This window comes from Protopterus annectens, chromosome 3.part0, assembly GCF_019279795.1.
Source record: "Protopterus annectens isolate FY-2018-M chromosome 3.part0, PAN1.0, whole genome shotgun sequence".
In the NCBI taxonomy this organism is placed as follows: Eukaryota; Metazoa; Chordata; order Ceratodontiformes; family Protopteridae; genus Protopterus; species Protopterus annectens.
This window is the reverse complement of record NC_056731.1, coordinates 812,349,745-812,421,833: the sequence shown is the minus strand read 5'-3', so window position 1 is coordinate 812,421,833 and position 72,089 is coordinate 812,349,745.

The following is a 72,089-nucleotide window of genomic DNA, read 5'->3' as shown; positions in this document are numbered from 1 at the left end:
ATCACTGAAGGGAGCTACACACATCCCACATAGACTCTGAGTAGCCCTTTATCAACATCACAAACACATGTTGTATCCACAAATTCAACAACCTGTGCATAAATATGTAGTGTCATATGAAGGAATGGAAATTTGTCCACAGAGAGATCAGACAAGCTAAGATTTGTGGAGTCCTGTTCAAGCTGTTAACACCTGCTGACCCACATGGTTCATTCCTGGGATTGCATAAAACAAAGTGCACACACATTCCCATGTCCAGTCTGATGATGTCAGCATCCTACAATTATAGCAGGAGAAAATAAAACACCCAGTAAAACATATAGCGTATCGTGTTAATGTGTACTTCTGTAGTATCATAGCATAGTTAGGTAGGGGTTTGAATCCTGCAATTGCTCTTTATCCATGTGTCTGATTTCCTGTGAGAGGAGTGCCCTTTTCTGGAGACTAGGTACACACATGAAAAGAGGTAGATTCTTCTTTGGCAAGTCTGATGATGTCAGCATCCTAGAAATATAGCAGGAGAAATGAAAGTACCTAGTAAAGCATATAACAAGTTGTGTTAATGTGTATCTCTGTAGTATCATGATCATATTTAGGTAGGGGTTTGAATCCTACAATTGCTCTGTGTGTGTGATTTCCTCTGAGAGGAGTGCCCTTTTTGGAGACTAGGTACACACATGAAAAGAGGTAGATTCTTCTTTGGCAAGTCTGATGATGTCAGCATCCTAGAAATATAGCAGGAGAAATGAAAACACCCAATAAAGCATATAGTGCGTCGTGTTAATGCGTATTCCTGTAGTATCATAACATAGTTAGGTAGGGGTTTGAATCCTGCAATTACTCTGTGTATGTGTGGGGGGTGTATGTGTGTGTGTGATTTCTTATGAGAGGTGTTCCCTTTTTGGAGACTAGAAAAACACATGAACAGAGGTAGATTCTTCTTTGGCAAGTCTGATGATATTAGCATCCTAGAAATATAGCAGGAGAAATGAAAACACCCAGTAAAGCGTATAGTGTGTCATGTTAATGTGTATCTCTGTAGTATCATATCATAGTTAGTTAGGGGTTTGAATCCTGCGATTGCTCTGTGTGTGTGGGTGTGTGTGTGCGATTTCTTGTGAGGGAAGCTCCCTTTTTGGAGACTAGGAAAACACATGAATAGAGGTAGATTCTTCTTTTGCAAGTCTGATGATGTCAGCATCCTAGAAATATAGCAGGAGACATGAAAGTACCCAATTAAGCATATAGTGCGTTGTGTTAATGCATATCTCTGTAGTATCATAACATCGTCAGGAAGGGGTTTGAATCCTGAAATTGCTGTGGGTGTGTGATTTCTTGTGAGAGGAGTGCCCTTTTTGGAGACTAGGAAAACACATGAATAGAGGTAGATTCTTCTTTGGCAAGTCTGATGATGTCAGCATCCTACAAATATGGCAGGAGAAAAAAAAGCACCCAGTAAAGCATATAGTGCGTTGTGTTAATGCGTATTTCTGTAGTATCATAACATAGTTAGGTAGGAGTTTGAATCCTGCAATTGCTGTGTGTGTGTGTGTGTGTGTGTGTGTGTGTGTGTGTGTGTGTGTGTGTGTGTGTGTGTGTGTGTGTGTGTGTGTGTGTGTGTGTGATTTCCTTTGAGAGGAGTGCTCTTTGGAGTCTGTGAAAACACATTCAAAGAGGTAATCTACTCTTTGGCATGTATGATGATGTCAGTATCCCAGAAATACAGCAGTGGAAATGAAAGCTTCCAGTAAAGCATATAGCGTGTTGTGTTACTGCGGATCTCTTTAGCATCATAACATTGTTAGGTAGGGGTTTGAATCCTGCAATTGCTGAGTGTGTGACAATGTTGGTTAATGTGTTGTGGGTTTTGCTTTTACAACTGTATGACATATCAGTAAAACAACAGTATGTGCATTGCACACTTCCGGTATCTGTGTGGCACATACATATATGTACACGTGACCTCAATTGTTATGTGTGTGGCAAATACATATATGTACATGTGACCTCAATGAGTTCATAGGTGTGAAGCCTGCTTTCTACACAAATACATCTGTTACCATTGACAGACTGTGCTGCTGCTTCTCAGACCTTAGGTCACATATGTATGTATGTGTCAAGGCCAGCCACTGTAGTGATCTGTGGCCTAGGTCATCTGTGTCACACACACCCATGACAATTTCTATAGAATAGTGTGAGTGAGGGTTCATGGCTGGAGTATATGTCAGACATGTTCAAACACAACATATGCTTAAAAACCTCAGCTTTGGCCGGCTAACAACTTGCTATATTCAACTGGACGTATAAGAGAATTTAAGTACCTTTATCTGCTTTTTTTTCAAAAAAATACAGTATTTAAATTGATTTTAACTGTGTGGAAAGAATATTTAGCTGAACTGGAAGTTTTCACTCTGCTCTTCAGTGTGGAAGAAATATTAGCTGAACTGGTATTTAGTCAGTATTTGCTGAATTTTGTTATTTGCTAGTAATTACAGGTGTGGGGGTAGTCACATTCTTTGATTTCCTGTCCTTGCCTATTTAAGTGGTACAGTGTGAAATATTTTCTGCTTAAAATCCTCAGCTTTGGCCGGCTAACAACTTGCTATATTCAACTGGACGATAAGAGAATTTAAGTACCTTTATATGCTTTTTTTCTTAAAAATACAGTATTTAAATTGATTTTAACTGTGTGGAAAGAATATTTAGCTGAACTGGAAGTTTTCACTCTGCTCTTCAGTGTGGAAGAAATATTAGCTGAACTGGTAGTTAGTCAGTGTTTGCTGAATTTTGTTATTTGCTAGTAATTACAGGTGTGGGGGTAGTCACATTCTTTGATTTCCTGTCCTTGCCTATTTAAGTGGTACAGTGTGAAATATTTTCTGCTTAAAAACCTCAGCTTTGGCCGGCTAACAACTTGCTATATTCAACTGGACGTATAAGAGAATTTAAGTACCTTTATCTGCTTTTTTTTTTTAAAAAAATACAGTATTTAAATTGATTTTAACTGTGTGGAAAGAATATTTAGCTGAACTGGAAGTTTTCACTCTGCTCTTCAGTGTGGAAGAAATATTAACTGAACTGGTAGTTAGTCAGTGTTTGCTGAATTTTGTTATTTGCTAGTAATTACAGGTGTGGGGGTAGTCACATTCTTTGATTTCCTGTCCTTGCCTATTTAAGTGGTACAGTGTGAAATATTTTCTGCTTAAAAACCTCAGCTTTGGCCGGCTAACAACTTGCTATATTCAACTGGACGTATAAGAGAATTTAAGTACCTTTATCTGCTTTTTTTCAAAAAATACAGTATTTAAATTGATTTTAACTGTGTGGAAAGAATATTTAGCTGAACTGGAAGTTTTCACTCTGCTCTTCAGTGTGGAAGAAATATTAGCTGAACTGGTAGTTAGTCAGTGTTTGCTGAATTTTGTTATTTGCTAGTAATTACAGGTGTGGGGGTAGTCACATTCTTTGATTTCCTGTCCTTGCCTATTTAAGTGGTACAGTGTGAAATATTTTCTGCTTAAAACCTCAGCTTTGGCCCGCTAACAACTTGCTATATTCAACTGGACGTATAAGAGAATTTAAGTACCTTTATCTGCTTTTTTTTCAAAAAATACAGTATTTAAATTGATTTTAACTGTGTGGAAAGAATATTTAGCTGAACTGGAAGTTTTCACTCTGCTCTTCAGTGTGGAAGAAATATTAGCTGAACTGGTAGTTAGTCAGTGTTTGCTGAATTTTGTTATTTGCTAGTAATTACAGGTGTGGGGGTAGTCACATTCTTTGATTTCCTGTCCTTGCCTATTTAAGTGGTACAGTGTGAAATATTTTCTGCTTAAAACCTCAGCTTTGGCCGGCTAACAACTTGCTATATTCAACTGGACGATAAGAGTATTTAAGTACCTTTATCTGATTAATTTTTCAAAAAATACAGTATTTAAATTGATTTTAACTGTGTGGAAAGAATATTTAGCTGAACTGGAAGTTTTCACTCTGCTCTTCAGTGTGGAAGAAATATTAGCTGAACTGGTAGTTAGTCAGTGTTTGCTGAATTTTGTTATTTGCTAGTAATTACAGGTGTGGGGGTAGTCACATTCTTTGATTTCCTGTCCTTGCCTATTTAAGTGGTACAGTGTGAAATATTTTCTGCTTAAAAACCTCAGCTTTGGCCGGCTAACAACTTGCTATATTCAACTGGACGTATAAGAGAATTTAAGTACCTTTATCTGCTTTTTTTTTTCAAAAAATACAGTATTTAAATTGATTTTAACTGTGTGGAAAGAATATTTAGCTGAACTGGAAGTTTTCACTCTGCTCTTTAGTGTGGAAGAAATATTAGCTGAACTGGTAGTTAGTCAGTGTTTGCTGAATTTTGTTATTTGCTAGTAATTACAGGTGTGGGGTAGTCACATTCTTTGATTTCCTGTCCTTGCCTATTTAAGTGGTACAGTGTGAAATATTTTCTGCTTAAAAACCTCAGCTTTGCCGGCTAACAACTTGCTATATTCAACTGGACGTATAAGAGAATTTAAGTACCTTTATCTGCTTTTTTTTCATAAAATACAGTATTTAAATTGATTTTAACTGTGTGGAAAGAATATTTAGCTGAACTGGAAGTTTTCACTCTGCTCTTCAGTGTGGAAGAAATATTAGCTGAACTGGTAGTTAGTCAGTGTTTGCTGAATTTTGTTATTTGCTAGTAATTACAGGTGTGGGGTAGTCACATTCTTTGATTTCCTGTCCTTGCCTATTTAAGTGGTACAGTGTGAAATATTTTCTGCTTAAAAACTCAGCTTTGGCCGACTAACAACTTGCTATATTCAACTGGACGTATAAGAGAATTTAAGTACCTTTATCTGCTTTTTTTCAAAAGAATACAGTATTTAAATTGATTTTAACTGTGTGGAAAGAATATTTAGCTGAACTGGAAGTTTTCACTCTGCTCTTCAGTGTGGAAGAAATATTAGCTGAACTGGTAGTTAGTCAGTGTTTGCTGAATTTTGTTATTTGCTAGTAATTACAGGTGTGGGGGTAGTCACATTCTTTGATTTCCTGTCCTTGCCTATTTAAGTGGTACAGTGTGAAATATTTTCTGCTTAAAAACCTCAGCTTTGGCCGGCTAACAACTTGCTATATTCAACTGGACGTATAAGAGAATTTAAGTACCTTTATCTGCTTTTTTTTCAAAAAATACAGTATTTAAATTGATTTTAACTGTGTGGAAAGAATATTTAGCTGAACTGGAAGTTTTCACTCTGCTCTTCAGTGTGGAAGAAATATTAGCTGAACTGGTAGTTAGTCAGTGTTTGCTGAATTTTGTTATTTGCTAGTAATTACAGGTGTGGGGGTAGTCACATTCTTTGATTTCCTGTCCTTGCCTATTTAAGTGGTACAGTGTGAAATATTTTCTGCTTAAAACCTCAGCTTTGGCCGGCTAACAACTTGCTATATTCAACTGGACGATAAGAGAATTTAAGTACCTTTATCTGCTTTTTTTCAAAAAATACAGTATTTAAATTGATTTTAACTGTGTGGAAAGAATATTTAGCTGAACTGGAAGTTTTCACTCTGCTCTTCAGTGTGGAAGAAATATTAGCTGAACTGGTAGTTAGTCAGTGTTTGCTGAATTTTGTTATTTGCTAGTAATTACAGGTGTGGGGTAGTCACATTCTTTGATTTCCTGTCCTTGCCTATTTAAGTGGTACAGTGTGAAATATTTTCTGCTTAAAAACCTCAGCTTTGGCTGGCTAACAACTTGCTATATTCAACTGGACGTATAAGAGAATTTAAGTACCTTTATCTGCTTTTTTTCAAAAAATACAGTATTTAAATTGATTTTAACTGTGTGGAAAGAATATTTAGCTGAACTGGAAGTTTTCACTCTGCTCTTCAGTGTGGAAGAAATATTAGCTGAACTGGTAGTTAGTCAGTGTTTGCTGAATTTTGTTATTTGCTAGTAATTACAGGTGTGGGGGTAGTCAGATTCTTTGATTTCCTGTCCTTGCCTATTTAAGTGGTACAGTGTGAAATATTTTCTGCTTAAAAACCTCAGCTTTGGCCGGCTAACAACTTGCTATATTCAACTGGACGATAAGAGAATTTAACTCCGCTTATCTGCTTTTGGTTGCAAAAGGATACAGTATTTAAATTGATTTTAACTGTGTGGAAAGAATATTTAGCTGAACTGGAAGTTTTCACTCTGCTCTTCAGTGTGGAAGAAATATTAGCTGAACTGGTAGTTAGTCAGTGTTTGCTGAATTTTGTTATTTGCTAGTAATTACAGGTGTGGGGGTAGTCACATTCTTTGATTTCCTGTCCTTGCCTATTTAAGTGGTACAGTGTGAAATATTTTCTGCTTAAAAACCTCAGCTTTGGCTAACAACTTGCTATATTCAACTGGACGTATAAGAGAATTTAAGTACCTTTATCTGCTTTTTTTTAAAAAAATACAGTATTTAAATTGATTTTAACTGTGTGGAAAGAATATTTAGCTGAACTGGAAGTTTTCACTCTGCTCTTCAGTGTGGAAGAAATATTAGCTAAACTTGTAGTTAGTCAGTGTTTGCTGAATTTTGTTATTTGCTAGTAATTACAGGTGTGGGGGTAGTCACATTCTTTGATTTCCTGTCCTTGCCTATTTAAGTGGTACAGTGTGAAATATTTTCTGCTTAAAAACCTCAGCTTTGGCCGGCTAACAACTTGCTATATTCAACTGGACGTATAAGAGAATTTAAGTACCTTTATCTGCTTTTTTTTTCAAAAAAATACAGTATTTAAATTTATTTTAACTGTGTGGAAAGAATATTTAGCTGAACTGGAAGTTTTCACTCTGCTCTTCAGTGTGGAAGAAATATTAGCTGAACTGGTAGTTAGTCAGTGTTTGCTGAATTTTGTTATTTGCTAGTAATTACAGGTGTGGGGGTAGTCACATTCTTTGATTTCCTGTCCTTGCCTATTTAAATGGTACAGTGTGAAATATTTTCTGCTTAAAAACCTCAGCTTTGGCCGGCTAACAACTTGCTATATTCAACTGGACGTATAAGAGAATTTAAGTACCTTTATCTGCTTTTTTTTTCAAAAAAATACAGTATTTAAATTGATTTTAACTGTGTGGAAAGAATATTTAGCTGAACTGGAAGTTTTCACTCTGCTCTTCAGTTTGTCCCACCCACCCTCCCTGTTTTTGTTTTGGTGTTAATCTTAGTGGCCTTGCAGCTGCCCGCACCTCTTGTAAATTTGTGTTTGGATACTCCTTCTGGGCCCATCTCATTTGCTCACTCAACTGAGTGCAGTGAGATCATATTCTGATTTCAGGCACTCCTACTGTGTACAAAGAGAGCATCTGGGAAACAGAAAAAAATTAAGCTTGTTTCCTGCCTTTCCTGTTAAGTGGTATAGACTATTTGTAGGCTTTTGAGCCCCCAAGCCCTTCTGTGTTGGAGGGAAGCCTTCTAGCTTAGTTTTTTTTCCCTATAACTAGCCAGTTTTCTAGTTTCAGCACTCAAATCTGTTTCTTTGATCTCAGCACTTGTTCAGAAAAAAAAAAAAAAAAATAATAATCTGCTTTTACTGTACTTGTGTTTCTACCTACTTTTTTACTTTTGCATCATCTTAAAAGTACTCAATTGTATTTATTACTGCTTGGTGTAACTCATTCTAAGCCTTCTGGTTTAAACACTTGGGCTTCGGACCAGTTGTTTTGCACTGAGAGGTTTGTGGTCTGCACTGTAGTGGCAGAACAGGTAGCTTACATCCTTCTAGGTTGGGAACTGCTGATTGAGGGCTCAGTGTCTGTTATTCTAAAAGTGTATTAATTCTGGTTTAAGCACTTAGGCTTTCAGGCCAGTTATTTTACATTAAGAGGGTTCGTGGTCTGCACTCTTGTGGGAGGAGAGGCTGGACTCTGCCCTTCTGAGCTGGGAATTTCTGATTGAAGTCTTATAATGCATGCATATCTGAACTGCTCCTTACTGAAGTTGGTACGCCTTGTTTGCTGTGGCATAGACTGGATTCGGGCCTGCTGGATCTAGCTTTGTTTGTGTAACTTGAGCACTAATCCAGGCATTCTCTAAAGTATTAAATTGTATTTATTACTGCTTGGTAGTAACTTGATTAAAGTTTAGCTGTCATTCTAAGTCTTTTGGATTAAGCACTTGGGCTTCAGACCAGTTGTTTTACATTAGGAAGGTCTGTGGCATGCACTGTGGTGGCAGGACAGGTAGCTTTCATCCTTCTAAGTTGGGAACTGCTGATTGAGAGCCCAGTGTCTGTTATTCTTAAAGTGTATTAGTTCTGGTTTAGGCACTTGGGCTTCAGGCCAGTTATTTTACATTAAGAAGGTTTGTGGTCTGCACTCTTGTGGGAGAAGAGGCTGGACTCTGCCCTTCTGAGCTGGGAATTTCTGGTTAAAGGTTTATAGTGCCTGAATATTTGAACTGTATCTTACTGAAATTGGTACACCTTGTTTGCTGTAGCATAGACTAGATCCAGGCCTGCTGAATATAGCTTTGTTTATATGCTTGTTGTTTGTTTGCTTGTTATTTCCTGGAACGCTAATTCCACCTAATACGGGCTTCTCAGCTTCTGTGGCTCACTAGTGATATCTGCATTGCTTACTGTACTTATTTCCTTGTTTCACTTGAAAGAAAGTTACTGTTTGTCGTTTTTGCATTTAAGTTACTTGTAACACATTGCACTTAAGTTACCTGGCACTTGCTCACTAAAGCAATTATATAAGTCAGCACTAAAAATTAAAAGCACTACACCCTCACTCCCCACTGGCCCTGGTTTTCAATTATTAAGGAATTCCCAATATTATCCTAGCATGTCCAAAGGTCAGTTGTCAATCTCCTCTCGGTCCAGCTGGTGAATCTGGGAATCTTGAGGCAATGTTACAACTGCCTCATGTACACAGACAACCCTCTCCTCCTCCCAACAAATTCCAACACATGTGAGAGATGCAACCATATAGCCAAACTGGAGGCTAAGCTCTCTCAACTCAGTACTGGCATAACCAGTCAGGAGGAGAAGGAAACCATACTCACTACAATTCCAGTCTCACATAGACCTACCACGACAGCAAACCAAACACATAATCACACAAAAACATACTCGGAGGCTCTAAATAAAGATCTGCCAAAGCAGCAGAGACCTCCAAAGCAGACACCCAAGCAGCCGCTACCCCAAAACAAAACATGTGCAACACATATCTCACAAAGCCAGTGTGCCAAACAGTCACAGCCCTTAAGACTAAACAACACACCTGATACACTTGTAATAGGTGACTATCGCCAGGCACACTGACGTCCCGGTCACCAGGCTGAACAAGGAGAGGGTCACGGTGAGCAGCCTGTCGGGTGCTAGGATCCGCCACATAACACAAGCACTCAGGTCACTCCAAGGCAAGTACAAATATGACTCAGTCATTGTCCATGCTGGTGTGAATGACCTGAGACGTACCTCCTGGACTACATGAAAGAGACATAAAGGAGCTCTCTGAGCATGTAGCCCAGGCCGGTATGACCCTGACCTTGAGTAGCATCTTACCCTCACCAAGAATGATGCCACAATATGAAGACAAGATGATCAATTTCAACAATTGGCTTAAGTACTGGTGTCATTCAAAGGGGATCCAATGCCTGTCAGCTTGGGATGATATGCTCGACAAGCCATGATGCTTCGCTAGGGACGGCTTGCACCTGTCACCCCTGGCTTCGGATATTGGCAAAGGCTCTTGCTACCCCTATAGTGCCTTTTAGGCAAGGCTCAAAAGACAAACCCACCTCCATAGGTATTACAAGGGATAAGAAACTAAGAGTAATGCTACTCAATGCCAGAAGTCTAAACCTCAAGATGCACTTTTGAAACTCTCCTTAGCATGGAGAAAATCGATATCTGTGTAGTAACAGAAACCTGGTTCAGGGCTCCCGAGAGCACCCCAGCACTACCAGGTTATACCTCATACCATGCTTTTCGGCCCCAAAACTTGGACCGAACCACAAAAGGAGGGGAGTATCGATATTCATCAAAGATACCCACACCTCCAGGTTGGTGGCAAAGCACCTAAGCATCAGAGACTATCCATGTGCAACTAACAGTGGGTAAAACTGCCTTCCAGTTTATAGCCTGCTACAGACCACCCTCCCAAACCCAGGAACCCCACTTGGCCTTCCTGAAAACACTGGAAAATATGAAGGTCTCTCCAAACACCATTATATTGGGCAACTTCAACTACCCAAACATAGACTGGGAGCATTACTCTAGCTCCAACACCCTAGCCCAAAGGTTCCTAGAATTTATAAACTCAAATGCTATGGAACAACTTGTTACCACTCCCACAAGAGGGGAAAACATACTGGACCTGATCATCACCAACATGGGGACTCTATGCTCCAGACCAGAAGTGTATCCCTCACTGGTAAGATCAGACCATAAACTAATCTCACTGGATATTCACATCCGACCCCACCCCTGCCCAGAAAACCACAGTGAAAAACTTCCCTAAAGCAAATTTTACACTCCTCAAAACTGAGGTGGAATCCTTCACAGCCCCGGGCCTGTGGAAAATACAGCCCAGACCGCAGAATCCTTTATAAACGCATTCTATGAACACCTTCAGGAATGCATGGATCATGCGATCCCAAATAAAACCAAGACCCAATCCTCCAAAGGCAGACGTCCTGTCTGGTGGACCCCAGCCATAAACAAACTATACAATAGAAGGAGGAAGCTACTAAATGATAAAGCAAAATCCCAAAAGGGAAGGCATCACTGATCAGTATTAGCAAAAACTACGGGCACACATAAAATTGTCTAAGGCCAGCTTCGAGAGAAAATTGCACAGGACACTAAGGATAATCACAAGGCTTTCTTTAGTTATGTTAGGAACCTGGGTGGTAATTCCCAGATATGCTCAGAATTAGTCCAAAATGACAAAAATACACCGAACCCACAGACATTGCCAACATCCTAGCTGACAGGTTCAGCGCAAACTTCTCCCTCCCCACCAAAAGGGCAATATCTATCCCAGCAGAGTGCTGCCCCTGACATCTCAGATGCTCAGGTAAGAGCCGCTCTCCAAAGCAAAACACAGCATCAATGGGACCAGATGGTGTCCCAGGCTGCGCTACATGAACTCAAAGAAGAGCTAAACCCAAACATAAAACTACTGTTCAATCTCAGCCTTACTACAGGATATGTGCCCAAAGAGTGGCGTGACAGCAACAGTGGTCCCTCTCCATAAAGGTGGTGCCTCAATGGATCCTGGAAACTATCACCCCATAAGCCTGACTAGCTTGGTCTGCAAAGCTATGGAAAGGATCATCATGGACCTCATAAATAAAGATATTGGGGACCTACAAACACTGGATCCTACCCAGTTCAGCTTTGTTAAGGGCAGATCCTGCCTCTTAAACCTGGTTGATTTCTTTGAAACAGTCACCAAGGCCATTGACGAGGGAAGGTGGTCCACACAGCCTACCTGGACCTCGCAAAAGCCTTCGATACAATACCCCACTCAGGCATTATAGATAAGCTCACCAGCTTAAATATAAAACCCTATGTCACTAGATGGATTGCAAACTGGCTCAAGGACAGAACCCACATGGTTAGAATTGCTGGAGCCATGTCAGACTCCAAACCAGTTACAAGTGGTGTCCCACAAGGCTCAGTCCTGGGACCTCTCTTGTTCGGTATATATTTCTCGGAGGTACAGGCCAACACGGAAGGACTGTGGCTGACCAAGTTCGCATATGACTTCAAACTGGGTGCCATTATCTCCAGCCGACACAAGCATCCTCCAAAAGGGCCTCATAGAAACAGACAACTGGTGCCAGAGCCATGGCCTCAAGCTAAATGCCAAAAGTGTATAGTTATCCCCTTGGCAAAACAAAGTGCCCACAAATTACCACATAGGTGGAAATCCATTAAGTACAGAAGAAGTAATTAGGGAACTGGGGACCCAAGTTGATAGCAATCTCTCATTTGACAACCACGTGGCCAAAGTGGTTAGAAAACATTTTATATAGCCCACCTAATCATGAAGGGATTCACATCTAGATCAGGAGGTCATCGTGCCTCTTTACTCATCCTCATCAGGCCCATAATTGAGTACAATGCCCCTTTGGGATGTACCTTACCAGACACCTGCAGCAACTGAAAGACCCCAAAAGTACCTCACCAAGAGGATCAAAGGGCTCAAACAGATGCCATATGCTGCCCGGTTAAAAAAACTCCAGCTCTACTCAGTGGCATACCGCCTGTTCAGAGGAGATCTGTGCCTGACATATAAAGCCATGTCCAACCCGGAATTAATGGACATGTTGCACCTCAGAAAATCCAAATCCCATCGAGCTACGTGCTCAAGAGACTTGAACCTCAGCACTGAAATAAATAGGACATGCTGGAGGGACAGATTCATAACCCAGAGGCTCCCTTCACTCTGGAATAAAATCCCAGTCCAGGTTAGGCAGAGTCCCTCATTGACTCTCTTCAAGAGGAATCTTGATGAGTGGATGGGAGATCATAGGTTTACCCCGGGTATCACTTCTGTGTCACTGTTAGATAGAGGCATAGTATACTAACCTCAAAAAAGGGCATAGCAAAATAAATTTAAAATGGGTGGCGAAAGCCAAACACATTCTGGCTAGGCTTATAAATGCCCTAGGGCAGATAGCCTAGTATGAACCTATGAACCTATGAACACAGTCTGTCAATAATGGCCATTCATTACAGGTGTACAACACCTCCATGGATATGCATACAGACCCCTTCATGCTTATGTGATTCACTGAGGGACATCAGCATACCTTTGGAAATGTGAATACCAAAGGACAGATGACATAACATGTGGCTGTATGTACACATTGGTACCCCTGCTACATGTTGTGGGCTACTAACAATGTGGTACTCTCAGGCTACTATGTATTGTAAATATGGATGACTATGCTATAGTTGGATTATAGCTTTACAGCATGTGTTGGTCAACAGGTATCTGTCTGTATGATATCCTTGTGGAGGATAAGTGTCTCATCTGGAGAATGCATTGTAGGCAACTGCATGCATTACCAGATCTGGAAGGAGATATCCCTAGTGTGTTTGCTAGTACCTGGGACGTCTACATGCCAAACAGGAGTGGTCCCAGGAAAGGTCCCAAACCATGGTTTGGAAGATGTATGGGGCCAAAATATTTTATCCACATTGTGGGTTTTGGAAAACCAGGGTTTTTTTTTTTTTTTTTTTTTTTTTTTGTTTTTTTTTTTTTTTTTTTTTTTTTTTTTTTTTTTTTTTTTTTTTTTTTTTTTTTTTTTTTTTTTTTTTTTTTTTTTTTTTTTTTTTTTTTTTTTTTTTTTTTTTTTTTTTTTTTTTTTTTTTTTTTTTTTTTTTTTTTTTTTTTTTTTTTTTTTTTTTTTTTTTTTTTTTTTTTTTTTTTTTTTTTTTAAAAAAAAAAAAAAAAAAAAAAAAAAAAAAAAAAAAAAAAAAAAAAAAAAAAAAAAAAAAAAAAAAAAAAAAAAAAAAAAAAAAAAAAAAAAAAAAAAAAAAAAAAAAAAAAAAAAAAAAAAAAAAAAAAAAAAAAAAAAAAAAAAAAAAAAAAAAAAAAAAAAAAAAAAAAAAAAAAAAAAAAAAAAAAAAAAAAAAAAAAAAAAAAATGTTTTGATTGGGCAGGACCCAACCGAACCCAAAAGGACCCCCTTTGAACCCCCCAAAAACCTTTGGGGCCTTTGGGGTTTCCACAAAAACATTTGGTCAATTTTTGGCCCCACTTTTTTGTGGCAGTGGAAAAAACCCCCAGGTTTCCCCCTTTTTTGTGTGTGTGTGTGTGTGAGAGGGACAATAGTACAGTATGGGTCAATGTTGGTGTAATATGTGTGTGTATGTGTTAGCCCTAGGTGTTTGGTTTATATGTGTGTGTCTGCATGCACACAGTTCCACCTTGTGGCTGCCACATACAGGTGATTGTGGGACAGCCACGGACTGTACCTGCCAGGCTGTACAGCTCACTGTCTCTGGCCAAGGACACAGCACCTGTGCCTACCAGGGGTGCCATGGACAGTATCGGGTACCAAGCCAGACTGGGTACTATCGTCAGAGGCAGAGGGATGTGGACTGGACCCATGTCCCTGCTGGGACTGGCCAGAGCCACATGCACGTGGTCATCTAGGATGGTCTATTGACAGCTCAGCCCCAACATTGCTGGGGCTGGTACTGCCACTACTGGAGTGGCTGGGACTTGTGTGTCATCCGCGATGAGTGCCAGCTGATGATGTTGCCGGCATACGTCCACGTCAATGTCTCAGCCGTCCTGCACTGTCCTGGCACATGGACATTACATTGTGTCCTGGCACATGGACATTACATTGCAGAGGACGTCTAGTGTCTCCCCCCAATGTCAATCGATGACCTTGGTGTAATTACGGATGGTACCTGCAAGGTCACAGATACCGTCATTGATAGCGGTGTTGTGAGCCCTCTGCGCCCTTAGTCCCTGCCTGGTGTACCGTTCCATACGTGCCTGTGCCTGTATTACAGACCGGAACATGGCTGAGGTTGTGAGACCTGTGGGTGCACATCTGCCAGGGGCATTATGACCAGCAGTTCTCCCACGAGCACCCCTGGACATATGCCTATGTGGTACCATTCCAGGTGTCTGGGTATGGCTGCTGTGTGGGGTTGCATGTGCCATAGATACCACACTATCCAGGTCGGTGCCTGCTGTATGCTGTTCCTCCGCTAAGGCCATTGGTGTTGAGGGATGTATCGGCAGTATGAATGTGCACATAGATAGGGTGGACAGCTGTGTACTGTCGATTGGCAGACCAACGACAGACCCTGACAAACCTGCCTGTGCCACTACACATGTGTCATTATGCCCACTATTTGTGGCAGTGACCTTAGGTTCCCTGCTGCACTTATCCAATACCTCAGCACCTGTGAGAGGAAGACAGGAAACACACTTCACAATCTGTACAGGATGTTAGCGCACATGCACACATGAACACATGCACACATGCACACATGAACACATGCACACATGAACACATGCACACATGCACACATACACTACGCAGTCAAGTTGACACACACACACACACACACACACACACACACACACACACACACACACACACACACACACACACACACACACACACACACACCAACAGCAATACAGAACATATCCATTAGTGGTTGATGGTGCAGTACAGTATCACAAGCCAAAGAGTTCTAGCACACGTGTCAGCATGCAGGATGTGTGTTGCTCAACAGCATGCAGTGCAAGTGTGGAGAGTCCTTGTTGATAACAGTATACACATCATTGATGCATGTGTGTTGTTCAATGATTGGCCTCACCCTGGAACTCAACATGTACATGGACACAACATTGCTGTGCAAGTCTGGAACGCTTTCCAATGTCCTGTGCACCATCACTCATAGGTATACATAGCATGGCCAGATGCACACAACTGTCAGGTGTATAGCAGTGAATGCTATGTGTAGTACTGTAGTTACTGTAACTGGATGTAGTGTAGTACCATGAGCCATCATCAGGCAGCATCATGTGGTCACTCAAGGCCACTAATGTATGTCACACTGGCAACTATCTTGCTGTACCTGATCTGCACCACTTTGGCTACATTAACCATTTCACAGCCAGTTGTTACATGGGTATGTAAGGTGTTCAATAAAGAGCATTGCCTCAAATGAAAGTGTTGTGTGATGAAGCATGTCACGCCACCCATGATAGTCCTCTACCCCCAGGTATAGTATGTGTGCTGTGTTGTTGACATTTGGGATACTGGAGTATGACCTTACAGCAAGTGTCTATATATGCCATGTGTATCAAATTAACACTAACTGCATATGACAAAGTGGTGTATGTTGTGTGCATGTGTATTGACTGCCTATACAATGTCCACTACAGTGTACCACAATTGGTTGGAATGCTCTGTGTATTGCATGTGTTTGAGATGGATACTCATGTTACTGGGATATGCATAGTCCACAGAGAACATGCAGAGCATGCATTATGTGTAGGTGTTTTACATGTGTATATGGCCTACATGGTATATGACATGCACATGTTATATGCTATATTAAATGTAGAACACTCACCAGCATGGATGTGCTGTCTTGCTATCACACCAGAGGGACCTACAAGGATATGAGACAGTTTGTCAGTGTCAACAACTATGGTATTGCTGCTGTGTGTTTGCAATTCCACAGTAGTACAAGAGGTGACAGTCACAGGCATACAAATTATGTTCCAAATTATCAGTATTGCATGACACCAGGCTCCACATCTTCTGAATACACAGTACACATCTGGTAAATACATGTTCTAACAATTGATCTAACAGTAGTCTACAGATATGCCATGTTACCTGCACGCTCTGTATCTACGTGCTGGGTGACTCCGGCCTCCATGATGACGCATGTCTGTTGTACTGCTTATCCAGGAGCCACCACACTGAGGAGCAACTCTTCCACTCTGGTGAGGGGGGTATGTGTTGATGCACCACCACCTGTGGCAAGCTGTTGTCTGTGGACATCGGAGGCATGCTGCCGGACATGTCTGATTAAATCACTGCAGTGATGGCGTACCTGCTCATAAGTCCGGTTATGCATGCCTACATCATTCACCTGACGGACACAGTGCAGTGCATCCATGCTGGTCCTGGCTAGATCTGGAGAACAGCAGGTTGTAATGCTGTACCAGGGCATCAAAGATGACCTCCTCCACCTCAGGGGAATAGGCAGGCTTCCTGTTGTGAGACATATTCCTGTAAGACAATAAAACAGTCATTGTGAGCAAGTCATGTGGCACACTTAGCATGCTAAAGTACAGACATCAATGAAATGCCATATATAGCAACCTATTGGCTGTCAGTAGATACACACCTTTAATACCACATAGGACTGTTCAGCCCACAACTGCCTGACAGTGCCTGGCACATACTATATTCCAAAACATGTTCTGCACAGCAACAAAGTGGAACCAGTATGTAAGACTATACAACAGTACATGGCACACTCTATGTGACACAATGCACCACCTAGCCACAGGGGGTGTGTATGAAGCTAATGCATGCAGACATTTGTCATCCATCGAAATGAATGTTAAGTACAGTTTAAGTACTATCAGTACACCATGCTACTTGTTGATAGCAAACTCCTCAGTAACAAATTTGCACATTCATCACTATAGGTGGCATACTGCTGTAATATACTACACATGTTGCTAGATATGCACATATATCCTGTGACACACATAGCACCAAGGCCATGTTACAGGCATACCCACACACACATCAGATATATCTACAGGACACATAGGTATGGCAACCCAGATCAGTTTTACCTGTGTAACATACAGTACTGTGTGTCAGCACCTACAAAACCTCATGCCTGAGGTTTGTAATGTGTGAGGACTACAGGTAACAAACAAAACAGTGTGTCAAAGCAATGTGGATATAAACCATACTGTGCTGTTTAGACCTACAGCTTCAGGTAGTACTACTGTTCATACAGGATTTGTATTCACTAGTGTTACCAATCAATAAGCATACATGTGCTGCTTAAGCCTACAATGGCACACTCTGGTCAACACCATGGGACTATGTCACACCGTATGCATTACTGCTTTTCCAGCCTATCAATAGCATATGTATCCTTTGCTGGGATTTGAGCTACAACACTACATACCATGATATACATGGTTTCCCACTAGGCTATCACACATATACACAACTCTGACACATTCGCCTGCACATTCACCATCACACCCAGTCAACCTCACATAGCAAGTAATGCAGCAAGTACATGATTGTGTGTATCAGGTCCTAGGAAGCTAATAGGCTATTATCTGTAGGACCTATGGAAGCCTAGCCATATGGTACCCTGCCCTTTCACACCCATGTAATGTAGGCTCATGTGCCCCTGTCATGCAGAGCCACAGTGGTGACTCCTGGGTTGTGTTTCCTATCTCACACCCACTCATCATGATTATTCATGACAACTGCTAATGAGGACCCTCATTTGCTATTGATAGGTGGTTAGTTCCAGAGTATGGTATGTGTCTGAGATGATAATGTACCACTCCAGCATGTTCTGCTTTTTCACGTTACAGGGTTTAGATCAGTACAATGTGTAGCTTGTATGGAGTTTAATTTGTATATATGGAGCATGTCCAACACCTGTGGGTTTGGCATAGCTTTGTATATTAGGCAGAGGTTGCCTCTGGGTAGGCGGTATGTGACACAGTGTAGCTGTGGTTTTGTGAGACAGTCTGCATAGGGCATCTGTTTGAGTCTGGTAATACTCTTTGTGAGGTATGTGTCTGGCATCTACTGTCACTGTGGATGTCTTCTGAGGTACATACAGGTCCAATGTACTCTATGATGGGTGTTATGACTGATGAGTACAGTGGAACACTGACCTCTTATTCCATGGATGACACACCTTTTCTGATGACATGTGGACCGTACTCAGTTTACATGACTAGTGTGGCACTGTGATTATCAATAGGGATACTACTGTCCACCTTTGTCCCGTAGTCTCTCATCACACTTTCGGTTTTGTGTAGACAACCACCTATGTGGTAGTTCATGGGTACAGGGTTTTTAACAAGAGGGATGGCAATACATTTACAACATTGAGCTTGGGCGTACATATGAACATCCATTGGTGTGCATATAGTGATATATATCGGCACATATATAGTCCACCTTTCATGGTGGGAATATCAATTATGCAAATGTTGAGAGGGATGCAGTTATGTAATGATATTGCACAGTCTTGTGCAGAATGCATGGAAGGTAGTCTCAGCCCATGTACCTTTAGCAGGACCCCCTAGCTGGAAGACTAAAACCTGAAGACTCATACCCACAGCGTTTAAATGCCACATGTCATATGCCAGCACTGTAGGCTGTCTTGTTTGCCACACACTACCACCTACATATGAAACTGCACATAACAACCTGCAACAACATATAACTGACCACCCTTCACAAACCGTTGCAGTATGTCCCTTACTCTATGCAAATGTTCAGATGCTAATTTATCAGACACATACATATCTCTCCATATGTGTGTGCCATACACACACAGGGTCCACAGTGTTGTAAGTCCGTACACCTCATGGATGACCTGTTGGACCTTGCTACAACATGGACAGTTGTCACATGTATGCATACTGTAATAGTACAGGGAGTATATATAGCTGCAAATGCTAACATTACTATACTAGCCTGGTACAGCAGTTGTCAATGCTAAGCTACAAATTATGTTACTGTCATGCATGTCATACTCTGTCACATCCAAGTTTATATAGGTGTTTGCACTACTCCCCCAAACTGCCATTATACGCAGTACTGTACAGACCATAGATAACATGTTCAGATGTTCGACATATAATGCTGAGATACATATGTCACAGTTATGTCCCACTGCACACAGCTACACACTAATTTGTCCATGGCAGTAGTTATGCATGGCATCACTGCATACATACCTACTGCTGCCACTTATGCATGTTTCTGAGTATGTACAGTACTATTCATGCACATCTAGTACTTGCCGGTAACTACAAATCTGTTACATACCTGTTACTCACTGTCAGGTCCGTCTGTGTATGCTTTTCAAGGTTTTGTTTTATTTATTAAGTAAAGTATTTTACTTATTTGTTATTATTGGTTATTAATTACGTTTTTTTTTCTTAATTAATATTTTTCGGTTTTACAGGAGTAAATATAATATTTACTTAAGTAAGGTTTCTTTATTAGGTAATAAAGTTTGTCAGTAGTTGCTGACACATGCAATGTAATGATTGCATGTGGGGATAGCAAGTACAATCTGCTTTTATAGGTATCTGGCCATGTGCATGTGATGCCCTCTGCACCAATTGGTGCCCAGCATTTGGTAAATACATACAGTCTGCTGTGTGGTAATTGCAGTACTCACTGTCATAGCAACCCAATGCTATAAATTGCTAAGGTATGTAGGCATAGCCCTTTCAGATTTCCAGAGTGGGGCCCAGGCTTGTTTGCTGTGGACACTGTTGTGTAAGTTAGAAGGTTGGTATACTTCTTATATCTTTAGCCAGAGGTGTAGACAGTGATGTACATGTTGCACTCAGGCCTGACTGTTGCCACTTGCAGTACAGAGCTATCAGTGTAGAGTTTAACTTACCCCTACAAATGCTTACACAACATTTATGTGACTATGTAGTTTCTTTTCTACTCATATAATTAACTGCCATACAAACGTAGTTATTCAGAAGTATTCTTTTGGCACATGAACTGTTTGTGAACTGTTATACTGTGAATATTAATGTAGTCACTTCTGCAGGGTTTGTGGTTTTATTGTTGACATTATCACAGGGTTCACAGGACAACTGGACAAGTCCAGTACTGTGTATGCCTACCTACATCCTTGGTAGACCCTAAACACACAAGTGTATTTAAAGTGTGGGGGGTTGCTGACATACAGAGAGCATTATGTATTATTATGTGAATGTTATCTTACTGGACTTAAAGGATTGGTGTGTACCTGTTGGTTTATCAAGGCAGGTGGTCTGTCTGCATAGTTCCCAACTGTGAACCTATCCAGATGGTAGTCAAATGTTACACTGTTATTCTTTGTCTGTGCAACCCACAGATGTTTTCATCACTAGTACAATTGCATTGTTACAGTCAGTTGCTACCAGTACATGGCTACATCCTTTGGTATTTCTGTGTTGTACTCCTACATAAGGGTATGCTTGTGGAAGTCCTACCACAGCTATTTGCAGTGTGTGTAACAGCAGGATAGTTGCTATGCCTGTGTGTTTGTGCCTCTGCCAAGCCTATGAAACACTCAGATACATCTTTGCATAGAGTCAGGGATAGGTAGTTAAATGTGAAGTACACCTTACACATAATAGAGACAGTAAAAGTCTAGACTTGTGTGAAACAGTGCATATGGATACGTACTCTTTTTATGAAGTACAAGAGGTGTCTACTGTTATTATTGTCAGTATTCATTGTGTAATACCCCACCTTTCTGACTGACGTCAGTACTTTTCAGGGGGATTCAGAGGGACACAGCTTAAATATGTTTCACAATTAGGGACATCCCTGTTAAGTAGTCACAGTTGGGTAGTATGGCCTCTGCCCTAATCAGATTGCCACTGTTTGTCTTGCTATGATACTGTGTGTGGGTTGTAAAGTGCCTCTGTAACTTTATTTGCTGCTAGAATGGCTGCTTCTCATATCACACTCATGTAATGCATTTCACAACAATTGCTGGTAAAGATCCACAAAACAAGCTTTGTGTTATGGCCTTCCTATTTTTCCTTTACATTCAGTCATTGAAATGCATGATATACTTATTTGAGCACCAGGTTATTGTAAATCTGCTGTGGCTTAGTGGTAATTCATGCAGTCTATTGTGTTAATGGTCTGGGGTTCGAGACTGGCAGAGGTATTTTATTTTGCTGCTGAGCAGAACAAGGGCCCTGACATAGAGTGACTAAGGCACTTTTAAGCAGTTGTAAGTGGGTTTGCGTGGGTTTGTGCGATGCTTAGCAATACTAAGCTAAGTGCACACATGCGCACACTCGCTTAATCACACTTACTACTGCTTAAAACTGCTTACTCCCGCTAACCCCCACGCTAATTTCTTTGAAAGAAAAGAAAATGGGGAGATAGGAAAGTGGTGAAAAAGGGAGCACAAAGAGGGAAAGACAGTAGGAAAACAAGCTCTGGATGTGCAGGACGGGTGTAGGGAAGGTCCATAGCTGCCCATTTCTTTACCAGCAACAGCTGTGCATATGCAATAAATTTGGAGTGAAATTTGAAACCTTCCACCCCTGGGATAGGGGTGAGGACAACAAAGTATGTTGTACTGCCAATTATAATTATCAGTTTACATGTCCAGTGGACATGTGTGCGAAATGGGCAGCTATGTATGGGGCATAATTTTTATGTGGGTACAGATTGCCCTTTTTTTTTTCAGGTGAGAGTGGAAAGTGAGGTTGAGGAAGTAGGTATATTTGGGGAGGTAGGTTGGGGAGGTAAACAGACAAGACAGACAAGATGCATACAGGGGCGGTGTATGACACATGGGGTGGGTGAACACAATTGACGGGAACGGATGTTTGGAAATCGCAAGCCCATGAGCCCACAGATGGTATCAGTGGAACTGAGATCCCCACCCATGGGCAGTCACCACTGCACCTTCACAGCCCTGAGGGTGGCTGTGCTGGGGGCTGCATAGGATGGGCAGGCTCACCCGTGAGACACGCCACTCTCGCCTCGAGCTGGCATAGGGGATCAGCGACTGAATGCTGGATCTCCCTACACACCACAGCCCAGACCCTTCGAAGGGTGACAGGGGACCCTTCTCTGCCCATGCTTTCACGGGGGGGATGAGCCCCATCCCCTGCAGTGCTTCCACCCAAAGGTGGCACAGGACCAATGGAGGAGGGGAGCCCGGGCTGGGCACCGGACCTGCTGGTGGCAGGTGCACTCGCCAGCTGAGGAGGCACAAGTGGGTCCGCTGGGACCGGCCTTCCCATACATTCTGTGATTAGGTGTGTTTAATTACAACATAAACAACAGCATTCCAAATTAGTTGTAACAGCATGCAGCAATATTCCCATTAACCCAACAGACCAAGGTTCCAACAGCTGAACAGCAAGCATAACACATGCATAAATTGAATGACAGTGGACATTCCAACAGCATGCTGGGATGATTGGTGGCAACAGGCCACCATGATTGTGGTGTTTGAACAGGGCACATGCATCAAAGTGAATGCAGATATTTATAGAACAATAGGACATATGTCCCAAAAAATGTTTTGAGATTACACATACCCATTGAGTTGTGGAATTGCATTGTTTATGCACATACAGTAGGATGTAGAAGGAAACCTCAGTTAACATCTTATAAGTACTTTGAGTCTACACTACATTCCTATTGACTGCAGGTATATATCCCCTGCTTGTATTATTACACTTGGCAACATGCATTAGGCTGTGTAATGGGTTTGGCTAGTTCATTATATACCTGACCTATATCTGACATACTAACTGTCCAGGATGCAGATGTTACTGCTACATATTTATTGTTGTATTTATATTTCTTTATCTACATATCTGGATGTGTTCACATGACATTTTCAGTTCAATTTGTACAGAACCCTGCATTTCTTGTAGCACACTCACATTTCTGGGGAACAAATTAACAAGCTACTCTTGTGCCAGATTTACTTATGCATGCCAGCCAGTAACTGACTGTTGAGGACTGTATATATGCTTCACAGCTACTAGCACTTCCATCACCCACTTTAGATGGGACTGCCCAACTGTGTGTTGCCAGCACCTATTAAAATAGTACTATTTGTATAATGCAAGGGTACAACAACATTTCAAAGTAAGTGACACAGACACACTCCAGGTTTTATACCTTTATTAATTACATTACACACTTTTCCACAGGCTCACTCCTTTATTTGATATTACAGTGCATATGGAAGACATATTCAAGACATATTATACCTTTATTAATAGATTAGAACAGTCTTTTTCAGGCACGCTCACTTATTTTATATGACAGTACCTGCAGAGATATTATTCCGGACATATTTTACCTTTCTTAATGGGTTACTACACTCTTTTTCTAGCTCTCTGACTTATTTCATATAACAGTACATGCAGAGGACTTATTCAGGGCATTTTATGGCTGTATTATTGGACTACAACACTTTCTTTCAGGCTCTCTCTCCTACTTTATATAACAATACATGCAGAATAATCACTAACCTGCCTGGTGGTGCAGCCTTAGCAGCCTATCTGCATAGGCTTGCTGATTTGCAGCATGGTCACCTGCAGCTGTGAAGTAAATGAAGGGATATTGAGACATACCTATCCATTATACAGAATCAATTATCATTTCTTACATACTGCATTCCATGGCTACCCACTCAGTTGTGGGGCATCTTGCATCCCACGGGCCTCCTGTATCCATTGGTTCAGTAGGTCCTGCTTCTGTCTCTTTAGGTCTGCATGGTGGTGATGGACCTGGTCACCAGTCTGAGGAATGCCTGTGACACTGGTGAGGTCATGAGCTAACCGGTTCCAAGCCTCTGCCTTGTACTCCGTCTGTTGGAACTGGCCCTGCAGGAGTCTTGACTCATGACGGTGGACAAGGAGCCAAACCATGTATTTTGACTCCTCGATGCCCCAATGTTGCACTCTGAAGTGTGTACCCTCTCCAGCACCAGCCATTCTAACTGCAGATGTGAGCGACAATCAGTTATGGTGAGTATTCCCGCCTATGGGGCTTAAATATGTCGCATTTCCTGCACTTTTTTGTGATTGGCCATTTTTGAACATTCTCAGCTGACTGCAGACCTGCTTAGTAATGGTTAATCTACCATTTATGAGTATATGTATGTTAACAGTGGCTGTTTATCCTAGGCTGTCATGGCTTAGTGGTTCAGTACTTTGATTATGGTGCACAGAGTCCTGGGTTCAAACCTTGTCATTGCATTTTATTTTACTACTGTCCAGACAGGCTAGGGGGGGTGTGGCTGTGTTTAAGCAACTTTGCCACACGTTGCTCCACGTTGCCCTATGGTGCGCTGGTTGGCGCGGCGCACACCTCCGCGCAAACCGATTGCACTGGGTAAAGTGCTATTTAGCTATGGGCAACTACATTGCACTGGGTAAAGTGCTATTTAGCTATGGGCAACTATACTGCACTGGGTAAAGTGCTGCTTAACTGCGGGCAATTATATATCAGGATCCTTTATAAATATATATTTTGTTCACTGATACACAGGCCATTTCACTGCTTTTTAGTAAAACTGTAATCATATATGTCGGGTATTATTTCATATAATTGATTTAAAACATAAATAGGAAGGGGAGTGGTGGGACTCAAACAGTGAATGCCTCCTCTTTGTGCGAACGCTCTACTATTACGCTATTGCCATTTGGTGTAATTTGCATAAACATTCCTTCTTATGCTCTTCCTTGTCGGGATTGCTAACTGCAGCTAAGCAATGGGCACACCCGCGCACACACGCGCAAATACGGGCAGCTATTTCGGGAATTAGAAAAAAATAAAATTAATGTTTTACTTTTAATAACTGTGCTAGGGGTTTACCATGTCAGGGAGTGTGTGTTGGGTACATGGACATTTGAGCGGACTCGCTCTTGTGTGTTTACATTTTGCATTTTGGACACTTGCAGGTGCGTGGACATTTAGACTGCTCGGCAGTCGGACACACCCCCGGCTTTCCTGCATGGTCCGTGTTAGACTTGCAGTTGGGTCAGTGTGCCCTCATGAATATTCATGGCATGCTGACATCATACCATTCAACTGCAGCCTCTGAGTAAGACTTATTTAGTCTTACACGGAGGATTCATGAATCCGGGGGTGTGTATTTTGTTGCTGGGCAGAACAAGGGCTGTTGGATACAGAGTGATTAAGGCACTTTTAAACAGTTGTAAGCGGGTTTGCCCAGAGGTAAGCACTGCTAACTTCTGGTTAAAGTTTCTTATACTGATTTAGCTTCTCAATTGCTTAACCAGTGTAGGCATTGCTTACCCCTGTGCAAACAGGCTTAAACCCGCTTACTGCTGCTTAAAAGTGCTTACTCCCGCTTACCCCCGTGCTAATTACTTTAAAAGAAATGAAAAAGGGTTGATAGGAAAGTGGTGAAAAAGGGGCACAAAGAGGGAAAGACAGTAGGGGAAATAGCCAGGGATGTGCAGGAAGGGTGTAGGGAAGGTCCATAGCTGCCCATTTCTTCTACACAACAGCTGTGCATATTCACTGATTTGGAGATAGATTTGGACACTCATTCCCCTGATAGAGGGATAATAATATTTTGTGATGCCAATTAGACCAGATTATATGTGTCCAGTGGACACATGTGTGAAATGGACAGCTATGTATGGGGCGGGATTTGTTTTTTTTTTTTGGGAACAGATTGCCTTTTTTTAAGGTGAGAGTGGGATGTTGGGGAAGGATAGTAGGTATATTTGGGGAGGTAGTTTGGGTAGGATAACAGACAAGACAGACAGGACAGCATACAGGGGCATTATATGACACATGTGGGGGGTAAACACCTTGGATGGGGAGGGGTGTTTGGAAATCGGAAGCCCATGAGCCCCCAGTGGAAACAGTGGGACTGAGGTCCCCACCCATGGGCAGTCACCACTGCACCTTCATGGCCACGAAGGTGGCTGTGCTGTGGGCTGAGTTGGAGGGCCAGGCCAAACCTCTAGTTTCACCACGTGGCCTTCAAGCTGGTATAGCAGATCTCCAAACTCGCTGTGGAGCTTGCTTTGCACCAGACCCCGGACCTGGCAATGGGTGACAATGTCCTGTCCATGCCCACTCCCAGGGGGGTGAACCCCATCCCCTAAGGCAGTTCTACCCTAAGGTGGTGCAGGACCAGCGGACATGGAGGTCCTGGGGTGGGCCCCAGATGTGCTGGTGCCTGGTGCCATGGCCAGATGAGGTGGGAGAGGTAAGTCCGCTGGGACCGGCCTTCCCAAACATGCTATGCTGTTTCAATATTACAACATATGTGGGTTATTAATAGTCAACACATTCCAGGATTAGGTATAACAACATGCTTAGATATTCCCATTAACCTGAAACACCAGATATGGAACAGTTGCATAGCAAGCAGAACACATGCATTTATGGCACCACAGTGACCATTACAACAGCATGCAGGTACATTGATGGCAGCATGCCACAAATGTGAGAGTATTTCAGCATGACACATGCATAGAAACAAATTTAAATATTTATCAAACAATAGGACATATGTCCCAACAGTAGATTTAATAGAGCACATACTGATTGAGTTGTGTATTTAGTTTATTGTTGTAGATATGGTGGGGGGAGGGAGAAAGATGTCAATTAACAACTTGTATATCCCTGTAGTTCTCATTACTTTCCTAGTTAATGCTGTGATCTGTACCTTACAGTTATTATTACACTACCCTATGGCCTTAGTTTGGACAGTGGTATGGATGTAGACAACTATATACATGAACTGAGTTTTACATGCAGTATACACCTCTTACCTAGTATACCTGTAGAGGTATTGTTTGTTACCACTACCTGACTGTTTCTACATATATTCCTAGATTCCAGGTTGATTATGCACATACCTGTCCATCTCTTATTGCACACACTCTGGGCATGTCTTCACAACATGCAAGTGAAACTGGGACATATTTTGACTATTGCCCTCATAAACCTCTGGTGAGTTGTACAATGACAGGTTTGTTTTCATAGACATTTCCAAATATGCACAGGCCTGACAGTCAGTTATATGACATTAAATGCTGCCTACACATCAGAGATTAGCACGCAGATATGCCAGGGGGACAGGATAACAGCCAGCAGATATGGGCCAATTAAATGGACATTCTGGACAAATCTGTACACTTGTGGGGTATGATTCTGCATACAGCTTACTACTACTCCCAGGATTCGAACCATGGCTGTGTCTGTTAAAAATAAATCAGTGTCCATCACAGTTGAGTGTGCTATATAGATATTGCTATGTATCTCTTCTTTGATTTTTGTCTATAAGTCTCCAGTGGTTTTACAATCTGACCTTGTAATTAAAACACTCTTATACAGGGTTTCCTAGACAGTTTTATTATGTAGCACAGTGTGGATGACAGTGCTGAGTAATACCTTATTATTCAGAGCAACTGCAACACTAACAATGCCATACAATACCAGAGTAAACAGTACCAATCCAGGATTTCAATGTTTTATTTCTAGGCACAGTTTTTGTATCTGACAGATCTGTGGGGGGAATGTTTGTTAGCACTACCTGAATGTTGCCACATGTATTACCAGATTCCACATTATTATTATGCGCATACGTCTCACTCTGTTACTGCACACACTCTGGTCACAGCTTCCCAACATGGGGGGGGGTGGAGATGGGACATACTTGGCTTATTACTTTCCTAACATTTTGAGGAGCTGCTAGATTGACAGGTTTGTTCTTATAGATGTCTGACAATCAGTTGTATGTCATTATTTGCTGCCTAAATGTCTGGGATCATCCTACTGATTTGCCAGGGGGACAGAGTGACAGGCACTGGATATGGGCCACTTAACTGGACATTCTTGACATATCTGTACAGTTGTGGGGTTTGATTCTGCATACAGCTTACTACCACTCCCAGGATTCGAACCATGGCTGTGTGTGCTAAAAATACAACAATTCACATCTCAGTTGAGTGTGCTATTTGGATTATGTTGTCTATCTTTTCACTGTTTTCTGTCTAAGTCTCTCTCAGTTGTACAATATGACCTCTTGTGAATACAGCAGTCATATACGGACTTTACTACCCATTTTATTTATGTAGCACAGTGTTAGTAACAGTGCTTAATGCAACAGTACTATTAAGAGATTGCAACACTACATTAACATATGATACCAGAGTAAACACATGCATTCCAGCAGTTAGACCTTTACTGTCAGCCTGTTAACCTTTTATTTACATACAACCTATATTAGACTCTTCCTGCCATATTGTCTGGTGTATTCAGTACATGCCTTAAACAATACAGGTTTTATACTGGCAATTAACTTTCTCCTACTTTTAGTTTTTTCTTATGACAGTACATGCAAGAGTATTACTAACCTACCTTGCGATGCATCCTCTGCAGTCTACAGGCATGGGCTTCCCGGTTCACAGCCCGCTCACCTGCTGCTTTCAAAGACATAAGAGGAATATTTAGCCATACCTATCCATAATATACATGAGCTGGAAATTATTAAACAGGTAGTGGACTGATACTTACACACGGCTGGGACTTCCCCGTCCTCCTAGCCTCTTGGATCCACTGATCCAAGAGCCCCTTCTTTCTCTGCTTCAGGTCAGCATAGGGATGCCTGACCTGCTCACCAGTTCAAGGTATGCCAGTGGCACTGATGAAGTCATGGGCGAGATGATCCCAGGCTTCCATTTTATATTGGGAATCCTGGTACTGGCCCTGCAGCAGTCTCTGGTCATGGTCTTTAACAAGGAGCCCTGCCATGACTTTGGACTCCTGGATGCCCCAGTGCTGCACCCAAAAGCGCACTCCCTCTCCCACACCAGTCATAGTGCCTACAGGAGAAAGCTGCAACCAGTTATGAGATGTATTCCCGCCTGTTGGGTTTAAATAGGGCCAGTTTCCCACACTTTGCTGTGATTGGATGGTTTTGAAAATGCTAAGCTATGGGCAAACCTGCTTAACTAAGGTTGGCATTGCTGAAAGGAGTATACCAATGGGCAAACTGCTTTAGCTAGCCTACACATTGCTTACACCTAGTAAGCAGGGCTGTGCAAAGCTTAGCATTGCTTAATTTTTAATTTGCATATGATTTACTGTTTGGCATTAATTTATTATTCATTACATGTTATATATGTGTTTGGTATCCATGATTCATGTGTACATACACTATATGGCGTCCTTGTGTTTATTAGGGGATTTCAACACTTTATTACAATGACACCTCACATCTGGTCTTAATGCAGTACTCCAGTTCACATATTTATGTTATGTAATAGGTTATACAACATAAAGCTGTATATAGATTCCTTTCACATGTTAAGTCTAATATTCCTATAATGAGGATCTGTTTGGTGATACCTCAGTCTTATGTACTGTTGTGATGGCTTACTGATTAAGTACTGTGACTGTGGTGTACAGGGTCCTGTGTTCAAGATTTGCAATGGCTGTTTATTTTGTTGCTGGGCAGAACAGCGGCTGTTGGATACAGAGTGATTAAGGCACTTTTAAGCAATTGCAAGCGGGTTTGCGTGATGGTAAGCAATGCTAACCTCCAGTTAAATATGCTTATAGAGTTAGCTTCAATATTGCTTAACCTGTGTGTGCATTGCTTACCCCCATGCAAACGGGCTTAAACCCACTTACTACTGCTTAAATCTGCTTACTCCCACTTACTGCTGCTTAATAGTGCTTACTCTTGCTTACCCCTGCACTAATTTAGACAGAAATGTAAAATGTTCAAAGATAAAACTTTCTGAGGCAGAACATGACAATAAGACGTTGACCGTTGACCATTTATTGAAAAGTAAAACCAAAAAACATTCTCAGTGTCCAGTAAGCGCTTTCACATTACATATGAATGCTTCATCAGACTGTTCAATCACTAACAAATCCCTTATGTTTAAATACCACATTCAATTCGTTGTTCAACCAGTCAGCTGTGTGCACATTAATATTAATGCATATAAAATGTATCCAATTAAATACTTAAAAATCTAATAAAACTCAAAAGAGAGTGGCTTCCAATACAAACCATTTTATAAATACATATAAAGTTAATAAATTGTTATACATTTATTTAAAACCTTATAAAACAATTAAAACATCAGGGAGATAGAATAACTACAAATAACTGGTATCTGTGAGACCTGGAGCTGGTGTCTGAATAGAATATAAAACATCAAAAATATATGGAGGAACATGTGAAACCAGTAACCAACAGAGTAAATACATATTAAAACAAGTATGAGTTACATTAGAACCTGTCGAAATAACTAATAATCACATTCATATAAAGTATTGATATGCATCATATATTTTGTCATACTTTTTCATGCATTATGCCATCCTTTTAAATCCTACGTGACTTTCTTAATTCTTAAGCTCTTCTTTTTCCTTTTTGTGTGCATCATGTTTATACTGATGTAATTTTATAGAACTTTTATCTATGCTTATTAGTTGTTTCAAAACTCTACCTTATATGATTGGTTGAACAACGAATTGAATGTGGTATTTAAACATTCACTCATTAGACCCATTATAGAGTACAACACCCCTTTAGGAATGTACCTCACAAGACATCTGCAGCAGCTGGAAAGGTCACATAAGTACCTCACAAAGTGGATTACTGGCCTCAAACAAATGCCCTACACTGACCGCCTCAAAAAACTCCGGCTTTACTCCGTAGCATATCACCTACTCCGAGGTGATCTCTGCCTAACATATAAAGCTATGTCAAACCCAGAGCTGTTGGACGTGCTACACCTAAAGAAATCCCAATCCCTCCAAGCTACATGCTCTAGGGACCTAAACCTTGTTACCATGATAAACAGGACATGCTGGAGAGATAGATTCCTGTCCCAGAGACTTCCTGTACTCTGGAACAAGCTCCCCATCTATGTCAAGCAAAGTTCTTCATTAGCACTCTTCAAGAAAAATCTTGATGAGTGGATGGGAAATATGAAATACACCCTGGGGATCACATCTGTGTCTCTGCTGGACAGTGGCACAGAAAAATAACTTTCTTGGGTGGCGTAAGCTATGGTACCTTGCTGGCTAGGCTTACGTAGGCCCTTGGGCTGATAGCCTAGTACCTACCTATGAACCTATGAACCTATAAGGGATTTGTTAGTGATTGAACAGTCTGATGAAGCATTCATATGTAATGTGAAAGCGCTTACTGAACACTGAGAACGTTTTTTTGGTTTTACTTTTCAATAAATGATCAACGGTCAACTTCTTATTGTCGTGTTGTGCCTCAGAGAATTTTATCTTTGAATGTTGTATTCCTGCTTTATTTGAGGCACTTTACCCTTGGTGACTGATTTTGCTACACAGAAATGTAAAATGGTTCTTGGAAAGGTGGGGGATTTGGACACTCTATGGATTTATCATTCATTACAGATTATACCTTCGATTTGTATCCCTGATTCATATATATACGGTATGGAGCACTTGTGTTTATCTGTGGATTTTACAACATTATTACAATGAGACCTGACATCTGCATTTAATGCAGTACTTCAGTTCACAAATATATGTTATTTAGTACATTATGCAACAAAAAATATTGTTCATAAAGTGATTTGACATGGAAAATGGAATATACTGGAGTGAGACTCGAACCAGGAATGACTGCTCATAAGGCAAATGCTCTGACCACTACACTATTGCAGTACTACTTCATATACATATATCTTGATATTTATCTTCTTGTGCCATTTAAGCTACGGTATATGTAGCTAAGCAAGGGGCAAAACCTTGCACCTATGGTTAAATTTTATCTGTTTGATAAAAAAAATTAACTTGTTTATAGTATTATATTTTAACTATTGCTCTTATAAACTTGGGGGGGAGTATGCTGGGGGTATGCAACCCCCTACGAGTGGTCTCGCTCATCGTTATTGCTAAACTGCAGTTCTTGATTGCAGGGGCGTGTATATTGTGAGAGCACTGCTCTCAGACACACACCATGCACTCATCCATGCTCTGTGTCCGTTTAGGAGCTCAGGTAGCTCACCTTCATTAATATGCATGGCACGCTGCTGTGCTGCTCCTAAACAGTCATTTCTGTGCAGGACTAAGCTAGTCCTGCACGGAAGATTAGTGAATCCGGGGGTATGTTTACAAAACTATAAATAACCGCACTAAACAGTTAAAAAGAATATATATATATATATATATATATATATATATATATATATATATATATAGTGTGTGTCTTTCGGCTTTTCCTGGTTAGGGGTTGCCACAGCGGAACTCCGGTCCGCTAATGATTGGCAGTAGATTTTTGCATGCCGAGTTGCCAGCTCTGACGAACAACCTTCAACGAAGGTACGCCCATTCACGCATGTCTCCACACAGAAGACGCTTTAGCTGAGAATCGAACAGGACAACCTCTTACTGTGAGGTGACAACGCTACCGTATACATATATATATATATATATATATATATATATATATATATATATATATAAAACACACGTATGCACACACACACACACATATATGTGTGTGTGTGTGTGTGTGTGTGTGTGTGTGTGTGTGTGTGTGTGTGTGTGTGTGTGTGTGGAAACACCATACATGGTCAAATGTCATTTTTATCAGATGCATTCTGTTATAGATATTCTTATCAATCATCAATTGTAATGCCTTTAGAAAAGATTAAGTAGGAAAATAATACTTTTGCAAGATCACTGAATGCCAGGGATAAGTAAAGTTCCCCTATCTCCAGTATTGAATGATATCATAGTTATTATGTTGAAGTTAGCAGCAGACTGAAGATACAGCTCCCCAGACAGGGACTTGTCCTCCCTGAAAAAAATACTTGCTTTTATGTTTTGTGTGTTCTTTTTTAATAATTTTATTTTTAATTAATTAAACAACATTACAAGGCAAAATGAACAGTGTTTAAACAAAACAGTAACTAATTACAGGTTATTGGAACAGGAATATTTAACATAGAGAATCTCACATTGCCATATAAAAACAAAAACAAAAACAAAACAAAACAAAAAAAACCAGAAAGTAAACCATTCTTTTAACATTACACAGTTCTTGTCTCAGAACAGAATGTACAAGTTACCCTAGCTCAAGACCTTAACAGCTCTGTTAGACCTACAGTTTTGTCATTCAGGTTAATAGGCTTAATCAGTTATACTTCTTGTATCTTATTATCTATTAAAGTTTTTACCTTTAATGTTTATTGTTCCTTTTCTTCTGCATTAAATTTGTCTTAGTGTATGCCACCTTTCAAAACCCCACATGCTGACTTCCTTTTTTGTCTCCTGCACAAACTATTTACATCAGAACCCACAAGCCATTCTGGAAGTGAATCATTAATACTCCTTCTCTTCTTTTCCCATGTTCATTGTTGGATATATTTAATTGTCTATTTCCTAAATCAGGGACCAAACAGTTCACTTATTCAAGATCCTCTTACCTGTCAAATGTTATATTATCGTCTTTTCATTAAATGTGTTTTTTTTTGAGTTTTTCATTTTTGAGTGATTCCTTTTTTGACCTCTACCATTAACAAAAATATTAATTATTTTACCTGTGTTTACATGTTTCCCAGTTTAACCGATTAATTTCTTGGTTAATGCCACCTGATCTCCTGTGAATGTATCCAAGTAAGTCTATAGATTGTGTTCATGTTCTTGGGCACTCACATTCCTAAGAATGTTTTCCCAAGTCCTCTTTTCTCCTGTATTACACCACTAACATATATCATTAGTGGTTGGGAACATTTTTCCCTAGTGTAGCTGATGTGTAAAACTATTTGTGAAGGTATGTCCAGCCTAATATAAGCCCTTTTAAATGTTATGTTTTCGTCTTTATGTCGTCAAATGTGTCCTTCTGATCAAACTTAAGTTCCTTTTCCAACAAGCACATTTAGGTTGATAAAAATATGCCGGCCTGACATACAGAATTAGAGGTACTGAAACATCATTATAGCCTGTATTTTACTAACTAGGTCCAACCATATAATTTTCAGTTTTCTTAGTTTAGATATCATCTCATTTAGAGTCTCCTGCTACATCTTCTGGGATGCAACATCTACTTTCTGTATCAGCTATATTACTTAGTATGTCATCTTATCATGTCCCCACAGGAAGGGATATTCCTAAACCAATTAAAATATGGGGATGTACTTTATTATTATGGCTTTAATTTTCCTCTCCTATATTTTTTAATTTGCAAGCCTATTATATCTATATAATACCTCCAAAAGGTTTTGTAAATCCTGCTCAAGTTGAGTTGAATATAGTAGTATATCATCTGCGAATAAAAATATTTCTCTGTAATATGATATCGTTGATAACCCTGTATTTCAGAGGGCTGTATTTCTTTAGCCAGTGGTTCGAAATGCAAGGCAAAGAGAAGTGAGGAGAAAAGCCAACCCTGCCTAGTGTACCTTGTAAGTTTAAAAGCCCTTGAGAATATTCTTTCATTTTTTTATTTTGCTTCATTGCAAATATTTTTTTTTTGTTTTTAGCAGTCATAGGCAAACATACTTTTATATAAAAGAAAACAAAACATAGTAACATATTCCCAGTTACAAACATTATAAATTATATACATTAATTTTTATATTTATCATCAGTTCAATATTACATAAATTGATCAATTTCTGCTTCCCTTGAACCTCACTCCTACTTCAAAACATTATTCTTCATGAATTATTTCTATAATTTCCATTTTTTCTATGTAATTTGCTCCTGCCCTTTTCTAAAGCTCTCACTTGCAGTTAGTTTATCTCTGTTACAATATTCAAAACTTCAGACACAGTTTGTTTAGACTTTGATTTCCATTTTCTAGCAATTGCGTTCTTTGGCAGCTACCAGAATGAAATTTAACAAGGCCTTGCTATGTCTAGGCAACTCAAGTCCTGTATCCCAGCTCAAAAAAATCACTTCATTAATTACACCCATTTGTTCACCCAATATTTATAACAGAGTACTCTGTAGCGATTTTTTTAAAGCCTGCCAGCAAATTACACTCCAGAAACACGTTTCCAGATATCTCTTTTTCCCCTAACACATCTCCAACATTTGCCATCTACCTGAGGAAAAATTCTTTGGAGTCTGCTTGGGGTATAAAAATACATATGCAAACGCTTAGAAACAAAAATCCTAAATCTTCTAGAATTATTTGTATACTTGGGAGCCATGCATATGTTCTCTCATTGTTTCCTTGTGAATTGCTTATCTGGTCTCTTTTCCCAATCTTTTCTGGCCTCCCCTGATTGATTCCTACAGCTATCATGCACTATTTTATATGCCCTTCTAATTATCCCATTTTTAACAGAAGCTTCAGTTCTAGATTCAATTAAAAACTCTAAAAGAGCAGGTCTTTCACTTAGGATTCCCCCATCTCTTTCCATATGTTTATACTACTATACCTGTACTCTTCCCTCGTCAGGCCAATACTTGAGTACAACACCCCTTTTGGTATGTACCTTTCCAAGCACCTGCAGCAATTGGAGAGATCACAAAGGTTCCTCACAAGGAAAATTCAAGATCTTCAGCATCTCTCCTATGTGGATCATCTGAAATCAGTCATTTTATTCTGTTTCATGTAGACTACTCAGAGGCAATCTTTGCCTTGCATATAAGGCAATCTCTGACCCTGCTTTATTGGAAATGCTGCATATCCACAAGTCAAATGGTACATGGATTACTCGCTCTAAAGATCCTAACCTGGTATGTGACATTAATAGAACCTGCTGGAGGGACAGATTTGTCTCCTAGAGGTTACCACACCTTTGTAACAGACTCCCACTTCATGTCAAACACATCAACTCATTGGTCATCTTCAAACACAGTCTGGATGGTTGGATGGGTAACTGTAAATCCGCACCAGGAGTTCCACCTGTCTCCCTCTTGGACAGGGGTAATAGGTGCTGATCATGGGAATAAGGGTAGAACTTGGCTAGGCTTATAAGAGCTCTAGGGCCAATAGCCTAGTAACTTCCTGTTATCCTATACTCAGATATTAAGCACTTCTAATGTCTTCTTGACTTCTTCCTATTCTATTATAGCTCCTTCTCTAGTTATTTGCTCCCAATACCTTGGTTCCCTTGCCAGTTTTCTCTAATAAATTCCAGCCCCCTCTTGTCTATTTTCTATATCCTTAATTGCAGTCATCTCTTTTGGCAGAATAACCTTTCTCCATGCCTGTGTTGGATTAGTTCTTAGAATACTTTCTGCTACTTTATGACTATAATATTCTGTATGATTATTGTTATTCTCCTTAAAGGCCTGCATCCAAAATCCCAGTCTCTCCTTGTTTCTCGAGCTTCCCCCAATTTGATCATCATCCCTTTCCACGTTGAGTAATAGTTATCTACTTGTGCTATGTATAGGAACCTCAACTGTGTAGCTCTAAAATATCCCACTTGATCCTTCCTCTTTTCTCCTCTGAAATAAAATGTTTCATCTGTTTATTAATCACTGTCCACAACTACTCCTCTGGTTGATAAAACAATATGCCTTACCTGTATATAAAATGAAAGGGAATAAAAACATTTTCATTGCTTCTACTGTGCTATACATATGCATAAACAACAGCTACCAGTTTCTCAATTTTTGTATTATCTTTTGTGTAGTTTCTTCTCACACACCCTTAGCTGCCATAGCAGAATCCTTTTTAATCCATATTCCTAAAAACTTCATTTTATTGTCTCCCCATAAATATGAGTATATGGGTATTGCTGGACCAATTATTTTCTGCTTCTCTCTTGATCATCAGATTCCAGATACTCCATTATTTTCTCTTTAGCACTCTGCAACTGTGTCTGTTCTTATTCTGTGAGATTCCCCTAATTCTGCAATACTTTAACCTTTGTCAGCCCTTCTAAATAATTCCTATTACTATCTCTTTTTCTTGTATTGCCTCACTATTCTTAAACTCCACTTTCATTTTATCCCACTCACTATCTATAACTTTGGAAGATACTTATATCTTCCCTAATAACTCTTGAATAATTTCCACTGCCCATTCCTTAAATTCCTGTCTTCTTAACAGGTAGGTGGGAAACACCGGTGTCTAATTTTTACTTCATTACCTGGCATTTTTATCTTGGTTGTTACTGGTGGATGATCTAAAAGAGTTACTGGATGTGTGTCAAAACTTTCAGTTAAATGCATATGTTCCTGTGAAATATAAATTCTGTGTAGGCTAGTCCAGTTATTGTACCTTGGGGAATAATATATAAACTCTCTCCAAGTATCTACTACTCAGTACGTCTTACATGCAAAATATTTTCACAACCTTCTACAGACATTTACCCTCTTTTGTTATATGTTCCTTTCTATGTCCCCAAATACATCCTCACTGTTGCAAATCAAATTCCTGTTCCCACCTATAAGTAATATTCCCTGCTGAAAGTTGAATAATTTAGCAATTTTGGGGGGAATACAAATACATGCCAGCCTAATCATCCTCCTTGCCAGTCATCCCTTATTACCACAAAACTACCATTATTATCCTTTTACCCCCCTATCTCTTTTGGAGCTCCTCTAGCAATTAGTATATGTACTCCTCTTTTCTTTTGCCCTTGATACTCTGCTGAATAGCCCTCCTAAAATCCTTTCTTTATCACATTCACATGGTCACTTCTATCCAGGTGGGTCTCCTGTAGGATTGCTATTTGTACTCTACATTTCTTAATATACTTCTGTATTCTTTCTTTTCTATCTTTACCTGGGAGGCCATTCATGCTCCAGAATCATATTTATAATGTAGAAGAAGTTATTATTCCCACCTATTATATATGACAGCTTTTTTAAATGTCTATTTCCAGCTTTTGTATTACATTTACCCACTAATGTTTGGCAGGTTGATATTTTATACAAATGTTTCTTGTCATCTCCATTTGAACCCATATTACATTTTGCAAGACTTTTTGTTTTAATTAAAACCCTCAAAAGCAAACACACCCTCAGAACACCCTCATAACCTATTAAGTTAAAACAAACACATAAAATTATGTACATCTTCAAATAATGAAGTTTAACTCTCTTCATAGGAACTATTGATTTTGATGTAGTGCAGTTTCGGTATTGTGGTCTCGGCAATTTCAATTTTGGTAATTTGAAATTTCAGTGATGTCAAGTAGACCCAGTTGATTATATCACATGGAAGTGTGACATATATCCTAAAAGCCCACTGCATGGAAGCCCCTTATATGCTAACAAACATGAGTGGGGAGTCAGGGAGGCTGTAAAGACAAACACAACACAATACTTCTGATCAGAATGATGAGGGTCTGCTCAACTTACCCTCTGGAAATGAATATACATTAGGTCTCTGAGCCAAAGGGGAACAGACTGCTCAGTGGAGCAGCTAAGAGGGTAAGTTGAATTTTAAATACTTTGTGTATGGCTATTTTTATTCAAACTTTGTTGAAATTAAACTGAAGGCAACATCATCTTGGACTCCTCACTTAATCAGTGTTTTGCAGTGTGTCACAAATGGTCTGGTAACCTACTGACTTCACCAAGTAATAACCAATTAAAATATTTGTATTGTGGACATCCTCAGAGAATAGATAGCCATGGTAGTAAGGATTGGTCTTCCTCTACTATTTACTTTAAACTGATGTGTTCTTGCAGGTTGAGAAAGCGCTGTGTTCTGCAGAGTGGATGTCAGGGATTGGCCTACTGGTGTAACAAGCTGATTCCTCTGCTTGTCAATTCAGACCTAAGACTAGGATACTGAGAATAGCAATTGAGGTAGGACCAGTATTACTACATGTCCATGAACCTCTGTGCTTTGTGGTAATTTAATTTATTATTATTATTATTATTATTATTATTATTATTGTTATTTTATTTTGTGTGTGTGTGTGTGTGTGTGTGTGTGTGTGTGTGTGCGTGTGCGTGTGCGTGTGCGTGTGTGTGTGTGTGTGTGTGTGTGTGTGTGTGTGTGTGTATGTGCAAATTGCTGGGTCACTCTCACTGAATCATAGCCTAATGAACCGCAGTTTGAAAGAGTGTGCCAAGCCAAACTTTATTCTGTCTAAGCAGGTTAAACATCTTATTGAAAGCAAAGATTTTATAATAATACAGATAAGAAAATGTAGATCTAATGATACTAAAGCTTGCTATTGAATACTCTATTTAAAAAGTCACTCTACATAGTCACAGCACCTATTAATTCATAGCGAAAAGAAAGGGAACACTTAAGCAAATGGAAAGGGAACATTTAAGAAGAAAACTGTTTGTGTTTTAATATGGGGAACCTTCAGTACCACTGAAACAGGAATTTGGTGTTTTGAGTGTGTCATTGCATGCAAACAAACCAAACTTTGCTATAGCAAGTCAACATAAAATGCTGAAGATTCCAGCTCCAGCTAGTGGGACATTTACCATCAAAACTTGTCACATGCAAACTGAAGTTTTTCTAAAACCCAGTTATATTAGTTTTGAACAGTAAAAAATCATTTATAAATTATTTTTTCAAATAGAACAAATTCCTTCTGAACAATTAAATGTTGCAAGCTACTGAAAAAGTACAGATTTCCTGTCTTCAGAATGCATCAGATAGAAACAGGTAGTTATGTTTTCCCATAAAGTTGTTTTTAATAAACTGTATGGTTATGGTTTGTATTGTATGACAGAATGAGAAATTAAATCATACTGAAAGTTATGTCTAAATAGTCCAAATCTTCCAATATGGCCATATTTTCTACTTTTGTCTTACATTATGGAAAAAACAATTGCATTCTGACTTTCTACAAATGCAGTCTACATTTATTATTATTGTGCAGTATACAGCCAATGGATGCATAGTAGGAATTCAGATCATTCCGTAAATCTGACGTGTGACCTTAGATCCCTATTTTATGATAATCAGTAGAATGTATAGCTCTGGTAATATTGTGCTTTTCAGAAAATACGGTATATAGACCTACTGAAGCTGATGGCAGAAGTTGATCATTTGGCTCCCTCTTTATCCTTGCCTGTTGTAAAATACTGAAGCCTATCTGGCCAGCACCATAACCCTCAAAACACACACTCACACCTAAATTAATGGCTACAATCCATAATACAGTCCTGTTCCTACAGAGATCTGTTTTTATTTTTCCATGCCTTGTGAATGTTGTTCCAGTTAATATTTAGACTTTCAGTGAACACATATTTCCCATTTCTTCAGCTGGTCTTGGGACTGATTTTTTTTTTCAGGAGATGTTTCTTTCTAATTTGTTTCTTGCATACCTCTTAACCTCTAAGAGCAAAAAATCTGGACAGAGCCTAAAATGATGGGGGAACAAATAGGAACAGATTTTAAATATTGCTTTTACAAACTTAGAAAGTTGATAAAATAATAGGTTTGGCATTAGCATGAATTTTCTGAAGGATGTGGAATCTTAAACTCAAGTCATTATTTAATGACGTCAATCCTCAGCTATTTGCCAGAAAAGTACAGATTTTAGGAGGAACACACCAAAAATAGGAAGCAAAAATCTGGACTTTCTGCGAAAACATGTACAGTTGAGAGGCATGGTCTTGGTATTTTTCACTTTAACTTTCCTGCAACCTCAGAGCTTGTCTGCACAGGACTTAAGTTTCATAGCTTACTGCCCTTGTGGGACATTTTAAACCTAGCCAATTATCTCATTTGAGAATCAAACCCTGGACCTTGTGTCTGTAAGGTAAACACCTTAACTATTATACTAGCCTCACTTCTATAAACAGCAGTACACCAGTGCATTCCTATATTATGTATCTTCCATAGAAATGCATTTTAGAGACAAAGTGTCAAGAAGTGCATGCTATACCAGTGGCAACATCTATCCTCAATGACTTGCGTAAAGACTTGATTACAGCCTTGGTGTGCAACTGAGTGATTACTTTCCCTTCTAGATTGTCATACATATCCATACATCCTCAGCCTTACTCATATGATGTCCTTCCAATGCTCGCATTTGATCTATGAAGATTTGGATCCTCATAATTCTGCACTTCTCTATATTTAATTCATTTAAAGTGCTTCTTCACAGTTCCATTTTTGAACTTTACATTCATTGAGACAAATAAAATAAAAATATATATATATATGAGAGACACTGCAAAAGCTATGAGGAAAAATCAGAGACACTTCAGTGGTATGCTCCAGACTAGCATCTTCTTTCTGACTGCAGGAGACTAGAACCAGTGACAGTATCTTGGTTGTATCATTCTCTGTCTCTCTTTAGGAAACCCATTTTCTACTACCATCTGATTTCTTCTAGTAGTCTGAGTCTCAGTTTTAATGGGCCATATTATTGCTGAAACTCATACTATTTGGTTATTTAAACTTAAATGCCTCCTGTGAGGAATGGTGCAAAATACCTGGAAGTCTAAATATACCAGCCACCTCACCACAGTTTGCTGAAGCAAGACGCAAATATGGCACTATATTGTGGATGCATGACTATCAGCTAAATCATATATATTTCTGGATCCATAGTACACTAAAATGGATTGACTAAATCTGGTATATGTTGATTTCATCAGTATTGCACAAAACAAGTTGATTTTACAGAAGAGTAAAGGTTTGCCCTCTTCTCTGAGGATGTGTGACGCCAGAGTTGGATGTGAAGGTGCACTGGGGTTGGCCTTCCTACCTACAAATCAGTTCATTTTAGCATAACTGTGCTGAATTCAGTAACTGATTTCTTGAAGTAGGGATTCAGCAAAGTGAGTCAGATGTACATAGTGGACACTTGTGCCATACTTTGATTTAAGTGGGGTATTTGCAACTAAGGTACATTTTTGTCAGCAACTTCACTTCAGACAATTTTATTATATAAATAATAGACTGGTGACAGTATCATGATTCACTGGACATCCTTTCTGTGTGATTATAAGTAGGAAGTCCCTTTGAAATGGGTGTGGTAGATTGCCCACAATTACTGATACCATTGGTTGGGTCTGTATTGAAGTGGGTGTGTCAGATTGTCCCCAGTCACTGACACCTCTGGTTGGTTCTGTATAATAAGGCATATTTTGAACTGGATGAACTGATTTTGCATCGCCAATGATATCTCATGATGTAAATAATGTCAATAGCATTTATAGCTTGCACTGTTGTTTCTATATGCACAGTGGGATTTGTTACAGTAACAAGCACCATTTTTATTAACCTGAACTACCACTGATGGAATTCATATAAATAGCATTGTTTCATATGTTTATAGGCATTTACTAGGCTATTGATCAATGAGGATCTTTAGAGGCCTAACCATACATTCCCATGAATTTTACCCTTATGTTTTAAGTACAGAAAACCCAGAGATGGGTAGAACATGTGTAGCTTGCCCCTGTCCATGAAAGACAAGGGTAACAAACCTGGGTAAACTTGGGGTTATTTATCCATTCGGCCAGATTATTTTTGAATAGCATGATTCCAAAGAAGTGGTAGTCTCTGTGATACATATCTGTTCCTCCCCTCCAACATGTTTTATTTATGATGAAAAAGAGATTTAGATAGCCTGATCACCTGTCAGTAGCCTGTATGACACCAAAAAAGGGTCAAGGCTTTGAGATGGTCTGCATAGTTTTTATTATTTAGGGGTGTAATTTTCTTATTAAGAAAGTGTTGTGGGTGTTAGATTCATAGGTTCATAGGTTCATAGGTAGGTACTAGGCTATCGGCCCAAGGGCCTACCTAAGCCTAGCCAACAAGGTTCCCTGGCGTACACCACCTAAAAAAGTTATTTTCCTGTGCCACTGTCGAGCAGAGACACAGAAGTGATCCCCGGGGTGTATTTCCTATTTCCCATCCACTCATTAAGATTTTTCTTGAAGAGTGCTAATGAAGAACTTTGCTTGACATAGATGGGTAGCCTGTTCCAGAGTATGGGAAGTCTCTGGGACAGGAATCTATCCCTCCAGCATGTCCTGTTTATTGTGGTGACAAGGTTTAGGTCCCTAGAGCATGTAGCTTGGAGGGATTGGGATTTCTTTAGGTGTAGCATGTCCAACAGCTCTGGGTTTGACATAGCTTTATATGTTAGGCAGAGATCACCTCAGAGTAGGCGATATGCTATGGAGTAAAGCTGGAGTTTTTTGAGGTGGTCACTGTAGAGCATTTGTTTGATGCCAATAATCCTCTTTTTGAGGTACTTCTGTGGCCTTTCTAGCTGCTGCAGATGTCTTGTGAAGTACATTCCAAAAGGGGCATTGTACTCTATAATGGGTCTAATGAGTGTTGAATAGAGGGGAACAATGACCTCTTTTTTCCTGGATGAGAACCCTTTTATGATGAGGTGTGCCACGTAGAAGGACTTCCTGACTACTGTGGTGATGTGACTATCAAAGGAGAGACTACTGTTCACCTGGGTCCCAAGGTCTCTTATCATGCATTCAGTGTTAAGTAGATTGCTGCCTATGTGGTAGTTCATGGGTACAGAGTTTTTACCAAAGGGGATGATACTGCACTTTTTGGCATTGAGCTTGAGGCCATGGCTCTGACACCAGGCATCTGTGTCAGCAAGGCCCTTCTGTAGGATGTCCACATCATTTGGAGACTTGACTATAGCTCCTAGTTTGCAGTCATCTGTGAACTTTGTTAGCCAGAGGCCTTCTGTGATAGCCTGTACTTCAGAGAAGTAGATACCAAACAGGAGAGGTCCCAGGACGGAACCCTGTGGTACTCCACTTGTCACTGCTTTGAGGTCAGATTTGGAGTCTGCAACTTTTACAGTGTGGGTTCTGTCAGTGAGCCAGTTGGCAACCCATCTTGTGACGTTGGGATTTATACCTAGTTTAGTGAGTTTAGCTATAATTCCAGAATGGGGGATGGTGTTGAAAGCCTTGGCGAGGTCACGATAGACTGTGTGAACCACCTTACCCTCATCTACGGCTTTGGTGACTGCCTCAAAGAAGTTGATCAGGTTCAGGAGGCATGATCTGCCTTTCATAAACCCGAATTGGGTGGGATCCAGAGTTTGGAGGTTACCAATGTCTTTGTTGATGAGTTCCATGATGATACGTTTCATGGCCTTGCAGACCAGGCTCGTCAGGCTAATAGGTCGATAGTTACTGGAATCAGTGGTGGCTTCCCCTTTGTGGAGTGGGATAACTGTTGCCGTGCGCCATTCAGTGGGCACAAAGCCTGATGCGAGGCTATTATTGAACATGGTGCTTAAGTGGGGAGCCAGTTCGTTCTGAAGTTCGTGTAAAACGCAGCCTGGGAAGTTGTCCGGTCTCATGGATGCTGTATTTTTTGCTTTAGAGAGTGCAGCTTTTACCTGCATAGTTGTGATTGCAGGGACTCAGCATTCTTCCTGTATAGATATGGGCCCTTTAGTGGGTAAGAGGGGGTAAAGTTAGCACTGAACCTATCTGCCAGGAAGTTGGCAATATCAGTTGGTTCTGTAATTTTTGTGCCTTTGTGCTGTAACTCAGAGCAGATCTGGGTGTTGCCATCGAGATTCTTGACATAGCTATAGAATGCTTTGTGGTTGTCCTTGGAATTAGTGGTGATTTTGTTTTCGTAGCTAGCTTTGGAGGATATTATAAGAGATCTCAGCTTCTTACTGTGGCTGACCAGGGAGCTCCTCCACTCATGGGATTTTACTCTCTTTTGCAACAGTTTCTTCCTTCTATTGTACAGTTTGTTTATGGCAGGGGACCACCAGATTGGCTTACTTTTTTTGGAGGATAGCGTCTTGGTTCTGTTTGGGGTAGCACAATCCATGCACTTGTGTAAGTACTTATAGAGTGCATTTGTGTAGGATTCAGCAGTTGTAACTGTATTGTCCATCTGCATGGGTGTCATGAAGTTCACCACTTCTGTCTTAAGAAGCATGAAGTTGGTTTTGGAGAAATTTTTCACTGTGGTTTCGTTAATGGGGGTGGGGATAGGATGTGGATATCAAGGGTGATTAGCTTATGGTCGGATCGGACCAACGAGGAGTTGACTTCAGGTGTGGAACACCAGTCACTCATTTTGGTAATGAATAGGTCTAGGATATTGTCGCCCATGGTGGGGGTGTGGGTAAGTTGATCCAGGGCATTGGAGTTTATGAATTCCAGAAAGTGTTGAGCTAAAGAATTGGTACATGAGTAGTTTTCCCAGTTAATGGTGGGGTAGTTGAAGTCACCCATTATTAGGGTATTTGGTTGAACCCTAATATTTTCCAGTACATCAAGAAAAGAGGAGCGGGAATCCTGGGGCATGGTGGGGGATCTGTAGCAAGCTACAATTTGGATTGCAGTTTTGCCCAGAGTTAGTTGCACTTGGATAACCTCGGATGCATTGTGCTGAGCAACTAGCCTGGAGGTGTGGATATCCTTAATGAATATGGACACACCTCCACCATTGGTGTTTCGGTCCAGGTTACATGGCCAAAAAGTGTGGTATGAGTTATAGCCTGGTAGTGCAGGGGTGCTCTCTGGAGCCTTGAACCAGGTCTCAGTCACTGCACAGATATCAATGTTCTCCATTTTAAGGAGTGCCTCGAGTGAGTGCATTTTGAGATTTAGACTTCTAGCATTGAGTAGCATTACCCTCAGTTTTTGCTTGCCTGTTCCTGTTATGGTGGTGAATTTGTTATTTGAACCTTGCCTAAAAAAGGTACTATGGGGGCAGCAAGAACCTTAGCCAGTATCCGGAATCCCAGGGGTGACAGGTGCAGGCCATCTGTGGCAAAGCATTGTGGTCTTTCAACCATGTCATCCCAAGCAGACAGATACTGGATCCCCTTAGAATGACACTAGAAGCTTAGCCAATTGTTGAAGTCAATCATTTTGTCCATATAATGCGGTATCATTCTGGGCGATGGCAGAATGCTACTCAGGGCTAGGGTCATAGCTGCCTGGGCTACAAGATTGGAGAGCTCTTCCATGTCTCTTTTCATGTAGTCCAGGGAGGTACGTCTTAGGTCATTCACACCAACATGGACAATGACAGAGTTATATTTGTACTTGTTGTGGAGTGACCTGAGTGCGTGGGTTATGTGGCGGATTCTGGCACCCGACAGGCAGCTGACAGTAACCTTCTCCTTGTTTAGCCTGGCGAGTGGGACATCAGTATGCCTGACTATAGAGTCACCTATGACTAGTGTGTTGGGTACGTTGTTTTGCCTTATTGGCTGTGGTTGAGTGGCACACTGAGTCTGTGGGCTATGTGTCATTTGGGTTGTGTTGGGGGATGGAGGTTGCTTGTGTTTCTGCTTTGGAGGTCTCTGTTGCTTAGACAGATTATTACTGAGAGCCTCCATGAATGTTTTTGTGTTACTATGTGTGGATTTTGGTGGTGTAGTTTTAGTGAGACTATGTGATGAGTGTGGAGTGGTGCAAATGTTTACCTTCTCCTCATGACTGTCAAGTTCAGTCTTGGTTGGAGAGAGCTTTACCTCCAGTTTGTCTAGATAAGTGCATCTCTCACAGGTTGTAGTGTTGGGTGGTAGGAGGAGAGGGTTGTCTGTGTACATGAGGCAATTTCTACATTGCCTCAAGATGCCCAGAGTCATCAGATAGACAGGAGAGAACACTGGGAGCTGACCCTTGGACATGCCTGAATAAAAAAACTATTTTCCTCTAGATAAGTGAGGAAAGTGAGTACAATAGCTGTTTTTCTCTAAGCAAGTGAGAAAAGTAAGTACAAAAACTGTTTTCCTCTAGGTAATGAGGAAGATTGAGTGCTATAGTAATTAATATCTTATTTAGTGCTTACAAGTTCTGAACAAGGGCTGAGCATGAATACGCAAATTTAAGCGCTAAAACTAACAATCTGTTTCTGCACTAGACGAGTTACAGGACAGAAACAAGTGCAAATGCAGGCTTTCAAATCAGAAAGTTGAGAGAGATGGAAGAGATTGCCCAAATGGCCAGTAACTACAATTTCTGGGCCAGAACCATTGCTTATGTGGTAGACAGGTTACCTAGTGCTTACCACTCCCACTGATAACCTAGAAGGCTTCCCTCCAACACAGAAAGGCTTGGGGGGCTCAGAAGCTTACATATAGTCCTGGATACAGCAAATCTGTATCTGGAACACTAGTTACAGGAAAGGTAGGAAACAGGCTTGCAGTTTTTTTTTCTTTTCTTTTTTTTTTTTTTTTTACAGAAAAGTAGCAAAAACAGTAGTAAAAACAATTCACATGCAGTGCAAGCTAGCACACTTGAGTATGTAGCAATATTAGACCAAACACAGTTTAAAAAATGCAATTAAATTAAAAAGGACTAAAAGCAAGTGCAGAAAGAGTTTATTAGGTAGAATGTGGTAAAGAGATGGGACTGGAGGAGTGTCCCAGATCAAATCTACAGTGGGGTGGGCAACTGCAAAAGCCATCAAATTTAAACTACAAACCAAAAATAGAGAAGGTGGGTGGGACAAAACAGTTTCAACAGAGATCTAAGCAACAACTAACAGTACAAACTTTAAAACCAAAAATATATACTCAGCTCTGTATATTTGCAGATCAGTCTCTCAGAACAGTGAGACAACAGTTTCAACAGAGATCTAAGCAACAATTAACAAACTCTATAACCAAAAAAATTTACTCAGCTCTGTATATTTGCAGATAGTCTGGAAGGCAGTCTCTCAGAACACAGGTTCCAGCAATTAAATGCAGGCTGTTACTAACAGGTCAAATTAAGTGATCCTTGAGTTAGATAACACACAAGCTGTAAAAACCAGTTATACCAACTGAAGACATGGCAGAAAATGGGGGCAGTTTCAACAGAGATCTAAGCAACAACTAACAGTACAAACTTTAAAACCAAAAAAATATACTCAGCTCTATATTTGCAGATCAGTCTCTCAGAACAGTGAGACAACAGTTTCAACAGAGACCTAAGCAACAATTAACAAACCCTATAACCAAAAAATATATACTCAGCTCTGTATATTTGCAGATAGTCTGGAAGGCAGTCTCTCAGAACACAGGACATACAAATGTAGTAGAAAGTGTGTTTGTTAGTTAGGTGTTATTGTAGGTGGAGGGGATGTTATTTACATGTGCATTGTAGTTTTTAATGTTATGAAGCACATGTTCAATGTTCTGAGAGTTGTGTCAAATGCTTACTATGTGTACCATGTGTACTATGACTGTGCCATATATGTATCTGTGGTGCAAGGACTTGAGGGGCTGTGTGATGTGGTGAATTCTGGCACATGGTAGGCAACTGATCATGGCACTCTCCTTGTACAATCCATTTAGAACATACAATGCTTGTTGATATCACCAATCCTTGTGGTCAGTTATTGGGGGGGGGCACATCACTCGCTACAAATAAAATAATTTGAAGCCCTAATTATGTCTCCATTACAAAGGTTATGATGCATATGCCATAGGGATATAGAAACACACCAGATGGCCTGCAGTGAGATTAGAATCCCTACCTATCTAGGCTTATACACGATAGACCACAGTACTTATCGCATGTGCCATGGCTTATGTCTGATGTTACACTGTCAGCTGGTAGTCTTAAGGTGGTTGATATCATCAGGCCATATAGAAGAGGCCAGTTTGGAGGCCAGCAGCAAGTTACAGGCCCAAAAGGTGCATAACCATTGCAGAATGAAGAGGGATAGCCCAAGAGGGCACATCCATTGTTTTGCAGGGGTGTGTTTGTGTGTGTGTGTGTGTGTGTGTGTGTGTGTGTGTGTGTGTGTGTGTGTGTGTGTGTGTGTGTGTATATATATGTATGTATATACATATATATGTATATATATATATATATATATATATATATATATATATATACACACACACACACACACACACACACACACACACACACACACACACACACGCACACACACACACACACAGTGGGCTGGAATGAGATTAGAACCAATACCTAATTAAGCTTATACATTGTAGAGCACAATACTTATCACATGCACCATGGTTTATGTCTGATATTACACTGTTGACTGGTAGTCATAAGGTGGTTGACATCATCTGGCCTTGTAGAAGAGGGCATTTTGGAGGCCACAGCAAGTTACAGGTCCAAAAGGTGCATATGGTGTATGGTGATTGTGATACAGTGAGATTAGTAAATTAACTTTTTCCACTGTAGTGCGATCTTGGAGTTGGCATATTTAATTTATGGGGGTGGGTGGGGGGTGCAGGTGGGCTTGCCCCCCTGCAGAAATGTAGTAGAAAGTGTGTTTGTTAGTTAGGTGTTATTGTAGGTGGAGGGGGTGTTATTTACATGTGCATTGTAGTTTTCAGTGTTATGAAGCACACTTTCAATGTTCTGAGTTTTCAATGTTTTGGTCTTTCAGTGTTTTGGGATTTAGATGTTTTGGTCTCAATGTTATGAAATTCAACGTTATGAAATTTCAATGTTATGAAGTAGACCCCTAGCCTTATACACTATAGAGCACAGTACTTATTGCATGCGCCACAAGTTATGGCTATTGTATATGTGATTGCAGGCCCAGTACTTGTGCATTACACAATCTAGGCTTGTGTTGAACAGCATCTGTGGCCTGCAGAGTGATATTGCTTCGTACTGTTATCTGCATCTAGTATCCTAGCAGTGAGATAACTTTTGTTATCCTAGCTATGTGTGTACAGTTACCAAAATGGCCATATGTGGCTGCTTGCAGTTAGGTGAAACCATGGGCAGCAACACATATTCCTGTATATAACAGGGATGTATATATAAATATAGCTATATGTGTGTGTATGATATGTATATGTGTTATGTAGATATATGGGAGGAGGCTATGTAGCATTTTAATATATATAGCTCTATATATGTATATATATGTATATATATATATATACATATATATATATATATATATATATATATATATATATACATACATATATATATATATATATATATATATATATATATATATATATATATATATATATATATATATATATATATATATATATATATATATATATATATATCGAACGCAAGATGCAAACACGAAAGCGCTAAATTCAAAATCCTAATGTTACAGGAGTTTGAATTAGCGCTTTTCATGTTCTGCTGTAGGTAAGTGTGTGAGTGTATTTGTGAGGGGAAATGCTGTGTGTAAGTGTGTGTTGTGACTGTGGTGTGTGTGTGTGTGAGGGACTGTACTGTGTGGGTGTGTGTTTGCCTTGTGTGTCTGTGCGATCTCGGAGTTAGAATATTAAAGTAGGGGGGTGGGAGGTGCAGGGGGGCTTGCCACCCACCTATCATTAGTGTAGGGTGTTTTGTTTAGTAGTGTGGGACAGTTGTGTGTGTGTTTTTCTGTGTTATGTGTGTTTTGTAAACTTACGTGTTTTTCTGTGTTCTGGGGTTTCGTTGTTTTCGTCTCAGTGTTCTGCTTTTCGTTCTTCTGGTCTTTCATTGTTACGAAGTAGACTATATATATATATATATATATATATATATATATATATATATATATATATATCAGTATATATCTATATGACACTATACAGCAATAGTTATACTATGCATGTGAGAGATAGTAACTGACAGACGGATATGTGTACGCATATGTCTCTATGTATAGACAATTATACATGACAGGTCATTTCATTGATGGGGCAATGGAAGTACGCTCATTTTTCCTACGTGTACAGGCATGCCTAGTGACACTATCAGTAGTTATAATGTGACTCCAGGCCACACCTACCTGTTCTTCAGTCCGGGATTTTGTGTGTTACAGACATTAACATCAGCCCCTGTTTTTGCAGTACTGCACTTTACTCAACATGTCCACGGCATTCCCCAGCTGTCTGATGTACTAAATATGTGACTGAGGTTGGTAATTTTACGCCACCAACAGACTGTCTACATACATCTCAACTGTCTTGATTTTCATAGAATGTCCAGAGCTGTGCCTCATATGTTTGGTCTGTTCCTCATACATTTGTGGTCTTTTGGTGCTTTATTGAATGTTGATGTCAATACAGTCTACAAACTACAGACAAACAGTTGCATTTCAGACTTTATATCCTTCAGAAAATATGTGATAATTCAATAACTTTTGTTACATCAACTGTCTAGGTTTATGTGACCATTATTTCAATTCTGTCCCTATGTTTGGGTCTTTGTCCCCCCAATCTTTCTGGCTTTGTTCAAATTTCTTGCAGTAAGAAGTTGACTGATATGACATTCTGTGAAAACACCAACATAGTACCACCTCACATGCAAAAGATGAGAGTAATTCCAGATTAGAACCATCAACACCATCACCCATACTAGCTTCCTTAGTCCACTGAGCCACACGGGTCGCTAGACAGAGATGAGTCATGGATCACACAATCAACAGCATACATATGCACAATGTTATCCTACTTGAAAAGAGACATAAAATGTGTGAGTGATAGCTATGTTATAGCCCTGAGATTGCCTGGTCCACTGTTATAACATAGCTGATTTTCTGTTAATGCAGTTATAAGGGTACACTGCTGTGTTGGAGGTGGGAGAAAAACAGCACTTGATCAGCTTGCGTAGACAGTACTCCAGATATCATGTGTGCCCACTGTTTAACATCTCCCTTGCCTACTGTCATGAATATTCCAACCATGAGGCCTAGTGAATATTGAGGAACACATACTATTGGACTGGGTATCAGTAGTTCTATGTAGATGTTAAATCTGACCACATCGCCCACTATATTTCCTTGCATAACAGCAGCAGATCTATACATATCATACCTTATTATAGTAATCCTTACAATTAGTGTGTAGGTTACAGACTTACCTTGCGAATGCAGCAGTTGACAGGACTATAGTTCAGGGCTGACTCTGTGTGATGTAAACAGTACACAGCCAATGCATGGATAGCTACAGGTTGTGTGGGTTGCCTGACATCCGCTATTTTAATATATGTATGTGCGTAGGAGTGAGGTGTCGGTCCCTAGGACCCTAGGTTGTTAGTGAATGTGCTATGTGTTGTCTCTTAGCCAATGGCAGGGTGTACTGGGCACACCTACATCTGCCTACAGGGACATCATTAGGGGGCTCCTCCTCCAAGTTCTCCTGTGAATGTGGCTGTGGTGATCTAGGCACTGGTGAGAGGCTCTGTATTCCTTACCTTTGCTGATTCTGCTGCAGCTGCTTCCACAGGATCATATTGTGTAGCATGACACAAACTGTGAACATATGTGCACATGTGGCTGGAGAGTACTGCAGGGCTCCACCAGATATATCGAGGCACTGGAACCATGACTTCAGCAACCAAAACAGATGCTCTATGATGTTCCTAGTTTGTGCATGTGCCTCATTATGATGTTCTTCAGTGGATGTGTGTGCATTTCTGATGGGTGTCATCATCCACGGTTCCAGTGTGTAGCCAGCATCTCCAAGTAAGTGGCTGTGTGGGATGTCCTCCCTAGCAAACACCTGGTACATCTGTGATGTGTGCCAGATATGGGAATCATGATAACTGCCAGGGCTGCCATCACACACATTCATGATAATGCCCTGGGCATTCCATTGCACATGACCTGGCAGTTGATGGAGTGGTACCCCTTGCTGTTGATGTAGCTTCTACCCTCTTCATGGGTGGTGCCTTGATGTGTACCTGGGTGCAATCTATGGCACCCAGTACCTCAGGGTAGTGTGCTACATGGTAGAAGTGTTGCATATTGCTGGCCCTTGCCTCAGGGGTGAGGAGAAAATAAATGTGCTCACTGGCATGTGGTAGCATGGCATCCAGGAACTGGTGGAGTACCCTGGATGCTGATGCCTGTGAGTCTCTATCATGTCCCCAGTTGGTCTTTGGAAAGAACCTGTGGCTATTATCCTAAGGGCTAAACATACCTTTGTTTCGACTAGGATGGGTTCCCCTCTTTTGGCACTGGGTCTGAGTTAAGGGCGGCAGAGCTCAGTGAGTTCTTGTAGTATGTTCCTGTCCACCCTGTAGCACTCTACAATCTCCAGCTCATGTAGCTCCTGGAAGGTTACCCGGGGCATGAACACTCTGCCTAGGCCTATTGCCAGCAACAGCAGGAGCATTGCCTTCAGCATCTAGCACATACAGATGTAGCAGACTTGCAGCAACCCCTAGCATTCTTTCATTTAAAATTCCCAAGTCTGTACTCCAATGGTGCAGAGTATGGGAGGAAATCAGATTGTAGGGTGAATGCATACATTATAGTGCTCTACTGTAGGTGCCGCCTGCGTAATTGGTGACCTATGATGCATTTCACCTGCCTAGTATATCATTAACATCATTTAATGGCCCTAGTTTAAGTTAAACAAGGATCAACAGTAATTAATACAACATTGGCCTTTTAGATACTCTCAACACAATGGTGTGCCATGCAAACATGTGGAAACATGAGCCCTGTAGCTAAACAAAGCTTAGAAATCAGTGCACACCACCCCAGACTTGCATGCTCAGCAAAGTGGCATGCTACATAAACACTGTGAAACACATGCTTTTTAGTCAAATAAAGCTTAGAAAACAATTTACACCCCCCCAGACTTGCACACTCGACAGCAGCATGCCGAGCAAACAGGCACAGCTGTGCTCCAATCAGCTCAGAAGATAGTGTACATACCCTCTCCTGATGTCAGCTGTCTTTTCTGTGGACACCAACATATTTCTCTGCCTACACAGAAGGGAGCTACAGACACAGTTACCTCATTATGCTATTCAGTAACTCCACCTCATTTGCATAGGAGTCCATGCTCACACCCTGGATACTACATGCTTCCAAGCCCTGCCACATTAGCAACAACACAAATGCACTATTGTAAATACTGCATGCAGGGTCCTGTAATACATTTCTGTCTCATTATATAAATGTTGAGTTTTTCCACATTTCAATTTTTTTTATATATATAAGGCACGTTTGCGCACAGTGGGGAGCTGCAAAAACATCCCCAGATTATTTGAAAAAATATTTATTTTAATATATTTAATTTAACTTTTGTGACAATCAGTGTGTGCTTTGTCATTTCTGCCCATCTATCTGCATTTTTACAGCCTCTTTTGTCTTTTCACAGTCCTGTACATGGACTTTTTCCGTGTACAGTACGGACACTGTCACAGGGTCTGCAAGGCTATCTATCTGCTTGCTGGATTACTTTACCTATCTCATTTGCAGGGGAGTCACCTACTTATGGGGTGATTTACATGCCCCAGAAGTTTCCGTGTTGGCTCGCTCATGCGAGCTGCTCAGCAGTGCTTACTGGATCTAAAAATGTTTGCTTCCATGTTAACAGCAAGACGCAATGCCTACATGAAAAAAAATGTGTGGTCTTTATTAAATTCCCCCCATTAATTATACATGACAAGAGGTTCTGTGTTATTCTAAGTTCCAACAAGAATGTAAATATATGAAGATAAAGAAAACTATATTTAATATATAATGTTACTGTATAAAATTGTAGTAGTGGTGAAACAAAATTATTAGAAATGTGCAAGTTAATAGTAATTAAATTGGCTATAGTTTTATGTAGAAGAGAAATGATGTAAACAGTATACACAGTATATAAATATTTATTTTATTTATTTATCTTATTTTACATTTGTTTACCGGGGAAAGTCCGACTGGGCAGGAAGCCATTTTCAGCAGATGCCTGAGGAGAAAACCTCCACATCATAAACATTGGATAAACATACCCTGAGATTCATTAAAGCTTTCAAGGAGTGTAAGAATAGTGCAGCCACTCCTGCATGGAATATGGCTGCCGAGCGATCCAGTAAACAAGCCTGGGGATGTGCACGAGCCTGGCAGCACTATTCCTGCATGGATACCACTAAATAATGGTAATTACCTAATTTTCTGGTGAAAACCATGAAAATGAGGTGAATTAGCAATTCAGAAAGCAGGCAGACATCCGTGCGGTAATAGTGGGAGATGCAGAAATGTATTCAGCTAGTAGACGAACACATTTCTGCAAAAATCAAAATGGAGGCATGACAGCCAAATATATGGCCATTGGCATGGAAAAGTGTTGCAAGATTATAAAAATAAAAGGTTTTTTTTTTGGCCGATCTCGGCCATTTAAGCATAGGGTAGCGGTGTGCAAACGGGATCATGCCGAAAATAGAGAAAAAAATGTGAAAAGTCAATTCTAAGTGAAATTTGCATTTTGCCATTATAGTCTATGGCATGCAGAATCAAACCAATAACAGGTTAACACTGGTTGCTAAGGGGAAAGGCTCTGGTGTAGTGCAGTAACTAGGGACTAAGGCAGTGGGGTATGCTAATGAGGGAAATTTACTGAATCACAAAAAGAAGCTAAATGCCAAACTGCACCTAACTGTGTAGGTGCTATAAGGCAGTGGTGTAAGCAGGATGAGCAGCAGACATGAAAGGGGGGTGTGTCATGCTTGGAGTAAGCACATTGGAGCTCCACAGCTCCCAGATAAGCTTAGGTAAGCAAAGCTAAGCAAGGGGGTGTGGCTGAGGCTGTATTGACTTATTCCATGAAATGAAAAGCTTGTTTGCATCCAGGGAGGGCAATTTCTCAGTGATTACTTTAGCTAAATGGGTTTGCGTGGTGCTCACCGGGTCTAAAAAAAAAAAAACAAACAAAAAACCCCACAAATAACACGACTGTTTACATTTGGGCACCAGGTTTGCATCTCATGTCTCAGGGCTTAAAAGGTGCACAAATGGGAAGGAAAAAAAGAAAGAAAACAGGAAATAGCAGAATAAAAACAATCAAGTACAAATAACATAGCTGACAGGTGGAATGCATCATAGTCAGCCAATCATACAGGGAGCATCTGCAGCACAACAGTATAAACTATGCAAACACCTTATAGTCTGTTTTTTTCCCTTAAACTCTGCACCATTGGTGTACACATGTGGGGGATTTTTAACCAAAAACATGTTAGGGGCTGCCATTGCTTTGATCCATCAGTATGTGCTATAGGCTGGGGGCAGTGAGGAGAATAATGCTGACAACTGCCACAGACCGCAGAGGAGGAGAAGAGTGTTCAGACCCAGGGTAACTTACCAGGGACTACATGATCTGTATCACCATGTAGCAGAATACCTGGAAGTACTGGGTGTGATAGACTGCATGCACATCCACATCAAAGCACCACCCGGTGAACAGGTTAGGGTCTACATAAACCTCAAGGGCTTCCCCTCCATCAACTGCCAGGTCATGTGCAATGCCCAGGGCATTATCATGAATGTGTGTGCTGGCAGCCCTAGAAGCAATCACGACTCCCACATCTGGCATTTGTCACAGCTGTACCAGGCATTTGCCAGTGGGGACATCCTGTATGGCCATCTTGTGGGGGATGCTGGCTATGCACTGGCACCATGGACGATGACATCCATCAGAAATGCACACACACCCACTCAAGAATGCCATAATGAGGCACACGCACAAACCAGGATCATTATGGAGTGTGTGTTTGGGATGCTCAAGTCACGGTTCCACTGCCTTGACATATCTGTTGGAGCCTTGCAGTAATCTCCAGCCACATGTGCACACATATTCATAGAATGTGCCATGCTACACAATATGATCCTATGGAAACTGCTGCAGCAGGAACAGCACTGGGAAGGGCCACACAGCCCCCCACCATTGCCAAGGTCCCCACAGGCACAGAAGGACTCAGAAGAGGAAGCCCCTGAGCCTGCTCCTGCAGGCAGATGGAGGCATATGCCCAGTCTCAAGTGATATGCCTCTATCCTCCAAGACAGGGCACAATACTATGCTAAATGGAACCAAAATGTAAAGCCAATGTTAGCACAGTCTGTGCAAATGTGTACTGTTGACAGGTTGACCCCCACACCCATATTCCCATAGAAATGCAGTAACATGTAAGTTTTTAGGGTAATAGCAGCAGAGCACATATTATCAGGGCTGTCTCAATCATCATGATAACATGTTGCATGTCCACAATATGCAGGGGTCAATGAGCTATGCATATGTGCGAGGAATACTGTCAGGATTTGGCCAGAAACTTCTCACGGCTGTTGTATCCTAGTGGCCTAGGTACAGTACTGTGGTAGACAGGGCCATGCTCCACAAAATGCAGTGCCAACTATCTTGCATGTCAGCTGCACCTATGGTGGGATCTGTACACACTGTCCAGGTGTCAATATCCATTACAGTTGTGAAGCTGGATAGGTCATGTACAGGGGGCCACACATATGAACAGTACACAGGTTGGAGTAACCTGCACAGTGCCTACCATACCTCACAACTGTACAGAAATTTTGCAGAATGTACACAGGTTTGCATCATATGTGTGGTGTCTGTATTCCAAAATAAGTGTTGTCTGGCAAATCATTGGCAAACGATGAAAGTCTAAAGTCAGAAAATATTAATGGATTGAAGTGTCTCAGTCTTCATACTCCATAGAAAAATGAATGCTAATGCAAAATCTGTTAATGTACCACCCTTCTAGGTTTTAAGGCCAGTAGTTACAATAGACCATATATTTAGGCTTTTGTCACCCAATTACTAATGGCTTTGTCCAGATATCTGTCTCACATATGTAGAGAAGTATGATGCCTAGTAGCACAGCAGTGCATTCTGTCACTTACCATCATCACTCCAGGGGAGTCCACTGCCTGGCAGCCTGGGAACATATGAGTGACAGAATGCACCACCTTGTTACAGATGGCCTGCATCAGTCTCACATGGCCTACAGGCCTCTTGCAAAGGTCCATGTCTCACCCATAGTGCCTATGTAGGGAATGTCATGGGGTCCCTACTACCAACATTACACAGTCAATACAATGCAAATGTTTAAGGCCATGCCACTAAATGCTAGTAGCATACCTCTCAACCTCACAGAGGAAGAAATCTGGATAAAGCCATACATAATGGTGGGATAAAGGCCCAACTATAGGGACACATTTGAAATATTGCTCTTATGATGTTAGAAAGTTGATAGAATAACTGAGGGGGTGTATAGTAGCATGGATGTCATGAAGGGTGTGAAGTCTGAAACTCTAATGTTCTGTCATTATTCCCTGACTGCAACCCTGAGTGATTTGCAACAAATGTGCTAGAAAACCTCAATGTTAAGGGAAACTGACCAAATATATGAGGATAATCTGTGAGAATGTGTACTGTTAACAGGTATGGCCACACCAGGATATGACCTTTCAGGTAAGAAGAATACTGCACAACCAGGAGATCCCCAGCCAGCATATCACCAAGGTGCTGGACCTTTTACACAACTTCATCAGTCAATCAGCTGTAGCCACACCTCCCAACTGGCCAGATTATGCAAGAATGTCTAGCCATTACCTCATAATATAGGTCTGTGCATCATCCGTGTTGTATTTCTCTTGTAAATAAATGTGATGATGCAATAATATCTGTCAGTTGGTAATGACACAATATTGTACAGTGTCAAACATTACATATGTCAGAAAATGTCTGCTAAAACAAACCCTGTAACTGAAGCAACACATACACTGATAACAACAATAGATACAGTACTCTTCTATGTTTGTCTCATTGTTTCCCTATATTGGCAGCCTATCTCCAGATATCTTCACAAACAGGTTCCAATGTATGGCTGTAGCACACAACACCCTGGACTGGAGTACAACTATCCCTGGAATGGATTTCTACATGTACTATAGAAGGTCATACTAAGCATGTTCCTACACTTAGAGAAGTTAAGCCCATGTCTGAAACCACATCAGACTATATATCTCTGTATTGTGCAAATGTCTTTGCATACACACAGCTATGTAAAACTATCTCCAAGCACACCCATCAGACAGGATCACCCACAGCCAGCTGTAGGTAGCACATATGTGGTATACATCTGTTGCATGTGATACACACACACATATATATGGCAACATATTACAATATGTCAAGCATGCACACACATAGACATGGGGAAGAGAGGGACAGACAGTGATAGAGTGAGACACACAGGGAGACACACACGGAGAGTGAAACATACACAGGGAAACCCTGAATGCCATACAGTGATATCCTGCTGCAGAAGGTTGCACACCAGTTGTAACCACTGACATGTGCCAGCATGAAGATGAGAGTCATTATCTGATGGTATTGAGGTGAGGGTTGGAATATCACATCACCTACCTTTGTGTGTGTGTATGTCTGTAGGTCTAAGTATCATGATGTCTTACCCACCCATTACACTTCCCATTGCCATACTTTACAAGATCCGCTAATGTCATTCACCTTAGAAGTACCTTTGGACTGGATGTAGTCCCGTAAGCTCTATAGTGTGTGTGATAACAGCGTAACACTATCACACAAATAACTAGATATGTAGGAGTTCTAATCACAGTCCAGCCATATGTAACAGTGGTTGCATGAGGGGTAGTGTGTGTAGGAATAACTGTTTTACTCCATTCCCACCCAGTATACCTCTCATTGCCCTACTTCACAAGATCTGCTGATGTCATTCTCTGTAGAAGTACTGTTGAACTGGCCTCTGTCCTATAAGCTCTGTAGTGTGTGTGCGATAACTGCATAACACTGTAGTACAAATAACTATTTAGGCAGGGGTTCTAATCACAGTTCTGGTAAATGTAAAAGTGTATGTGTGTGTGTGTGTGTGTGTGTGTGTGTGTGTGTGTGTGTGTGTGTGTAGGTAGAAGATTTTGAGCCTGTTCACACCCAGTGCACTTCCCATTGCCCTGCTTTAGCAGTCCTGCTGATGTCAGTCACCTTAGAAGTACCTTTGGGCAGCCTACAACCCTACAAGCTCTGTGGCACATGCAATTATTGTGTAACACTATAGTACAAATAACTAGTTAGGAAGGGGTTCTAATCTCTGTCCTGGCAAATGTAAAAGTATGTGTCTGTAGGTTAAAGATTTTGAGCCTGTTCACACCCAGTAGACTTCCCATTGCCCTACCATAGCAGTCCTGCTGATGTCAGTCACCTTAGAAGTACCTTTGGACAGTGTACACCCCTACAAGCTCTGTGGCACATGTGATAATTGTGTAATGCTATAGTACAAATAACTAGTTAGGTAAAGGTTCTAATCTCAGTCCTGCTAAATGTAAACGTGTGTGTGTGTGTGTGTGTGTGTGTGTGTGTGTGTGTGTGTGTCTGTCTGTAGATTAAAGATTTTCAGCCTGTTCCCACTCAGTACACTTCCCATTTCCCCACTTTAGCAGGCCTACTGTCAGTCACCTTAGAAGTACCTTTGGGCAGCCTACAGTCCTACAAGCTCTGTGGCACATATGATAATTATGTGACAATATAATACAAATAACTAGTTAGGTAGGAGTTCTAATCTCAGTCCTGGCAAATGTAAAAGTGTGTGTGTGTGTGTGTGTGTGTGTGTGTGTGTGTGTGTGTGTGTGTGTGTGTGTGTGTGTGTGTGTGTGTGTGTTTGTGTCTGTCTCTGTAGGTTAAAGATTTTGAGCCTGTTCACACTCAGTACACATCTCATTGACCCACTTTAGCAGTCCTGCTGATGTCAGTCACCTTAGAAGTACCTTTAGGCAGCCCACAGCCCTACAAGCTCTGTGGCACATGCAATAATTGTGTGACACTATAGTACAAATAACTTGCCAGGCTGGGATTCTAATCTCAGTCCTGGTAATTGTGTATGTGTGAGTGCATTTGTGTGTGAAGTGTGTATATGTGTAGGTTAAAGAATTTTGTGGCCTCTATCACCCAGTACATAACCCATTGCCATACTTTACAAGGGCTGGTGATTTTCCTCACCTTAGAAGTATCTTGGGACACCCTTCATCCTATAAGCTCCTTCGCATGTGCAATAAATGTATAACACTGTAGTAGCAGTAGATAGGTAGGGGTTCTAATCTGAGTCCTGGCAAATGTGTGCATGTGTCTGTGGCTGTGTGTATGTGTGTGTGTGTGTGTGTGTGTGTGTGTGTGTGTGTGTGTGTGTGTGTGTGTGTGTGTGTGTGTGTGTGTGCATGAGAACAGCATCATGGGGTATGTTTGTGTGAGAACCATATCTATTGGGGGGGGCGGGTTTTGCAATTTTTTGCTGTTGTCCACCCAGTACATGTCCCAATGTCCACTTTACAAGGCCTACTGCTGTCATCCACTGTAGAGGTAGCTGTAGACACTCTGCATCCCTATAAGCTCTGTGCCACATGCAATAACTATGTAACAGTATGGAATAAATAACAAGATAGGCGGGCCTTCTAATCCTTGGATACCATTATCCACTCGGGAATTGTAGACAAACCTACTCAGCTAGGCATCAACCCCTATACCACTAGGTGGCTTGCAAACTGGGTCACAGATAGAACCCATGGTGTAAAAACAGCATACTCCATGTCAGACTGCTGATCAGTCATGAGTGGAGTCCCACAGGATTTGGTCCTTGGTCCCGTCCTATTCAGGATATACACCTCTGAAATCCAGCCCAACACAAAGTGACTCTGGCTGACAATGTTTACAGATGCCTGCAAGGTGGGAGCTATTATTACCTCCACACATGATGTTGACATCCTGCACAAAGGCCTCACTGAGACCTATGACTGGTATGCCAGAAAATGTGCTGACATCCCCTTTGGGAACAATATGGTTCCCATGAATTACCACATTGATGGTAGTCCACTGAACACTGAATTCATTATAAGAGAACTGGGAGCACAGGTTGACAGTGAGCTCTCTGTTGACCACCGCAGTGCCACTGTGTTTAGAATATCCTTCTATGTGGCACATGTCATTACTAAGGGTGCTGCATCCAGGAAGTAAGAGGTCATTGTCCTCCTCTACTCTCCCCTCATTAGACCAGTCAATGAGTGCAATGGCCCATGTGGCATGTACCACACTGGACCCTGCAACAACTGGAGAGGCTGCAAAAGTACCTCACAAGGAGGATCCTAGGGCTTAAATACTTGCCCTATATGGACAAACTCCAATAACTCCAACTATTTTCTATCTTATATTGGCTACTTAGAGGTGATCTCTGCCTGATGTACCAAGCAATGTCTGACCCAGCTCTGTCAGGAATGCTACATCTAAAGAACCCGATCCATCCACACCACATGCCCCAGAGACCCTGACCCCATTTCCACAATCAAAAGAACATGCTGAAGGGACAGGTTTGTAACCCAGCGACTGCCCAAGCTATGGAATAGACTTCACATACATGTCAAGCAGAGCACCTCACTGGCTCTCTTCAAGAGAAATCTGGATGAGTGGATGGGGAATAGAAATCCCATCCTGGGGATCACTCCCGTGGTTATACTTGTTAGACACACTGGGGGCTATCATCAGGTGGCACAATGCCAGGGTAGTCCCATGGGCTAGGCTTGTAAAGGTTCCATGGCCATTTGCCTAGTACACACCTATGAACCTATGGATCTCAGTACTGGCAAACATATGTGTTTGCATTAGTGTGTATAAAAGTGTTTGCAAGTGTATAAACATGTGGCTGAAAGTAGTTTGAGGCCCTTCTCACCCAGTACACATACAACTGCCATACCTTACAAGGGCTGGTGATGTTATTCACTATATAGGTACCTTAGGACACTCTTCACCCAATACGCTCCATGGTGCATGCAGTAACTGCATAACACTATTGTACCAATGACTACATAGGTAGGGGCTCTAATCTGAGTCCTAGTAAATGTATGTGTTTGTAAGTGTGTATATTTGTAAGATACATCATTTTGAGGCCTCACTCTCCCAGTACACTGCCCATTGCCATACTTTACAAGGGCTGGTGATGTTGTTCACCTTAGAAGAACTGTGGGACACTCTTCATACTATAACCTCCGTACCACATGTGATAAATGCATAACACTGTATTAGCAATAACTAGATAGGTATGGGGTTCTAATCTCAGTCCTGTCAAATGTTTTGTGTGTGTGTGTGTGTGTGTGTGTGTGTGTGTGTGTGTGTGTGTGTGTGTGTTTGTGTGTGTTTGTGTGTGGCGCTCAATAATTGTCTCCTGTATATGTGTCTGAGTGAGAACTATATCCATTGGGGGGATAGGTTTTACATTCTTAGGCTGTGGTTCTCCCAGTACAGGTTCCAAGGTCCACTTTACAAGGCCCGCTATCTTCATCAACTATACAGGTACCTGTTGACACTCTTCAGCCCAATAAGCCCTGTGCCACATGCAGGAACTATGTAACAGTATGGACTGACTAACAAGATAGGCAGGGCTGCCAATCTCAGTCCTGGCAAGTGTGTGTATGAGTGTATTTGTGTGTGTAAGTGTGTATAACTGTAGGTTCAAGTATTTTAGGTCCATTGTCACTCAGTAAATCACCCATTGCCATACTTTACAAGGCCTGGTGATGTTGTTCACCTTGAAATTACCTTGGGACTCTCTTTACCCTGTAAGCTTTGTGGTGCATGCAATAAATGCATAACTATATTAGCAGTAACTAGATACGTAGGGGTTCTAATCTCAGTCTTGGCAAATGTGTGTTTGTGTGTGTGTGTGTGTGTGTGTGTGTGTGTGTGTGTGTGTGTGTGTGTGTGTAAGAACAGTATTGTGTGACTGTGTGTGTGTGTGTGTGTGTGTGTGTGTGTGTGTAAGAACATTATCGTGTGTGTGTGTGTGTGTGTGTGTGTGTGTGTGTAAGAACAGTATCTTGTGTGTGTGTGTGTGTGTGTGTGTGTGTGTGTGTGTGTGTGTGTGTGTGTGTGTGTTTGAGTGAAAATTATATCCATTGGGTAGCCATGGTTTACAATTTTAGGCCATGGTACTCCCAGTACATGTCCCAAGGTTCACTTTACAAAGGCAGCTGTTCACTTCCACTGTAGAGGTATTTGTGGACACTCTTTAGCCTTATAGGCCCCGTGCCCCATGCAACAGCTATGTAACATTATGGAATAAATAATATGATAGGCAAGGCTGCTAATGTCAGTACTGGCAGTTGTTTGTGCATTGGTGTGTATAGCAGTGTTTGTGAGTGTGTAGACTCATAGGTCACAGTCAAATGAGTCCTTTAACATCCAGTACATCCCCCACTACCATACCTCACAAGGGCACATGATGTTATTCATGTCACAGGTACCTTCGAACAGTCATCACACTATTAGTTCTGTGACACCTGCGATGACTGAATAACACTGGAGTACCACTAACTAGATGGGTAGGGGTTCCAAACCCAACTGCAAATTGTGAACCTGTGAGAGAGAGAGTGTGTGTGTGTGTGTGTGTGTGTGTGTGTGTGTGTGTGTGTGTGTGTGTGTGTGTGTGTGTGTGTGTGTAACTGTGTGTGTGGGAACAGTATTCTCTGTGTGTTTGGTCAACACAATATCCTCTGGGGGTTTGGGTTTTACCAATCTGAGTTGTGTTCCACCCACTACACTTACCATTGTCCACTTTACAAGGGTTGCTGATATCAACCACCATAGACTTAGCTGTATACACCCCTCAGCCCTATAAGCTCCATGGCACATGCAAGAAGTGTTACACAGACCTGGTAAATGTATACATATGCAGCTGTACCTTGGTTCTGACATGGTCGATGTGCTTCCAGTCTGCCATATCCACGTTGGTAATGTCTGCAGTGCCACAGCCTGCAGACACATAGACACCTGGCATGCAAACAGAATACAGCATGTCAGACTACATTCAGTCAGCGGTACTAACAGCAATAATGCATCATGGCTAATAAGATATATACACTTTTATGTGTGCCCATAACAAATGTAGGTAGACAGCACCATACACAACATTACATAGCTAAACTGTACTTAATTCACCCTGTGCATCAGAATCATATTAACATGTCCCTGCATCGGTGGTATGGATAACAGGGATGTGGCACAGGTATCATCATATGCACAGGGTGTTGTCTAGGTTTGTCAGAGGCCTACACTGGGCCATATGGTGACATCATGAGTGTGTCTTTGGAGGGGTGTTCTATGAATGGGCCATGCAGAGGTGGTGTGTGTGTGTTTCTGGAGGTGACCTGGCTGTGATGGTGACGTGTGTGTGTGTGTGTGTGTGTGTGTGTGTGTGTGTGTGTGTGTGTGTGTGTGTGTGTGTGTGTGTGTGTGTGTGTGTGTGTGTGTGCGTGTGTATATGCACAAAGTCACGCCATGTGGCTGCCCTACACAGGGGTATATTGGACAGCTGTGGACCGTACATGGTATTGTGTACAGTTCACCGTCTCTGGCCAAGGATATGGGAACTGGTCTTGCCAGGGATCTCATTGGCACCACCAGGCTCAGGGTCAGATGTAGTACTGCTTCCCAATGGTGACTGCTGTCTGCTGGATCCGTGTCCCTGACGGGACCAGCCTGGACCATATGCCCATGGTCTGCTCCATTGTGGTGTGGACAGCACCCCTCCTTCAGTAGTGCTGGTGGTACTGCCAATACAGGAGTGTGAAGGTGCACAACCCCATAGACTCTCAGCTAATGTTGGTGTTGACCTATGTCCACATGGCAGACTCCCATCTCCCACCACATGCTCTAGCACAGACATGCCATGGTTGAGGATTGCCAAGGTCTCACCCCACCATCTATTCATGACCTCAGTGTTTTGACATGTGGCCTCAATAAGGTCATGTATGTTGTCACATAAGCCAGGAAGAGTTGCATCCAAGACCCTGAGTATTTGTCTGGTGTTGTGTTCACTATGTGCCTGAGAATCCATGACAGCCCAAAACATGCGTCTGGTGACAGCTGCTGTGGCACTTGCAACAGCGACTTGATGGGCAGCAGTCTCCATCTGCCTGTGTGGGACCTCGTCTGAACTCTGGGTATGTCTTTTGGGTACACTCACACTTGCCATAGTCACCACACTAGCCTGTTCCATTCCACCACCTGCCAACTGTCCATTATCTGTGACTGTTGTGGACGAGGTATGTGTGGGCATTGTGACTGTGTGCAGGGACATTGTGGATGACTGTGGGATGCCATCTAATGGTACAGATTCAGCCCCTGTCAACCCCTCCTATGCCCCACTATGAAAACAATCATTGTCAGAGTCTGCAGAGACACTGACATCAGATTCTGAGTGGGAGGGATCATGACCACCATGTCCACCTGTGAGGGGAAGACATATGTAAATTAATACCTGCACTATAAGGTTTACTGGTACACACACACACACACACACACACACACACACACACACACACACACACACACACACACACACACACACGCACACACACACACACACAGACACATACAGGTGAGGTGGCACAAAGCATTACACAGACCTCACAATAGCCAACTGGTGACATTCACAACACTGTCAGACCACAACATACACACTCTGGGCAGGCCCTCAACATCAGGCAATGCAGCCCTTTCCACTTAATTTTGCTACTAATATATACCTCTGGGATACATGAGTAGTGTTAGCAGGTGATGGGCCTTCACCTAGCACACACTGCAGCCACGTGCACATTATTGCCATTCACCTGTATAGCACAGTGGCAACTCTTACAGAACATACCTCTCAACTGTATAGAGTTTCGCTGAATGTCTAGATGTGTGGCTTATATTTTTGGTCTGTTCCTCATAAATCCTGTGTTGGACACATTACTGGGATAATCTGAGGATTAGTGTCACTAATTAATGACATAATTTGAGTTTCACACTTCAAAACCTGCAGTAACTGTATGTTAAAACAAAACCGGTTACTCTAATAACCTAAACTTACAGTGGATATAATAAGTGTAACCACCCCTATTAACATGCCAGGTTTTTCTGATATATAACATGAGACCACATAAATCATGTCATAATGTTTCCCACCTTTAATGTGACCTATAACCTGTGCAATCCAATTGAAGAACAAACACATCTGTTAGGAGTAACATATAGAAAATGAAATATGTACAATATGCTGGTTGCATGGGTGTGCACATCTTAAAACTAATACTTTGTTAAAGCATGTTCTGATTTAATTACAACAGTCAGTCCTCTTGGGAAGGTGTCTATCAGCATGGCACATCTTGACTTTAGCAATATTTGCACACTGTCCTTTGCAGAAGCCCTCCAACACTGTCAGATTGTGAGGGCATCTCTTGTGCACAGCCCTCTTCAGGGATCCCCACAGATTTCCTATTGGATGTAGGTGTGGACTGTGGCTGGGCCATTCCAAAATTTTGATAGTCTTCTGGTGAAGCCATTCTTTTTCTGATTTGGATGTATGGTTTGGGTCATTGTCATGTGGAAAGTTGAAATACCTCTTCATCTACAGTTTTCTAGCGCACACACCTGAAGATTTTGGGCAAAAAGGAGCTGGTATTTGGAATTGTTCATTATCCCCTCCACCTTGGCTAAAGTCCCACTTCCAACTTATGAACAGCAACCCCAAACCAGGACACTGCCATCACCATGCTTCACTGTGGGGATGGTGTTATTTTAGTGATGCACAGTGTTGTTATTGAGCCAAACAAACCTTTTGGAATTGTGGCCAAACAGTGCAACCTTAGTCTCATTACACCATAAAACATTTTCCCACATGCTGTTGGGAGACCTGAAGTAATGTTCTTGAGAATTTAGCCAGACCTGGATGTTGTTCTGTGTGAGAAAAGGCTTCCATCTTCCAACCCTACCTCATAGGCCAGACATGGGGAGAATACGGGAAACTGTTGTCACATGTAGTACACAACCAGTACCTGCCAGAGATTCCTGAAACTCTTTTAGTGTTGCTGTAGGTCTCCTGGCAACCTCCCTGATTAGTTTGGGTCTTGTCTTGCAACACATTTAGAGGGATGTCAACTTCTTTGCAATGTCACTTATGCCCGTTTTCTCACCATCTTTTGATGACTGTCGTCACTGTGTTCCATGGTATATGCAATGCTGTGGAAATGTTTTTGTACCCCTCTCCGGGCTGACACCTTTCAACAATGACATCCCTTTGATGCTTTGTAACCTCTATGCAAACCATGGCTGTTGCTGTAGCAGGCAACTTGGGTAATTGTCAGGAAAATCCTAGTAGGCTAGCTGACTGTTATTTGATGTTAATCAAAGAGTCTCTGTAATTGATGGCAAGTATGTACCCAAGAAGACATAATGCTGTAATTATATCAAAAGCTCCTTCAACACAGTATTAGCTTCAGCCAGTGCATGCTTATGCATCTAGCTTATTGTGCATTCTTTTATTTGTCATAATTGTTACCCTAGCAGATCTGTTTGTTTTACAATTGAATTGTACAGGTTATAGGTCACATTAATGGTTGGAAGAGTTTTTAAATGTTTTATAGTAGTCTCATTTTTGTATATCACAAATACCTGGCATTTTAACAGAGGTGTGTACACCTTTTATATGCACTGTATAAGACTAATTTTTTAAAATATATCCCTAGTTGTGGGCCTTGTCATCCCATTTTGTCAGTCTTTGTCCAGATTTCTTGCAATGACAGGTTGTGTGATATGCTACATATATGTTACATCTCATGAAAATAGGCTTCTGTGATGACCACTGTGATGCAATGCAGTTAACTCCATCACAAGCGAACATGCACATATTGCAATATGGCTGAGAGCAACAGTTGCATGCATGGTAACATGCATGACCTTAACATGCCTGGGATACAGGTGAGCCACAACAGGACAATCCCATAGTCACCGGCTTCAGGCTGCTGTCTCATGTTCAGACCAGAGGGACCTATGTAGTTGTGGGGGAGAGGTATTGTCAACAGACTCACATATGCATTGGTACAAGATGAATGCTACTTTTCTGCACATGCACAGTACAATCTCTGATCGTACACAATTTGCTGTCCTTCACCATAGATGTGCACTTGTGTGCATTAGAAACCCCAACCCACAAATGCAGATTGACCTGACATATGCATCTAGATAATCTACAAAATCCAGTATAACTGCTAGTGTTCAATTGATGTACAGTGGGGCCTTACCTGGATGCTCCATGACTATTGCCTGGATGCCATCCACCTCCACAACTTTTGTTTCTTGGCTTGGATGGTGTGTGGGGAGCTGCCCGAAGGTTGGCAAGGAGCTCTTCTGTTGCCATAAGTGGGGCCTGTGTGGCAGGATCCCAACCTGTAGCAGGATGGTCCCTGGCTATGGCAGCAGCCCTTTGCTGGGCACGATGTATCAGGTCAGTTGCCCAATGCCTGACCTGATCATATGTGCATCCATGGTGGCCCAAGTTGTTACATCTATGGAAAGGTTCATCCCACAGGTCAGTCTGCTAATGCAGATTGTGTTGACCATGGCCAAACATCACCCCATGGTGCTGGATGATGGCATCCGTGATGGCTGCATTTTCAGCTTCAGTATATGCTAGTTGTCTTTTTCGCTGCATGTCACCTGGAAGACATAGACAGGGAAACACATCACAGGACATCATACATTGTCAAAGTTATTTACAGAATCTTCACATCAACATTGACTATCATTAGCCACCACTTACAACCACATCATACCCCTGTCATTTGTAAACAGAGTATGAACCTGCACTGCACTCCTGGTCCTGATGTGTCATGTTCCCCCCAATGAGGGCCAGTACATTGCATAATCCACCATTCATCACTCACCTTTGTGTAGAGGGATGGCAGTGGCCATCTTCCTTGCAGATGGGATGTCAGTGGTGCTCAGGCTTTGCTTGCGTAAAGTGTGAAATGGAGCTGGGACCATATGCCTGAGTTCATGTAGGATGCAGACAGGAATGTTAGCAGGTCCCATGGAGAGTTACGTTTGCTGACTTTGATTAGGCAGAATGCACCTGCTCCCTGATGATGACGAGAGGGGTGCGGGTGCTGTGCATATCCACCTATACCGATGGTGGGACAGGGGAGATGATGTTTGCCCTTAACCTGTCTGCAGCAGTTTGACTATATCTATGGTGTGTGTGTCTATTTGGCGTGATTGACCACCATTACAGGGTGGGATGGGTTGCTGCCTCTAAAATTGATGACATATGTGAAGACGGCCTTGTGATTGGCTTTGGTGGATGTGTCCGATTTGTACTCATAGTTAGCCTTACAGTAATTCACCTATGACCTTATATACTTGTTCAGACAAAAGTTGACTTGCTTCCAAGTTAGTGCCTGCTCCTACTTGGCCCTGTACAGCCAACATAGTGACCGATTATGTGGTTTGTGTATTGCTGCTGTCCAGCAAAGAGGATTACTCTACCTTGGTGGAGGCAGGTTTTATGAGTAAGGTATTGCTGAGTCCATACAACTAGGTAGGTGCTCATATAGATGTTCCTAGTAGGCATGGACACAAGGTCATAACACAGTTGGACACCTTTCCAATTTCAACCTGATAATCATGATTATTCTAGTACCAGTGTCTGTGTCAGGGAAATGCAACAACCAGTAGCTGTAGAAATTTACGTCTGTTGGATGCACAGAAACTAAGATTACACACATGTACAACATGTACATCCTATTTACCTGATGTTCTGCATCCCATGTCTGTTGTTATGAGGCTTCCAGGTACACCTACTCATACATAAATGTGCACAGGTAATACCTGATATACATTTCTGTTATATGTCAGTGTAGCACACTGTATTTACACTCTTGCTGCTCAGCCATACCTCTCAACCTGTTAGAACAGGATATCTGGAGGACGCCACACATACAAGGGGGTCAATGGCCCAAAATTAGTGACACTTTCTTAACATTGCTGTAACACACTTAAGTCATTTGATAGCACAGTAGCCTTTGCATTCACAGAAATACCCTGGAGGATGTCCAACACTCATGTATGCTTGTATGTTCTAATGTCAGTCTTCACAGATTTGCCATTGATTTGTCAGACATAACATAATTCTATGAGTAAATGACTACAAATGTGAGGTACACATATGATCTGTGTGCATAACATGGGACAGTTGAATGGTATTAGCTCAGTATATCACATGCAGTTCAACACACGTCTGCAACAGTAGTTCACTATACAAATACCCCGTATAGGTCTCTCAGATTTGTGAGACAAACATGTATGTCATAGTTGTATTCACAAGTAACACATGTATATCTACGACATCCCAGTAGCTGGCCTAGCAGTGTCAGAGTCAATATTGTTCAACAGACACTCCAGTGGTAGTCATATATGAGACATTCCTTCCTGGGGTGACTCAGCGGCCTGAGCTGTAATGTATGTCACTGCAGACAGATCCAGATGCTATGGCCATAGGTCCTGATCAGCAATATATCAGTACAGCAAGTCTTGCTGAGAAATATTTGTTTAACATCCTATATCCCATTACTACATACCCCTTACTGCATTCCATTACATGTTTACTTGTTTGACATACCTTTTTTTCCCCAAGAATTGTTGGCTTGGATTCCAATTCCTGTTTCTGTTTCTGTCTCTGTCTCTCTCTTTCTCTGTCTACCCATGTAGAGGTATAGACCTGTTTTGCACAGGCAGAAGCTTGCCTTTTGTAGGTAATGCTCATGAGCAGGTGATGGCCTGTGCACGAGTTGGTGTCCCTCACTTGCTAATTGCATGCAGAACAGTTGTGTTGTTATTCCTATAACCAATGGCATGGCAACACACTCCTATAATTGAGTACTTCATGTGGGCATTGCCCCTTTTCCTTGCCTGTGAGGTGGATATCGTGGAGGTGTGTGAACAACAGCATCACAGAGGGTAGTTGGAAATACCTCTTACAACAAAACATGTGGAGACAGCCCAACAAAATGGGGGAGAAGGTCCCAGATGTAGGGACAAAATGTGAGTATTGCTGTTATACATTTGGATTCATGCTAGTTTAACAGGGTTTGTGTGGACATGGATATTCTGTGTGGGTCTCAGTCTGACAGTGTTATGTGGTTGACATAACTCTCAACTCTAAGGCTATCCACAGATTGGCCAGAGGTTTCACTCTTATGTTTGGTCTGTTCCTCCGAAAGTTGTTGCCCTTGGCAAATCAGTAGTATACCCTGGGAATTGCTGTCAGTGAATGCTAACTTCCATTTCTGTTTCTGATTTTGTATCCCTCAGTTAAGATATATTACAACAAACCCTGTAACACCAGCAACTT